At 52.0% G+C, this 52,800-nt stretch overlaps 1 protein-coding gene across 1 annotated transcript; it reads left to right on the top strand.

The window, feature by feature from the left end:
- Positions 1-5,631: 5,631 nt before the first annotated feature.
- KRT80 (keratin 80) lies at positions 5,632-27,850 on the top strand. The gene is made up of 9 exons (XM_074979980.1): positions 5,632-5,964; positions 12,628-12,842; positions 16,768-16,828; positions 18,411-18,506; positions 23,549-23,713; positions 24,173-24,298; positions 25,466-25,686; positions 26,487-26,542; positions 26,970-27,850. The coding sequence occupies exons 1-9, from the start codon at positions 5,632-5,634 to the stop codon at positions 27,197-27,199; spliced, it is 1,503 nt and encodes a 500-aa protein (XP_074836081.1). The 3' UTR covers positions 27,200-27,850.
- Positions 27,851-52,800: the final 24,950 nt, after the last annotated feature.

The following is a 52,800-nucleotide window of genomic DNA, read 5'->3' on the forward strand; positions in this document are numbered from 1 at the left end:
AATTAGAGGTTAAGGGAAAGGAATTGGCTCTCCTGGTGTTTACACAGCTGAAAATCAGGAATAAGGCTGGGGGAGTTTCTCCTGTCTTCCGCTGCTGTGAGGGAGGGTAGAGATGGCATTGTCTGACGGCCACTGGTGCGGCTTCTATCAATGACTATGAGCCTCTTAGGGGATGTTCCCCCTGAACTGGTGGGGGTGGCAGCTGGCCCAGGTTAACTTTTGTGGGCTCAGGTGGCAGAGCTAACAACTGCTGTGTAAAAAGAGCAAGAAGTCCTGTGGCACCTTATAGACTAACAGATATTTTGGAGCATAAGCTTTAGTGGGCATAGACCCACTGACGAAGCGGGTCTTTGCCCACGAAAGATTATGCTCCAAAATATCTGTTAGTCTATAAGGTGCCACAGGACTTCTTGCTGTTTTGGAAGATACAGACTCATACAGCTACCTCTCTGATACTTGTCAGCTGCTGTGTAGCGGTTTGAGCTCAGGCTGCTGGCCTGGTTCCGCGTCCCTTCCACCTCATGAGGTCCTACAGCCCAGGCTCCAGCCCCATAGCCGGAGTCCTGCAAGGCCAGTCAGATGACAGGTGCTAACCCCGGGGGTTTAACTGCTGTGTGGCCTTCTCCAATCCCATGCAATCACAAGGGGCTTGTCTCCGTTAATGGACCTCCCTTACTGGGGGAACTGCTGCCATCTCTGTGAGGGAGAGCTGAGTGTTCTTGCTGCCCTTCTCTTCTTCTGGGCCTGACCAACAGGAACGATTAGAGCTTTACAAGAGAGCTTGTGCCCAGTGGTCCCATATCGGCCCGCCGTGGGGTTCAAAACCTTCCCTGGCACCCCACTCCCAGCCCTCTCCGGCATCAGGGACAGGATCCGGCCCTGGATGGACATGGGTCTGCCCCTAATGCTCTGTCCACTACCTATCCAAGTTGCTTTGCCCTCCCCGGAGAGATCTGTGCTCAGGCCCACCAATACGGAGCAGGGCAGCAAAACAGGCAGTTTCAAAGGGGCCCAGAGATCTGGCCATGGCTGCTGCTAACTGTGCCACTCCTGCCCTGTTTTCTCATTAGTTGTCTCAAACAATCAGGTCCAGTAGCCCCAACCCCTAAGCTGTGGGAGGGGCCTTAGCAGTGGGTGGTCTTAGACCCACCCACTTCTCAGTATCCGAATAGTACATTGGCAGCGGCGGTGGCTGGAGCTCTGAGCCCCTTTGAAGTGCCGTGGCAGTACAGTTCCACTACTCCGTGTGGCTCTGGAGGGGGTGGACCCAGGGCCACTAAAGGCCGATCACCCTTGGTTCCGCCCCTTCCAGGACACGCAGCCACGCCCCCTGTCCCAGGGTCTGCTGTCTGGGCTATTGCCCTGTCCCTTGTGCCTGGGTTGATTAACCCCTTGATTCCCCTCACATGAACCCCGTTGACCCAGCATGTGATAAAGCCAGGCCCAGGCCCAACAAGGGGGGTGAGGGGGCAACCACCTAGGCACCCAGCTTCTTAAAGGGGCCCAGAGCCCCCAGCTGCCTGTAGCAGCAATGGCAGCCAAGCGCTTCAGGCCCCTTTGAAACTCTGTGGGATCTGCCACTCTGCCACTCTGTGTGGCTTCTGATGGTTGTGGGGGGCAGCGTCATGCTCCAGGAGGCGCTAAGGGCTGACGGTCCTTGGCTTCGCCCTTTCCATCACAGGCTCCGCCCATTCCAGGGCATAGATCCGCCCCCCCACCCCTTGCCTCCTGGCCTGTGGTGGCTGTTGGCCTCACTGACCAAGCTTGCTCCCTCCTCTGGATCTCCCATTCCTCTCCTGCTTGACCTTAGTCATTCAGCCTCCATGGGGCAGGGCTGGCTGGTTTCTTTGTGACACACACCACTGGCCTCCAGCCTGCTAAGCAGCCTCGGATGAGCTAGAAATAGCCTCACTAGGCAGGGCAAACCTGTGCCGGTAACTGGAGAGGTCGGTTTTGGGGTGGCAAGGTTTCTAGGAAGCCTGGGGCTCATCCGAACCAGCCGGGCTGTCCCATCATGCAGCGACCCAACAGCTGGGGTTTTGCTTACCCATCTTCCCCCCCCCGGCCTCTCTCCACAGCCCAAGTGTCATAGCTGGGAACTGCCTGTTGCAGCTTCAAGAGTCCACCCCATCATCAGGTGCTCCAAATACCTGGCCAAGGCGGAGCAGGTGACAACAATCAACAGGAAGGGAAGCCGCACCCAGAGACGGAACTGCTGCGTCTGCCCCAGGGCTGGAGAGAGACAAACACCCGACAGGATTCATGCGGGTGCCATGCAGGGTATCCGTCCCCGCCCTCCCTGCAGGAAGAGACAGAGAGGCTAATCCCTGCTGCTGAACTGGTCAGTGCGGTGGGGGGAGCTGTGGGCTTCCCAACAGCTGTGTCGTGCCCGTGGCCTGGCTGCATGCCCTCCTCAGCGGCTTTCCAAGGCACCTCCAGAGGGGACACCAGCAGCCTGTGCCTGTCAGATGCCATTGGGCCACTGGCCGTGCTCCCCCACCCAAAGCTATCGCATCCCACCAGCGCCAGGCAGCCGCGCAGCCAAGCCCTATCCCCTGACGTCCTTGCTCACAGAGTGCCAAGCAGCCCTAGCTTCCCCCAGCCCCAGCCCTGCAGCTCCAGCCCTGGATTTCCCAAGTGGCTGGAGCACTGATTGGTGGGACAGCTGCACCCCAGCGGGCGCCCCAGCCATTCCAACCAGCCAGAGTGTGGTGGTCGGGGCTACCCTGGTCTTTATGGGAAGGCAATGCCTGCCTTTGCCTCTATGACCCACCGCCCGTACCAGCAGCGTGAGCACCTTTGCAGTTAAAGGACCAGAGCAGGCGCCATCTAACACAGCCATGTAGGGTGGAGTGAAGGGAATAAGACACCTGGGCAGGTTGAACCTTTCTCATCCAGCACCCTCATGACCTGGCTTGGTCAGAGGCAGCTCATTCCACAGCTGCCATTAGATGTCACAGAGGGTGGGAGTTCTCAGGCCCTGCACCCCATCCACATGCAGATGTGACTCTCGTTCAGCCGGGAGAACAGAAGGTTTATCAGGCGACAGGAATACAGTGTAGAACAGACTTGTCAGCACAGGAACCAGAAGCCGTCAGTACAATCCATCTTGGGGAGAGACGCTCAGAGGGGGTTTGGCTCTCCTGCCTCCCTCTCCAGCCAGAGGAGACTGAAATAGAGAATTTGCCAGACCACAGGAGGTCAAGGTAGGGTAAATTACAGCTAAATAACAGCACAGAACACTGAGAGCCAGGACTGGTGGCTGGAAACAAACTTTATGGAGCTGCAGGAAACTTGGGCACACCGTGACAAGTGGACATCCGGCTAACCAAAACCTTGCTGGATTACAGATGTTGCTGTGGGTCTGACAAAGAGGGTCTTTCCCACAGAAGCTCATTACCAAATAAGTAAATGTGTGAGTCTTTAAGGTGCTACAGGACTGCTTGTGTTTTGGGAAGCTACAGACTTACAAGGCTCATCCTCTGAGAGTTTGAAAGTTGCTTCATGCAGAGTGGCAGCGGAGCAGCCAACGATGACTAGGTGCCTGAGGCTGCTGGCAGATGAGCCCTGGCTTCTCTGCCTGTGTGGTGGGGGAGCAGGGGAGGAGGGTGTGATAATTTGCAGCTCCCCTCTCTCAAACCTTCCCCCGCACAAGTGAGGACCAAGAGGCTTCCTGTAATAGAGCAGCTGCCTGAGGAGGCTTATTGGGTGGGTGTCTTGCACAGGGCTGGCCTTGGGGAAAATGGCACCCTGGGCAAATTTGCATTTTGGTGCCCTGGCCCCTGTGGTCTTGGTACCCGCGTTGCCCTGATCCCCCATAGGCTCCCTCCAGTTCCCTCTCCCAATCCCTGCATCTCCCTCCCTGCACTATGCCTCCTTTGCCCTGAATGCCTGCACCTTCCTCCTGTGCACCAGCTCCTGCACTCCTACCGCCTGCACTGTGCCCCTCTCTCCTACCCCTCATACTTCTTGTACCCCTAATTCCAGCACCCCAACTCTTGCACCCCACCCCCTGCACTGTTCCCCTTCTCTCCTAGCCCTTGTACTTCCTGCACCCCTAATTCCTGCAGCCTTATTTGCTGCACTGTGCCCTCTGCGTTCCTCCCCTTGGCACCCCCTGCACCCCTAGCTCCCACACCCCCCACTTGTGACCATATTGGGAAACTGACTCCTCCTGGATGCACTGACCCCTCCATCACCCCAAGCAGCCCAGGGGATGCGCAAGGAAAGTGAGGAGAACACAGCTGCTGCTGCCTCACCATAGCCCAGGTGGGAAGGAGACCTGAGTGGAGGGACCTCTGGGGTTGTGTATTGGAGGAAGGGGTAATGTTTCCAGTCCACATTTACATTATTTTCATGCTACAACAGCCTAGTGGTATGCAAATATATTGGGAGCTGGATCAGTGCCTTTTTGTTCCCTGCCTGGGGCTCATTAAGAATTAGTTTGCAGCAAAAAGGCTACTCAGACACCTGCTGCCAGTTAAGGCCTTCTGGCTCCCTGTAAAAGGTTCCCCCCCAGGGCAGAGTGTGGGGAAGGAGAAGAGGAGTGGGCCAGGAAGAGAGGATGGAGGGTTTGGAAGAGAGAAACAGCTCAACCAGGAACAAGGGGGAAGGTGCTAGAGGGAAGTGGTGGGAGAAGTAGCCAAGGGAAACTTCCCATCATCTGCCTCCCTTCTAGGGTCCCCAGGCTGGAGCCCAGAGTAGTGGACAGGCTGGGACTCCCCGCACCCTTCCCTTGGAGAGCCACCCCAGTGGAAGGGACAGGAGCATCTGAACTGTCTGCGGGGGCTTGCTTGCTCCCCCTCCTGTGACTAGCCTGTGAGGAGAACTGCTTGGTAAGTGGAGACCCTTGACTCTGGGAAGCCCTAAGAGCGCGGCAGGGCCCCCATGAGTCTCTGAGACACCCAATAAAGTCCTCCAAGAAAGGCAGAATCCCTAGGGGGCTGATGTCTTCTCACTATATATATATAACAACTTACAAGGTAGGTGATGCGGGGCAGGACTTGGAATCATTCTGGATACCACCCAAAATTATGCAAACCTGCCGCTCCTGGGGAGAGGTTCTGTGGGCACTTGGGTTAGACCAGGTGAGGTGGTTTGAGAAGGCATTACTCTCCCCTGCCTATTACACCCTGGAGGTACCTCCCGCCAGCCCCGTCCTATCGCTGCTCTCCTCCGAAAGCCAGGAACTGAGCCTCCGTCTCCTGGATCATTGCCCATTACCTTACTGACAGGCCGGTCCAGCTTGTATGAGGTAGGCAGGTCTTTACGCCACTGCTTCATGTCTTCACCATTTAAGGATGAGGCAGCGGGCAGCTTGGGGCACGTGGTGAGCTGGGTGTGAGTGATTTCATCTTCCTGTGAGTGCCCGGGCCTGTGTGCACGTTCCCGAATCAAACCAGCTGCAGATCCAAGGAGGGAATGTAGAAAAAAAAAAAAAAAGCCAACAGGTTGATCTGGATTACCTCAGTGGTCACGCCCTCTTCTGTTTATGAACATAGCAGAACAGGTGTTTGTGAGGCATTAGCTCAGGGGAAGCAAGAATTAAACAGCTCACGTTCTGCGAAGTACCACTTCTCTTTCCAGGACAGCTTAACCCCAGAGGCCTTCCCCACTGCCAGCTGTGCCAGGATGGCCAGCCGGAGCCACGGTTTCAGCAGCCTCAGCAGCAGTTCTCTCCCCTCGTGGCAGGTGTCGTGGAAGAAGAGCAGCGGGGACTGCGTCGTGACGGGCTCCAGATATGAAGGCTCCAGATACGAAGGCCCCGTCAGTGCAGCCAGCAGAAGCTTTAGCTCCTTGAGCCTGGGGAGATACCCGCGGTCCCCATGCCCGTCTGTCGTCATCAACAAGAATCTCTTGACCCCGCTGCGCATAAACGTTGACCCCGCCTTCCAGGAGAGGAAGAAGCAGGAGAAAGAGGAGATGAAGCAGCTCAACAACCAATTTGCATCTTTTATCAAGAAGGTAAGATGAACACCAGCTTCTAGTGACCAGAGTGCAGCAGGGGATGGGCTGTGACTTGTGTTCCCAGTAAGCTGAGTGCTTGGGCAGCCTCCCAGGAGAGATTCAGCTGACTAGCAGAGTGCCCCCAGCCACCAAGAGCCGGCAGCCTGTGTTTCTATTGGTGGTGCACATTCGCACATGCCTTGGTTCACAGCACAAAATTTAACCCGCCCATGGATGGAGAAAATTAGAGGGAAACTTGCCGGTGATCTGCCTGTGATAGGAGAGGTTTGCAGGGATAACCATTCCCTGCCTGTAAATATTAGGTAATTTCCCATTCAGGGGTTCAGTACTTCCCTCCCATGCTGGCTATTTTACCAAAAGTTTGCATGGGTACTAGCTAACTATGGCAAGTTTTGCCACCCACTGCTTCCAAGACGTTGCTCATCTGCACTGGCTAGTAATTTCCCTGGTTGACCACTGGGAAAGGGGAAACTCTTTCACTGATGAAAGTAAATATGGGGTAAGCCACAGGCAGAGAGGCTAGGAGCACAAGGGTATGTCTAGTCTTACTGGGGTGGGGGAGGAGCGGCACGCCATGATCCATCTTCCAGGGATTGATTTTTGTCACTTGTGTGAAGATGCAGCAAAATCGATCTTCCTGGGCTCGGCCATCGACCCTGGTACTCCACACTGACGTGTGCAGTCAGGGACATGGACATGAGCATGAAGATCCCTGATCTACTCCAGGGAACAAAGTCGATCCTGATACATCGATTCTAGCTACGCTAATAGTGTGGCTAGAATTGCGTATGCAGGATTGACTTTGATCCCTAATGTAGACCAGGCCTATAAGATTGCACAGGACCAAAGCCAGGTGGGCCACAGGTAGAAGGCTACTGGTAGCCAATCAAGTGGCCAGAGCACCAGCGCAGCAGCAGCGATCAATAAAATAGTCTAAAGCTCCTGCTTGGAATTCTTTTCCCCTTATGGCTAAAACCAGAGAAAATAACCAGGCACTAACAGGATAGGTGATGGCAGGTCAGCGAGATTGCTGGACAAGCAAAGCAAGCTGCCTTCTGTCCTTCAGTTTTCCATCTCCTAAGATCCAGGAGAAGGTGGAAGATTTTCTCAAAGCAAAACAATTTGCCTACCTGAGGCAGGTTCCTGCAGAACTCTTACACTCCACAAACAGATGGTAATCTCCTGGAGGGATTGCTTCACTTAAGTATATTGTGTAGGCAGCTAATTCCATGCTACTATATTTTTAAACAGAAACGAAAAAAAGCTAGTGCTGGTACCAGAGTTTCTGTTTTCAACAGCATCTCCTTAAATCACACCTGCACTGCTTGCCATGTCCATGTGCAAATGAACATCCGTGCAAGCACGGCTGGCCTCCTAAGCGTGCGAATGTGATGATCTATGCATTGTGCTTATTCAAGTGCTGCCCCTGGGAATGAAAGCTGGCATATATATTAAAAGGCCTAGAGGGTGACGCTCATCCCTGTCCAGAGAGGCCAGCATGAGACCCAAGTGCTACTTAAACTCTCAAAACTGGCTGTAAGTGGTGCTTAGGGATGGTCAGAGAGTGTTACAGGTCCTCTTCTGTGCCTGATCCAGACAGAGTCTGTTTCAACCCTAGCTTGGCTCTTTAGCTCAAAGGCTCTGGATATCTCTGGTGGCCATTTCCCACCGTTTCCTCTATGCAGGGGTGACTTTCAACCCCTGGACAGAGAAATGTAACATACAGTTGTGACTGTGCTACTGGACAGGGAGTATCTTTTTATCAGGACTTCACGTGACCTCAGTTAAATGCCATGTAGGCCAGTAAAAGCCCAGAGCAGATCGTTGCTTGGGCTGGAGGTTGACCATCCACAGCTAGGATGTCCATGTGTCTTTGGGAGCTGCCATGAGGATGAGGAGTCCCAGTCAGGCTGCTCCAGTTTCTTTTGGATGTGGCGCACAGATGTTTGGACAAGAGGCAGATAACAGCTGGCTAGTGGGTTCTCCATTAAGACCCCTTTTGGCAGCCTAACAAATAGAGGCATGCAGAATGGGAGAAGTCATTCTTCTACTCTAGTCAGCATTGCTTAGGCCTCAGCTGGAGTATTGTGTCCAGTTCTGCAAAGCACATTTCAGGAAAGATGTGGAGAAGGTCCAGAGTAACAAAAATATTCAAAGGTCTAGAGAACATGAGGTATGAGGGAAGATTGGAAGAACCGGGCTTGTTTAGTTTAGAGAAGAGAAGCTGAGCGGGGACATGATAGCAGTTTTTCAGGTACCTAAAAGGTGTCAAAGGAGGAGGGAGGAAAAATTGTTCTCCTCAGCCTCTGAGGATAGGACAAGAAGCAATGGACTTAAATTGCAGCAAGGGAGGTTTGGTTGGACATTAGGAAAACCTTTCTAACTGTCAGGGTGGTTAAATACTGGAATAAATTGCCTAGGAAGGTTGTGGGATCTCCATCGTTGGAGATATTTAAGAGCAGGTTAAATAAACATCCAGAATGCTGGTGCTTGGTCCTGCTGCAAGACTGGACTTGATGACCTCTCAAAGTGCTTTCCAGTTCCAGTATTGTATGACATAGGACTGGAATGGACCTCCTGGGTCACCAACACCAGACCCTGCTAGCCCAGGCAGCCCTGGGATCTGATCCTATTCTTACTTACCAGCATGCTCCATCCATGACTTTAAGGTTTGTGTATTACTACAAAGAGATTTTAACACCAGATTACAAATGAAGACATCTGAATTTGAATTCATTTGCAAGTTTGAGACCTTTCACCTGGGACTCAACAAGGATCCCAACTATCTTACACATTACAAGAACAATTTCCCCACCTTTGATTTTTGCAGGGATGGGCAGACACCACACTTAATTTACACCTCCCAGAGGTTTCTCTCTCCCTCCTTCCTCTCTCCCTACCCCTTCTTTTTAATTTTTATATTTAGCTGATTCCTCAGTTTTCTCTCCATTTTTTCCCTCAGTTCTGCTCCAGAATCTGAAGTACCTACAATTTGCAGACATACTTTTTTTCTGCCATTGCAACACATTTGTTTAAACAACTTAATTGTAACTGGTTGGTTGCAAGAAACTGCCAGTAGGCAATAATCTTGCCATCATACTTATGATTGTGCAAAAAGGATAAATAGAAAAAGTAGAAGAACATAAAATAAGTCCATTTTTTCATGAAAGAAAAGGTTGAAAAATACTGAGTGAATATACCTCTGGAAGAGCTCTGTGTACCCCCAGGGATATATATACGCCTGCTTGAGAACCACTCTAATACAGTAGTGACTCCTGTTGTGCTAGGAGGTGTACATTATTGAGTAGGTGTAACACCGTAGTGACTCCTGTTGCACTAGGTATTGTACATTATTGAACAGGTGTAAAACAGTAATGGCTACATCACATTACACACTGTACCTTATTGATTAGGTGTAACACAGTAACAGCTGCCATTGTGCTAGGTGCTGTACAAACACAGGGCAAAAAGACACTCCCTGACCTAAGCCGTTTCCAATTTAAATATATGGCAAGAGACCACAGATGGCTGCAAGCAGCAGGGATCTCAGCAAAGCAACTGCCTAACTGCTGGCCAACCTTTTGTGTAGGACATACGGCAAAGTAGAGTTTTAAGGCAGGCTTGAAAGAGAGCTCCAAAGTGTGGGAGAAACATGATGATGAATGGTGCTTCCCACAACAAGGTCCTGACCAGCTATGTTCCCTTTACATTTTTCCATTCATGGGCAGAACAAATTCTGTTACGTTCACAAAGGCATGTGTGGATGTGCACCACCAGCAGAAAGACATGCAGCCAGCTGTGGGTTCTGTGGGCTCTCTGGTAACCAACTAGATGGCACCTGAATCTCTCCAAGGTGGCTACCCAAGTGCTCAGCTTTGAGGGAACACTGGTAACTGATCTCAGCGGGTGCATTGTGACACCGTCGTAATGTAAAGAAGGAGGCAGATCAGAATCTGGGGGTTGTAATGGAGTGTTGGGGCAAACTAAGCATCTAACGTGGAAGGACACAGTGTCTCCTGGGTGAGCCACCCCCTCAGCTGACTTACAACCACTATACAGCCTCGGAGGCCATTGTCGCTGCCACCTCTCTGTTTCGGCCTTGGAAGCAATTTGTTTCATGCACCGAGTGGAGAGAGGAGCCTGGCACTTAAGTAATTAACGAAGGCCCTTGGAGAATGAGAAGCGCTGAGCCAGATGGTCATCTCCGTGAAAAAGGGAGCATGTCAAGGAAGAGCGGAAAACGGACAGCTACATGCCTGTACAAAGAGTTGTGCATGCACGCGGGCAGGATGCAGAGTCTGCAATCACCATGGGGATTCCATGTAGCTCCATCCACTGCACTTCCCAGTACAAACCGTTGAACCTGATTCGTACCACGTTACTCCACTTTTGCCCCAGTGTCAACCTCTTATTATCTCTTTATTGTCTTGCATTGCCCGGAGTGGCTCTAGGATACCACCGTACCACCAGCTGTACAACCACAGACCCCCAGAGACAATCGCGGACACTCTTGTGATCGCAGTGGAGTGACACCGGCATGCACGGCAAGGATGCAGCAGTGAATCGGGTCCATATTTATCTTTTAGGACCAACGGTGATCAGTACCTGCGGCTGCCACGCTAGGCCAACAGGGCCGAGGAATTGTCAGTTTCCGTGGGCCCCTGGGCAGGATGAGGTGTGGGGGCTGGCTCCAGGCATTCAGAAGAGGCAGGGCCTTCAGGCAAAAGGGTTGGGCCTCTCCAGCCAGCCCTTCACCGCCACCCAGCATGAGCCACTCGGGACTCCAGTGGTGATTTAAACAGTCCAGGGCTCTGGCAGCTGCTGTTGCTACTGTTGTGGTGGTGGTTGGGACCCTCTTAAATTGCTGGGTGCCTTTGCGCTTCGCCCCATTGGTGGGCCTGATGTATACTAGCAAAATGGGAGCCCCGGTTGTGCCAGGCGCTGCACAGACATGGTAAGAGACTGTTCCTACCCTAAAGAGCTGGCGGGGGTGTGGTTGGGCCTATAACTAGGGCATGTGCCCGAGGCTCAAGAGCTCCAGGTTCCTTTCCCCATTTTACCTCAGACTTCCTCAGTGACCTTGCAGGGAATGCTGCTTGCAAGGTTATCGCTGGAGAGTTTGGGATACCAATACCCTTACATGTGCACTGCTGCTGGGAGCAGGGCTGCAGTCAGAGCTGGGCATCGGAAGAGCCCTGGCTGCTGGCAGGAAGCCCAGCTCCGAAGGCAGAGCCACTACCAACAGGAGCATGGACGGAAGACTGGCATAGGATGGTATTACAGCAAACCCTCAACTGGACAGACTAATAGCGGGGAGGGGGGTGCCTGCTAATGCCGAAAGTCCATTAAATCGAATGGTTATATTGTATGTCGATGCACTGACCTTCCCAGCCCATCACTCACTCCTGTCTTCTGCTCCCCGCTCCTTTTCCCACCTCCTACCCCGTCTTCCCCTCACACCTCCCTCTCCCTCTCCCAATTACATGGAGAGGAGCTGCACGCCAGCCTGGCTCTTTCCACCTCTTGCAGCTCTCAGCACGCTCAGTGCTGTAGCTCCTCCAGCCCTTGCGGCTCCGATGAGTCGCCAGCATTTATTGTGGTGGGGGAGGCTGGCGGACAGTCTCTGTTATTTCCAAAGCCCATTAAATCGAGGGCTTACTGGATCACCTTTACTCTGCTGCTTGCAGAGCTGGGCACTCTGTCAGCTTCTGCCACTCTCTGGCTGCCCAGCTCTGCAGAAGTAAGGAGGGAAATATCACACGACCCACCCCTAAAATAACCTCAGGACCCCAGTTTGAGAAATGCTGGCCTCTCTTCTCCCTGTGAAATCAGTTTCGTATAGGGAAAAAGCACACCAAAGACCAGATTTCACAGTCCGTGACATGTATTATAGAGGTCTCTGTGCTAGTCTGTAGCTTCGAGAACGACAAGAAGTCCTGTGGCACCTTATAGACTTAACAGATATTTTGGAGCATGAGCTTTCATGGGCAAAGAACCCACCCCTCCACTCATGCATCTGACGAAGCGGGTCTTTGCCCACGAAAGCTTATGCTCCAAAATATCTGTTAGTCTATAAGGTGCCACAGGACGTCTTGTTGTTTTCAAGTCCGTGACACATTTTTCATGTGAATTTGGGCCCTAGAAATACCCTCTGAGTTGAAGATTCACAATTTGGTATTTGAACTGCCAGCTTCTGTGGATGTGTCTAATAGGACATGCTGATTAGCTGTGACTTGGTTGAGTGAGGGCCCAGGAGGAAGCTGCCAAAGACATGATCCGAAGCCTCCATATTTCAATGTAATGTCCCTCTGTGACTGAGAGCCTTCTTTTGTCAGTCAAGCATTAAAGGTTTGTGCATGTGTCTCTGGAGGTCCCGGTCATTGTTCACACTAATTATTTTTTCCATCTCAGGGTGGAATAAATTTCATTACATGCACCAAGGCAGGTGCCAGCATGCACCACCAGAGAAAGACACACGGCCGGCTGTGGGCGCTCTGCTAATCAACTGAGCAGCACCTGAATCTCTCCTGGGCAGCTGCCCAAGCGCTCAGCTTATAGGGAACTCTGGTCCCCGTTTCAAAAGCTCGAAGGTTGGCTGAAGGGGCACATATCACCCTTCTGCCCCCAATGTTCCTAACGTCTCTGGGTTCCTTCCTGCAGGTCCAGGGCCTGGAGCAGCAGAACGCGGTTCTTACGGCCCGGTGGAGCTTCCTGAAAGATCAGAACAATTGTTGCTCCGAGTCAGACATTAAACACCTCTATGACCAGTACATGAGCAAACTGGAAAAAGACATGAGGGCCGTCAATCATGAGAGAGACCGGCTGGAGGTGGAGTTGACAGAAGTGTTGGATTCCATGGCTGGCACCCGAAGCAGGTGGGCATTTCTCCTGGTTCGTTGGGGTGGTTGTAAATTAGAGATTAATTTGCAGCCTATTGTTGAGGATCAGTTAGACTGGGTGGAATGTGGTTAACCCAGAGAATAACATGGGCTGTGGGTATGTCTACGTTATGCAGATCAACCCGGTCAGGGTGAATCTTACGGGGTTCAATTTTGTGCACCTGGTAGGGATGCATGAAATCGAACTATCGGCAGTTGACCCCTCTACACCTCAGTATCATGAGGGGTACGGGAGGTTGAGGGTGAGTCAATTGCAGATAATTTGATTCTAGCTAGGCAGTTGCCATAGCTAGACTTGCATATTTACCATCGACTTTAATGCCTAGCACAGACCTGGCCTTAGTTCCCGGTGTCCATACTCAAGAACATCTAGGACCTGGTTTTCTGAGGATGATGAGCCGTGTTCCCTCTAATTTTTCCCACCTGTGGGTGGAATAAATTTTGTTATGTGCACTGAGGCATGTGGGGACATGCACCGCAATAGAAACCCATACTGCCCACTGTGGGTGGCTGCAGGTGCTCTGCTAATCAGCCGGGTGGCACCTGAATTTCTCCTGGGTGGCCACCCAAGCACTCAGCTTACACCGAACACTGGCAATGAGCTTTCAACAGGAATTGCAGGTTCTGAAAAGTAAAGCTCATACTATTTTCTGGTTTAGTAAAATTAGAAGTGAGGACCAGTAGAAATCTCTAGAGAGAAACAGAGACAAAAGGGTTTGTCTGCACAAACCTGTGGTTCCCTGCATTAGGCCAGGTTTCCAATCTAGACCTTACATTTGATTATTGCTATGCAATTACAGGTACGGCAATGGCGTAGCGGGAATCGCCGTACCTACGGTCGACTTACCTGGCCGTCCTCACTGAGGGAGGTCGCCGGGAGAAACTGTCACGTCGGCCTCCCTTACTCCTTGTGAGAATGGGGAGTACAGGGGTCAACTGTCGACCCCAGATCATTTGATTTCGCATGTCCCCATGAGCCCCCCCCCTATGGGGGCATAGGTGTTCATAACTACATCCAATTACCACACACAGCCCAGGAGGGTGATAACTACATTTTGCTAAATGTTGCTATCAGTGAATTGCGGAGAGAGATGTGTTCTTTCAATTCAGGTCAGCCAGTCCAAATAGACTCCTATAAGAAGGGTACAGGCTGCCTGTTGGAGCCAGTGGGTTTTCTGGAAAAACTGACCCTAGCCTGCAGCCATGCGAAGCTTTGAAAGTCTCCTAAACACCTCGAGGTGCCTCTTCCCAAGGGAAAAAGCAGCCTCCTCGTTTGGTTTTTCTCTCTTATCACAAAATCAGCATCTTCATTAAATCCATTTCCACATCCCACGTGCGAATGGAATCTGTTCCCACTGCCAAGTTGCCTTCATTGAAACTATGAGCCAAATTTGCAGAAGCAGGTCTCTTAATTTTCACGGCCTGATCACACACCGGTCTCAGAGCCAGAGCTCCCCACCCATCTGGTGTAAGCTGAAGTCTGTGGAATGAGGCTGGTTTGCGCCAGCTGAAGATCTGGCACCGTCCATGCAAATAAGCAGGGCCACACATGGCGAAGTGCAAGCAGAAATGCACAGATGCACTGGCTTAGTTGTGGATTTTTCATGCATAACTCCCATCTGTGGACACACGCCATCAAATTTGCAGGAAGACAGGTGGGATTTTGGCATGTACAAGTGCCCTGTTTGCATATGCAAATGAATGCCTCACTAATTTCAGGGGGTGCTCTCTACCCCCCGTGAAATGTGCTACCCTTATGTCCTGTTCCCCAGTCTATGTACTTTAAAAAGTGGAACTTTACTCCTGGATTAACTTTACTATTATCTATCTATTCATTATAGTTTCATTAGTAATGTGCCTAAATCTCCTTTCACTGACATTAATTTTATACCAGTGTAACTGCATGAACTTTAAGCTTTTAGAAAAGTTCATTCTTTATATCAAATTTTACCAGGGTGACATATTAACATTTGCCTTTTACCATTCAGATATCTCAGGGCACCTTTACGAAGATGGCTAAATATCATGATGCCCATTTTACAGCTAGAAAAACTGAGGCCCAGAGTGGTACCATAAGACAACAGCAGAGCAAGGATTAGAATTTAGGTATCCTGATGCTGGAGCAGTTCAAAAAGCAGAATTTCTGTGCCTGGGGAAAGGCAGATGTTTTGAAGTTGAGTTTGGTCCTGCATCAGAATAAAATGTTGAAACTTTTCACGGACCAAGTAAATTCAGTCTGGAAATATTGTAACATTTTCTGACGGAGACATGAGTCATTTCCCTGCTCCCAGACCCTTCAAATCGGCAGGCTGCTACTGAAAGCTGGATAAACGAGGGAGCCTGTTGATGCCTTGCTGACATCCCATCAGGCATGCTGTTTGCTCCATAGTTGACATTATGGCAGCGCTCTGTAATGCATAAAGTGTTTTCATCAGGGTCTGGGGTGAGGACAGAGCTGGAGAGAGGCAGACTATAATTAAGCGCAGCACATGTGGGCTGGCAGGGAGTCAGACATTCCAGTTAAAGAGCAGAAAAACCAGAAGAACTGCCATTTCTCCAATTAGCCTCTCAGTCAGGGCTGATGAAACAATTAAATACCAGGGTGAGACAAAAACAATGGCATCACCTGTTGTTTTGTTCTTTTTCTCTGTTCTCATCCCCTAGATCCACACTACTTTAAGCTATCTGGGGCAGGGACCATCTGCTGTGTTTGTACAGCTCCTAGCACAAGAGGCTGCAACCGACACTCTTACAACAATGCAAATGATTATTATGAATGATTAGTTATCACTCAGGACAACAACTGTTGATCTGTTGCCATAGACATCTGCCTTCTTTCCAAGGTTTATGCTTGCTTGGGATCAGAGTTCCCACTAATTTTTTTCCGTCCAGGCACGGAATCAATTTTGTTATGTGCGCCGCAGCCTGTGCGGATGGATGTGCACCAAAAATAAAAATACATACTGCCAGCTGTGGGCGCTCTACTAACCAGCTGGGCAACACCTGAATGTCTCCTGGGATCTCTCTACTCTGCACTGATTAGGCCCCCACTGGAGTATTGTGTCCAGTTTTGGGTAGCACATTTCAGGAAAGAGGTGGAGAAATTGGAGAAGGTCTAGCAACAAGAATGATTAAAGGTCTAGTAAACATGACCTATGAAGGACAATTGAAAGAACTGTGTTTATTTAGTTTGGAAAAGAGAAGACTGAGAGAGGACATGAGAACAGCTTTCAAGTACCCAAAATGGTGTTACAAGGAGGAGGGAGAAAAAATATTCTCCTTGAGCTCTGACATTAGGGCAAGAAGCAATGGGCTTAAATTGCAGCAAGGGAGATTTAGGTTGGACATTAGGAAAAACTTCCTAACTTTCATGGTGCTTATACGCTGGAATAAATTGCCTAGGGACCTTGCGGAATCTCCATCACTGGAGATATTTAAGAGCAGGTTGGACAGGTGTCTATCGGGGATGAGCCATGAGGGAAGGGGACTGGACTTGGTAACCTCTCAAGGGCCCTTCCAGTTCTAGTGTTCTGTGGTTCTATGATATCAGTAGATTACTGTTGTCTTAAAACGTCTCTTAAGCATTTATTCGCCCTTTGCAAACTATGTTTGAAGGTTCTCTTAATACCAAGGGTTGTCATAATTTTCTTCATCTTTCCTGCTCCAGGGAAGTTGAAGGCAGCGTGGGGTGGGTTGAATTGTTCTCCTTTGGAGAGGAAAATGGGAAATTTGCACCTCTTTATGTCAGATGGTCCAGGGATTTCCATTGGCCAAGGGTTCAAAAGACACATGTTCTCTTCCTACCTCCTCTACTGATGTTGCAGCAGCCCCTTCCCCACCCGCCGTTTGGCTGTTTGTATTAGGCGCTTTCTGGGCATCATTGTCTCTTCTCTCTCCCTAGGTACGAAGAGGAGCTACAGAAACGCAGTGGCCTGGAATTCACCTTCACGGAGCTGAAAAAGGTCAGAGGCCACCGATAATTCACAGTCACAGCTGTTCACAGGTCTGGATGCCTGTCTCTGCCTATCTACAGAGAAGATGCCCCCATAGTGGAAAAGTTGACGAGTGCTGAGGTTCTCAGCTGGAGGTTCGGGGCCTGCTAAGGGGCCACAAGCAGAGCCAGTGTTAGGCTTGCTGGGGCCCGAGTTAGAAAGCGTTAAGTCCCACCACATGGGGTTGAAGCCAGGGGCCCTGAGACCAGCCACCCAGGGCCAAAAGCAAAGCCCGAGCAGCTTAGCTTCACATCTTAGCTTGCGTCTGACGAAGCAGGTTTTTGCCCACCAAAGCTTACGCTCCAAAACATCTGTTAGCCTGTAAGGTGCCACAGGACTCCTCGTTGTCTCTGACGATACAGAGTAACACGTCTGCCTCTCTGATACTTAGCATCACAGGGTCCCTCCCCCATGGCGCCCGGCAATAGACCTCCTTGCCAAAAGCTGGCCCTGATTTTATATGCAGAAGAGTAGTTGCGATGGCCCAGGTCCATTGTATCCAACATGGGGCTGAGGCCCTGGTTGCTGGCTCCCCGGGTGGTCCTGCTCGCAGGGCAGAATGCTAGAGCCCCAAGCCCTGGCGCTCCCTCCTGAAGAGCTTCACAGTCCCGGAGGCAGCTCCACACACCCAACCCCACCCTCTCCCGCTCTCCTGGCCCCCGGCCAGGTCGCAGGTGGGAAGCCAGGCAGGACCGGACAGGGACTGCTCCCTCTGCTGCCATGGAGCAGTGTTCCCTTGTCTACTGCTGGTGTCTCAGGTTGAAGTGGCTCTTCAGCTCCCAACCCCCTTTGCTCCTGCCGGGGCCAGCCAGTAAGAGCTCCCCAAGCCAGCAAGAGCCGCCCTGTGGCCAGCAGAGCCCGCTGGGAACAGGAACCACAGGGAGACCACCTAGCACATTCTTGGACCCTGAACTACCCCCTGCCTGCTAATTTTTTCCATCCATACGTGGAATAAATGTTGCACCGAAGTCCGTGCAGATGTGTGCCACCAGTAGAAACACACGTTGCCAGCTGTGGGCGCTCAGCTAGTCCTCTGCGGAGGCCTTTGAATCCCTCCTGGGTGGCCGTCCAAGCACTCAGCTTCCAGGGAACACTGCCTGCCACCTGCAGAATGGATGGATACCATCCCCACAGGACATTGCTTTCTCCCGTGACGGGGGCCAAGTCCACACTAGACCTTTTCGGTTGATAGTAGATACGCAATTCCAGCTACAGCGGTTGCATGGCTGAAATCGACTTCCCTACAATCGGCTTACCTGGCTGTCCTCACGGAGGGAGGTCGACAGGGGAAACTCTCCCCTCGACCTCCCTTACTCCTCGCAATGTTGAGGAGTACAGGGATCGACGGCTGACCTCAAGAGTTCAGTTTTGTGTGGTCCTATAAGGCGCACAGAATCAAACCCTGGAAGATGGACCCTAACCGGGTCAATCTTTCAGATAGCAAAGATATACCCTGGGTAAATGGTGCACCACGGGGATGATCTCTCACAGATTGGAGCCCAACGTACTGACCATTGGTGAACAGTGCTGATACGTCTTCTTTGTTCTATAGGATTTAGATGCCAGTTCCATTCATAGAACCGAGCTGGAGGTAAAACTGCAGTGGCTCCGCGAGGTGCTGGAGTTAAAGAAAACTGTATACGAGCAGGTAAGAAGCACCGATGAGAACAGATCCTTAAGAGGTTCCTGAGCCAGGGCGGGTGGGATTTTTCAGCCAAAAACTTATTTTCTGGTGGAAAACTGCAGAATCAGCAGCTCTGAAACATCAGGTGAGTTTGTGTCCCTGGTGCAGAATTGTTGGTTTGGGGGAGGAAAAATGCCAATAAAAAAAGAAGAAATTTAAAAAAAAAAAAAAAAGATTTCAGTTCCACATGAGTGAATTTGCTGGGCGAGATGAAGGCATTTAAAATAAAAAACAAATGAAAAAATAAAGGACATGAACAAGCAGCCCCGTCACCAGCCTACATTACCCATTATTTCCCTGGAGTCTACCTTTGATGGGCTGCCAAAGTCTCTTGACCGTCTTCTGTAATTTCCCCCTTCCCCAACCAGGGAACAGATGACCCTGAATGGTCAAGCTGGCGGTCAGTGTCCTGGTATCTCAGGGTTCCCGCCCTCTCCACAAGGACATGCCAGTGAGACACCACCTTCAGCAACCTCACAGGGTCAGGTTCGGCTCTTAGTTAGGCTGGTGTGAACCCAAAGTAACTCCCATACATCTCATTTCTCCTCTCACCGAAGGTGGAGCAGTCTAACTCCGCTGAGGTAGGCCCCGATTCAACCAAGCCGTGGAAGCATGTGCAATGGTCTGTGTGAATTTTGTCGCACTTTAGAATGTGCTTAGGGTGCTGCACAGGAGCCTTGTTCCTGATTTCCGCTGAAGCAGAAGTTGGCCCCCCCTCTTTCACTGGGGTCATTCCACATTTACACCCCCCTTAGAGAGACCAAATTCTGGCCCAGAGACTAGAACAACCAACCCCTCTGGGTACAGCTACACGGCACTAAATAACTCAGGCTACCTGGTTTGAGAACCCGGGTCCACAAACTCAGGCTCCTGGACTAACAAGTGCAGTGTAGCTGGTCCATCTTTGGCTGGAGCTGGGGCTCTGACCCCCTTCACCCAGAGCCAGCCCATCCATAGGAAGAGGTGAGGCAGCCACCCCAGGTCCTGAGCTTTTGGGGGCCCCATGGCAGCCGCCCCAGCCGTCCCATGAATGGGAGGGGTAGGATTACCAGGGACAGGAGGTGGGGGCAGCTGGCAGCAGTCGCAGGGGGTCACCTCCCCCGGCCTCTCGTGCCTGCACTCATCACGGCCTCCAGCCGCCCATGGAGAAGCAGGGCTTAGCGTGCCGGAAAGGCACAGGGAGCCGTCCACCACCCACCCCCTGCCCCAGGTTACTCCTGGCCAGGCTGATCAGGGAGGGGGCCAAGGGTCAGGGTGGGGGCAAAGCAGGGAAGGAGCAGAGCCAGCTGTACAGGGAGAACGGCCCAGGGTCCCATGCCTGGGGCACTGGGGGAGGTGGGGGTTGTCCTGGCCCTGCCCCCCACATGATGGCCCTGCTTCCTTCTTCCCTGGCTCTGAGAGCCTGGCTCCAGCCCAAGGTGGAAATCCTACGCTGCAATTCTATCGTCCTGCAGCCCCAGTTAGCTGATCCAAGTCAGGCATGGCTGTGCCTGCAGCTCCTTTATCCCAGCACGGATGCAGCTAAAAGAAAGGGGATTAAGGCACATTAAAAAAAAACAAAACAAAAAAAAAATAGTAGCCTCTGCAGTGAAACTAGCGAGGGTGAAATTAGAGGCCCAGGGCTGCAGGGCATGTATGTGTCTTCAGCTGGGATCTGGAGGGAATCCTGCACCGGTTCCTTTATCCGCAGCTCCCTTAGGGTGTCATAACACGAGGGGTGCAGCCTAACCCTGTTTAAACTCCCTCCGAGGCACCCAGAACAAGCAGCTCTCCAAGGAACAGGCCTCACCGTCCCATTCAGAAGCCTGCTGAGACAATTTCAACCTCGCCCCAGGACGCGCAGGCACCAACTCCATGGGCGCTCCGAGGCTGGAGCATCGACAGAAAAAAAAAAACGGTTCAATGCTCCCTTTGCGCCCACCAGTCACCCACCAATCAGCTGCTCAGCAGCAGGTGGGAGGCACTGGGGGGTGGGGCAGGGCGGGCTCAGAATGAGGGCAGGAAGAGGCGGAGCCAAGGCACTCAGTAGAGGGAACAGTCTTGGGGAGGGGGCGGAGCATAGATGGAGAGAGGGAAAAGTGAAGTGGGGCAGAGCCTTGGGGCAAAACCAGGGCTGGCGCACCCCCCCCACCCCCTCCTGGAAGGAAGGTCAGAGCCACAGTTCCCGTGTCAATGAATTGACACAGAAAATGCTCACAGAATGATCTCCGTGGCATGGTGCCTCGTGGACCACCGCAACGTGCAAGTGGAAAAGGTGACCTGATATATTTGGTGGGGCCCCTCTCCCCACTCCAGCTCAGGAGTAATTATAATAGTACCTGTCACTTTTCAATAGTAAACCTCCCAGTGCTTTACAAAGGAGGCCAGCATAATTAGCCCTGTTTTAGAGCTGGGGAAACTGAGGCACCGGTCACCCAGCCTTGCACTGCGACTAAAACCCAGGTTGCTGGAGAGTTATTCCTCTGCCCTAGCCACTAGCCCATGCTGCCTCCTGAATGACGTTACAAGCCCCTGGGCAATAGGAGTTCTGGCCCACAGTGTCCCCCAGCACCGGCTGAACTGGAAAAGGATATGATAGAGACCAGAGGGAGCTGTCACTATGTGCGGCATCCCATGACCCAGCTGTACGCTCCCCTCACAATCCACACATGTTCCTAACTCCTCTTGAATTAATTTCTGATAGGACTCACTCTATTGACTTTGGCAACCTGTTACGTTTTAGTTCTACCCTTAGAGCAAAGAAATTACACAGTCTTGGACCCTTCCAGTGACTCAGCCTGTTTTCAGGTTAAGCCACTTACCAAGGAACAATTGAGGAGCTATTTGACATGAAGGGTCTTGTTCCAGGGACTCTCTCTTTGTCTCCTGTTTTCCAAAGCTGCCAGGGCCAAGGGAACAAACCTTTCTCCTCTGGCAAGAGGTTGAAGGGAAGGGCTCTATAAGAATATGTGTACACAGCAAAGTTACTCCAGAATAGCTTCTGCATGTACTATTCCAGAATAATGCAGCTAGGCTACATCTACGCTACAGCAATCTGTCAACAAAAGATCTTACGGCAAAACTTCTGTCAAAAGATCACATCCACACACAAAAGTGGATTGAAGGAGCAATCTGCTCTGTTAACAGAGAGCGGTCAGACCGCCCAGCCGCTCTCCTGACAGAACGGCCAACCGGAAGCTCAGCAAACAGGCTGCCGGGTGAACCATAAATATGGTCTGTCTGCGCACACAGACACCGCCCCCCCCACCCCCAAAGTGTCCACATGGCTTTTTTGTGAACAGAAACTGCCAAGGAGAGGCAGAACACAGCTGGCAGAAGTGTTACATTTCGTGTGTGGACGTGTGGTGAGTTTTGTCGAAAAAACTCTCTGGTGTAGATGTAGCCCTACGCGACAGCGAAGCCCTGGAATAATCAAAACTTATTCCCAAATAGTGTGTCTACACACAATAGAGCCCATTTTGGACTAGAGCCCCTGTAAGCCCCTGTTAGTCTTTAAAATGCGAGATGATTGCTTTTTTGTGTTGGCTAGAGAAGGGGGAGTTGGGGAAAAAAATGGTTCTTTTCAGAATGAAAAACTTACCTTTCAAGTTGAGTTGTCAAATAGGAAAATCCATGCCCCCCCCCGTGCAAATAAAACATGAAAAAATCCCCATTTTTCAACTTCCCCTAGTTTTCATTTGAAATGGCTTGCGTCATTGGGGCATTGGAAGAAAAGTTTTTGAGCATGATTTTGCTCTTGCATCTGTTTCACTTGCCTGATTCTGTGAACACTCAGAAACCTCGTGGTCACCAGTACACCCTTGAGTGACGCCTGATTTATACTGGCATGAGAGGGAACAGGATCAGGCCCTTTGTGCATGGAAACTGCTCCAGCATGTGAAATTTACGTGCATTCTCCCGTATTAACCTTTCCTCTAACAAGCCCTGGGGATTAAGCCGCTATGAAGTAATGCGCTTAAAAATCCTGTTCCACAGAAAAAAGTTTGTCACAGCAACAAAGGAACCATCCAGCCCAGTTGCATTTTTTGTTTTCCCTGACAGGGAGAACTTCTACCCCTACCCTATTTTCTAACAAAATCCTGGCTACAAAGAGCCAAGGAAGCGTGAAGAGAAAGAACATGGATGGCTAGGGAAAGGTGAAAACACAGAGATTTATTTTAACGGGCTAAATCAGGAGTAAGCCACTTGTGTTCCACCCCAGTCACAGGAGAATGAGACCTGACAAGCAGAGTGAAAGGGGACCATCAGGCATTCCACTAGCTTACAATGCCATCAGGTCTGGTCTTGTCTGAGTACAAAGGGCACAGGAGCACGGTTTCCTAGTCCGGATAAGGGTGTCTTTGTAGATTTGCTGAGCCTTCGCTGCATTCATTGTAACTTCCTCCCATCACGGGTCATCTAGAACAAACACCTCAGAGTCAGGAGCAGGGTTCCTCCTATTTCCTTCCATTCATGAGTGGAATAAATTTTGTTATGTGCACCGACACCTGTGTGGATGTGCACCACCAATAGAAACAGGCCGCCTGCTGTGGATGTCAGAGGGCTCTCTGATAATCAGCTGGAAGGCATTTGATTCTCTCCTGGGTGGCCGCCCAAGCACCCAGCTTACAGGGAGCATGGCTTGTGGCCTCCACAGCATCCTGTGGCAGAGAGTTCCACCGCTCTCAGATGACTTCCCGCCATTGGAGCCTGGCCACAGACTCTTGCCAAATCGACTAGTGCTCTTGTGCAACACGAGGACAGAATGTTGCCCAGGATCTGGGGACTTTGAAATCTGAGTAATGGCCAAACCCAGAGTTATTATTCTGAGCCCCAGCCCAAACCTTGCGGGGTGGTTGAATTAAGCAGGACATCCAAGTCAAATCACTCCATCGAGGGCCTGGTAAAACAGCGCTGACTTGGGAAAGCTTCCCTCCTCCCATCTGTGTGTGAGAGGGATTGGGCTGGCCAGGCCCTGCTGCTGGTAACCTTTCTTCCTACGTGTTCTCTCCCCGACTGCAACGTAGGAGCTCCAGGTGCTGCTGGATGACATCAAGGACATGTCCGTCGTTATGGGGATCGATAACCGCTGCAGCCTTGACCTGAGCTGCATCGTGGAGGAAGTGAGGGCGCAGTATGAAGCTCTGGCTTTCAGGAGCTGGGAAGAAGCAGAAGGCCAGACTTGGAGGAAGGTACTCAATTAGCCTGGGAGGCACCACACACTGGTGCAGAGGAAGCAGGGCTTGGGGGAGCATCTCCCGAGGAACTGTGGGATGTGGTGAGAGGTGGAGGGAAGAGAAGGAGACTGGGGGGTGAGTGAGGAAGGGATGGGAGAGAGAAGAGAGACGAGAAGGGGAAGGATCAGGAGGAAAAAGGCACAGGAAAAAGGCAGGAGGTCCCAGTGTGGTGTCACCCTCCAGTTCCATGGATGCGATCACTCTGTTTTCCCCAGTGGGGTGTCTGTCCCCAGCATCCACCAGGGCCAGAGTAGCCCACACACCTACTGGGTAAGGTTGCTGACCCCCATTGTAGAGGCTCATGCTCAGCTCCAGGTGTCCATGGTTCTGTTCTGCCTGTTGGCGGTTACACCAGCTCCCTGGCATTGGTGCAAGGCAGGGAGGGGGTGACCAGGTCTGAACTCTTCCCTGCAGCTGAGCAAAGGGGCCGCCCACTCAGCTGCATACAAGGACCACCTCTTCAGCAGCCGGCGGGAGATTGCAGAGCTGAACATACGCATTCAGAAGCTGAGGTCCTGCATCGTGTGCCTGCAGAGCCAGGTGAGGTCTGCACCGTGGGAGACAGGGAGCCATGGGCACTTGTGATGAGAGAAATGGCAGCCACCCCCAGGCCAGAGCCAGCTTCCTATGAATGCCTCTCATTTCCCCCTCGGGACGAGTTTGCCAGGGGCCAGAGGGCACCTCTTAGTCTCTGTATATTATTCCTTCATTTATAGGCCTCAAGGGAGATCAGGGCCTCATCACACAGCAGTCTTATTTCCAAATAAGCTATTCCGGAAGAATTATTCCCGAACAGCTTATTTCAAAATAACGCTGCCGCCTACAAAAATGCATTTCAAAATAGCACTTAGGTATTTCCGTATTCAGCATCTACACACACAGAGCCTGTTTCGAAATAGAGCCATCGGACACACTACGGCTGGTTTCGAAATAAGCCCTGTTCCTCGCAGACTGAGGTTTGCCAATTTCGAAATAAGCCAGCCGCTACTAGGAAATTATTTTGGACTCGCAGTTGCGTTCTGTAGATGCTTGGTTGGTTTTTTCGAACTAACTTTGCTGGGTAGACCGATCCATTGACACACCATGGGAGACAACCCCTGCCCCAAAGATCTCGTGGTCTCAAGAGCCTAAAGCAAGCGGGAAAACGGAGGCAGAGAGTGAGGGTGATGTGCCAAAGACTGGCGGCAGCGAGGAGAGTGGGGTGGGGAGGGTGGCGTGGGGGTTGGGGTAGAGTCACAGAGGGAGCGGAGGAGTGGGTATGTGTGATGGGGAGGGGAGGGGCAGAGCTGGGGGGGCAGAGCGGGGCTGGGATGGTATGAGAGAAGGCTCTGGGTGGAGGGGGAGGAAGGTGTGTTACGAGGGAAGGTGCTGGGCAGGGGGCGAAAGGGAGAGGAGAGGGGATGTATGATGGTGAAGGGAGGTTTATAGAGGAGAAAAGTCCTTGGAGGAACCAGCCAGTGGCCAGTGGCCTGTCCCGCTGTTCCTGGTGTGTTGGGGGTCCCCCACAAGCAGACCCACATCTACCCAGCCACTGCTAGACCTTCTCGTTTACTCCTGAGACGGAAAAGCCCCCAGAGACCAACTTAGGCTGAAGAAGGCCATGCAGGGAGTTGGGGCAGGCATGCCAGGAAGGGAGGGGTGGGGAGGCTGCTCATCCGGCTCTGCCCCCACGTAACGGCGCTCTCCCCCACCCCTCTGCCACCCCAGTGCCTGCATTTGGAAAGGGGCATCAAAGAAGCTGGGGAAACCGGCCAACTGGCGCTTCAGGATGCAAAGGCCAAGCTGGCTGAGCTCCAGCAGGCTTTGCTGAAAGACAAGGCCGACATGGCTTACTTGTTGAAGGAGTACCAGGAGCTGATGAATGTCAAGCTGGCCCTGGATGTGGAAATCCTCACCTACCGGAAGCTGGTGGAAGGGGAGGAAAGCAAGTGAGTTGGACCGAAGGGGGTGTGGGGGAGAAAGCCAGACACCCAATTTTTAAAGGCCTGAGGCTGTTTCCTTTGAACCAGCATTCCCTGTAAGCTGAGCACATGGGAGTTCACCCAGGAGAGATCCAGGCGCTACCCAACTGATTAGCAGAGCGCCCCCAGCCAGCAGCGTGTGTTTCTATGGGTGGTGCACATCCACTCAAGCCTCGGGGCACATAACAAAATTTATTCCACCCATGGATGGATATGAATTAGAGGCAACACTGGGGCAGTGGTGGGTGTTGTTCGTAATTTTATTTAGGACATCTTCCTCATAGGCTACGCAGATGAAGCTTTAAAACTCAGTGAGAACTTGTTCTATGAAATCCAGGAGTCAGTTGATTTGGTGATGTACCAACAAGGAGTCAGAGACACAGAGATGTTAACGTGGACAGACCTGACCTCCAATCACCACACAGCGCAGGGTCAGCTGCCAAGCAACCACCCTGCCTAATTAAGCTCAGAACTTGGCGGGGAGGGGGTTGTACGTCGCACTATATCTGGACAGAAGAGTGGAATGTGGACAGAAGGCTAAATATTTAGGACACACAGAGTAGCAGTGATGTGAAAACTAGGAGTCTGCAGGCAGCTAGTGGATCTGAAAGGGGGAACGTGGGCAGCTGGCAGATCGGGAACCTCCCTGAGGCCATTTGGGTCCCGGTGCATGGGTGTAACGTGGTTTGCGGGGGCAGTGGCTTGTGCAAGGATCCAAAACCCCTCTGCATTCCTTGGCATCTCAATGGCTGTCTTCATCTTTCCAGCATGGAGTCACCGACAGCCACAGTCGTCAGAAGCATCTGCTCCAGACCGAGGCACGGTAAGCATTTCTTACCCTTGCTTGCTCAGTGCTGCAGCCAGGGAGGGACATGGGGAGGGAGCACTGGCTAGATGACCAACCTCCCCCACCTAACTCCTCCCCATGCCACTCCTAACCTGGGGGACGGCTGGGAAAATTCCCCCTCCACCCCAGGCCCTCCCCGTCTCTTCCCACCCCTGCTTCACCCAGTTCCTGTATCCTCCCTCCCCTGCTCCCTCCTTGCTTCTTCACCCCCCGTCTGCCTCTCCCCCAAGCAACGAAGCCCAGAGGTCTATCATGGGTCTGGTCCATCACCCCACACTAGTTTCCCCACGCTACCCACAGCACCGGGGGTATGTACCCTCTGGTGAACCCCGTACATCACCCTGGGCAGCAGCTGTAGGAAAAATAAACCCTTGGCCACATGTGTCCTCTCCTTCCCCTGCAGTTTCATCCATCTCCAGCATCTCAGGATGTTCTAAGCTGGTTTCTCAAGCGCAGGGCAATTCCACTGCCAGGGTGACCCGAAACAGGGCCGCAGAGGAGGCCATCCCTGCCTGGAGCCAGCGTGGAAACTCGGCAAGTCGTGGTGTAGAATCCCAGCCTGACGCCTGTCTGAAACGTTGCTTGTTGTCTGCTGAAGACCACCCCCAGAAGGAATCGACCCTGGTGGAATAGGTATCTGCTGGCAGCTGCAGCCAAACAAGACCAGAATGTCTTCTCCAGAAGCCCAATTCTTGCCAGTGCCTTAGGGGCCAAGAATAGTAATCAACTTCAAACCAGTTCCTGCCAGCAGTCCCTTTACACGTTCCATTTCCATTACTGGTTAGAAGCAGGGCCCCCATCCTGGGAAAAAGCTCTTAGAACATATCCAATTCTCATGCCAGCCCCAGCAAACTCTTCTTTGTGGTGGGGCTCGTAATGTTTAATTCATTCCTGGCCTGTGTTCAGCTAGAAAGCTTTGCAAAAGAGGATCGTGTTGTTACTTAGGGTTCAACAATGGCCAACTGAAGGCTAATAGCAGCATAGTGGGAGCTGACATGGGGCTGCCGAGTGGGTAGCACCCTGGACTCAGGAAGCCTGGATTCTATTCCTGATATGGCTGAGTAAACCATTTCTTTTTACCTGCCTCAGTTTCCCCATCTATGAAATGAGGCCAATGCTGTTAATCTCCTTTGCAGAACGGTTTGAGATCTATGGACGAAAAGTGCTAGATAAGAGCCAAGTATTATTAATCATTTTACCACTGTTAGAAAAAGGCTTCCTGCTTTCATTTTTGGGTGTGTGTGGATTTATGTTCATTGCCTGTGGTTTTAACCATCAAGTGGTGCTCAGGTCTCTTTAACGAGCCGCTGATATGATGCCTGCAAATGTTCTCAGCCAAGCATGTTTGCAGAGTCCGTATTTGATGACAGCAGCTCGGGAAAAATTGTTGCAGGATCCCAGAATCCTCAATCAAAGGCTTTTTCCTACTGCTGGAGAGGATTCTATCTCAAAGGTATTCCTTTAAAAATAAAATAATCATGCCCCAGATTCTGATCTCAGAAACACTGATGTAAATGCAGAACAATGCCACTGACTTCAAAGGAGTTGGGTCCAGATTCTGATCTCAGTTACAGCGATCTAAAAACAGGTTTGCTTCACCAGGTTCATTGGCGTTAAGGCCTGTCTTTAAGCTCATTTCCATTTGCATAAACCCGGAACAATGCCAAAAATTTAAACGGCACATTTATACTAGTGTAATGTAGATCTTAAGAGACCCAGTTTGCAAGTACCCTTCTCTGAGTTGCCTGATAATGTCCCAGTTTAGAAATCAAAGATCATTTTTTACCATTTCTGTCAGATGAGAGGGTAGGTACACTTTTCTCAGTTGAACAGTGTCATAGAATCCTAGGGCTGGAAGGGACCTCAGGAGGTCATCAAGTCCAGACCCCTGCCCAAAGCAGGATTACCCCCACCTAAATCATCCCAGCCAAGATTTTGTAAAGCTAGGATTTAAAGTCCTTGAGCAATGGAGATTCCACCACTTCTCTCAAGCTACATCTACACATTTTGGGGGGGAAGAAGGGTGCTTTCAAAGTCAGGGTTTCCTTTGAAAGGAACCCTGTCTACATGGTTGGTTTGCAATTCAAAAGCAGCAATTTTGATGCTCTGGGTGGCTGCCATTATGCAAATGAGGTGCTGAATATTCATACAAACACATCATTAGCATTTTTGATCCATTTCATTTACATACCCCTTCCGAAAGAGTGGGGGATATGTAAACGTAGCCTCAGTAACGCAGTCCAGTGATTCACCACCCTCCTGGTGAAATAGTTTTTCCTAATATCCAAACTAGACCTCTCCCTCTCGAACGTGAGACCATTGGTCCTTGTTCTGCCATCCATCACTACTGAGAACAGCCTCTCTCCATCCTCTATAGAACCCCCCTGCAGGAAGTTGAAGGCTGCTATCAAATAGCCTCTCACTCTTCCCTTCTACAAACTAAGTAAGTCCAAATCCCTCAGCCTCTCCTTGTAGGTCATGTGCTCCAGCCCCCTAATCATTTTGGTTGTCCTGCACTGGACCCTCTCCAATGCATCCATTTTGTTTCCAAACTGGACACAAGACTCCAAATGTGGCCTCACCAGTACTCAATAAAAGTTAGAGGGGTGACTTTTACTGGCTGCTCATGGTGGGTCCAGGAGCCCCATTCTGCAAAGTGTCAAATCCCCCTTTATTATTTGCTGCCACCCCCATTGATTTTTTTAGAGAGAGAAGAATTCATCACGTTGCGCGGTGGGGTGCTCATGAAATTGCCACAGCAAACCCCAAGGCACACTGGCTGTGACATACGCTCGCAATACTGCCCTCCACACCCTTTGGCAGAGACGCAGCACAAGATGGGGAACACCATTCAAGGGTCAGTTAATCAGGGCTTGCAGTAAACACAACACCTTCTGTGCAAGGGTGAAGCATAGAATCATCGAAGGCTGTAACTGGAAGGGACCTCAAGAGGTCATCAGTTCCAGCCCTACACAGTGTCATCCTCAGAGCTCCTGGAGGCAATGAAAAACCCAGGCGACAGTCAAAGGCAAGCGTCCATGGCGGGGTAGGACAGCTGTTATTTGTTCTGAGATATTCATTGGTTGTCACTGAAAGAAACGCATCAACATCATAGGTATTTTTCATAACTTACGATGGTGCTTTGAGCTTAGTTAGCTAGATCCGCAGCCGGTGTAAATCAGCATCGTCCCACTGAAGTCAGTGGAGCCATCCTAAACGTATGCCAGCTGAGGATCTGGTCGAGTGTATATATTTGTTTCCTCCATGCACAGACTCAAGCAAATCCTATGTTGTCCTCCATGGGTTTCAAAATGGATTCCCAGAGAACCTGCTCCATGATTTTTCAGGGATTGAGGTGAAGCTGACTGGTCTGTATCTCCCCAGCGCCTCCTTCTTTCCTTTTTTAAAGGTTTGCTCTAGCTTTGCCTTTTTCCCATTGTCCAGGCCCTCTTCCAATCCCCACAAGTTTCAAAAGATAATGGCCCTGCAGTCACATCAGCCAACTCCCTCAGCACCCTCAGATACATTAGATCCAGCCCTGTAGACGTGTGCACGTCCAGCTTTTCTAAAAAGTCTTTAACCTGTTGTTCTACCACATCCCTGGAAAGAAAGACGGTTCCATGATGTCTGAAAAGACGAGCAAAGCAAGGCACTTGTCCCTGTTCTACAGAGAGGACAGTGACAGACTGGCCACGCTTCCCTGGAATACCCACAACTGGCCCCGAACAGCTGACTCTGGCTTATGTTCCAGGGCCTTTTAGTTGCGATGTAGATTTTTGGGTCACTGTGATAGGGGAGGTGGGACCCAAAGCCCAGGCTCCAGCCAGAACCCAAATGTCTACACCCCAGTGTTACAGCCTGTAGCCAGACAAGTAAGACCAAGACCTGTCAAGATGGCTACCCTTGAGTGTTTCTTTGCATGGTGTGGACATACACAGGGAGGCTAAAGCCCAAATCCTATATACTTCTGCAGTTCTGCACCTAAATGACTTGTCGAAGGTGATGCAGGAATACATATATCTGGCGCCTAGCTGAAGACAAACTGCTTGCAAGTGCAGCTGAAGAAATGATATGCATGGGAGGAATCTTAACTAGGGTGGAAGTAATCCATGGGTCAGACCGTCTCCCTGCCTCAGATACTAACAATAACCTGGTAATTAATGAACTGGTAGCGCTGCAGTTAAGGGCAAGCACAAAGGCACATTCCTGAGCTGGTAATGAGCTGTCCCTGTGCCAGTCACTCCTGGGCTACGTCTACACGTGAAGCCAACATCGAAATAGGCTATTTCGATGAATAACGTCTACACGTCCTCCAGGGCTGGCAACGTCAATGTTCAACTTCGACGTTGCGCGGCACCACATCGAAATAGGCGCTGCGAGGGCACGTCTACACGCCAAAGTAGCACACATCGAAATAAGGGTGCCAGGCACAGCTGCAGACAGGGTCACAGGGCGGACTCAACAGCAAGCCGCTCCCTTAAAGGGCCCCTCCCAGACACAGTTGCACTAAACAACACAAGATACACAGAGCCGACAACCGGTTGCAGACCCTGTGCCTGCAGCATGGATCCCCAGCTGCCGCAGCAGCAGCCAGAAGCCCTGGGCTAAGGGCTGCTGCCCACGGTGACCATAGAGCCCCGCAGGGGCTGGAGAGAGAGCATCTCTCAACCCCCCAGCTGATGGCCGCCATGGAGGACCCGGCAATTTCGACGTTGCGGGACGTGGATCGTCTACACGGTCCCTACTTCGACGTTGAACGTCGAAGTAGGGCGCTATTCCGATCCCCTCATGAGGTTAGCGACTTCGACGTCTCGCCGCCTAACGTCGAAGTTAACTTCGAAATAGCGCCCGACGCATGTAGCCGCGACGGGCGCTATTTCGAAGTTAGTGCTGCTACTTCGAAGTAGCGTGCACATGTAGACACAGCTCTGAAGTCCAGCAATTTGGAGTTACTTGTTGGAAGAGCTGTCTGGTGTGCAGGGCTTCCTGTAGACCCAGAGTCCAACGCTGATCTCATGTCTGTTTCACCCTGGTGGCTGGGGTGCAGAGATTACTGGAGGAGCATCTTCTGCCTGAGCTAAAAGGGAGATCAGATTAGATAATTTAGTGGCCCCCTCCCAGCCTTAACATGTAGGAGTCTCCTTTGTTCTCACTTGACTTACATCAAGGTAAGTGAGACTCGTATCCAGCCCTGGGAGGGTTATAGTTCCTGGGCCCCATGGCTGCTCCCCTCCTTTTATCACTTTTTCCTCCTTCGTTAGAGTTGGTTTGAGTTTAGAAACTTCCCAAGAGTGGGAAGAAGACCATTTTTCATGGAGAGTTTTGTGACAATTTTCCTGTTTTGTTCTAACTGGCCTGGTCATTCTTTCTTTTTTTGAACCTTTGCCACATTATCAGTCCCCTTTCTTCACCATTCTCGTTTTCCTGACTCACTCTCTGCTGATTCTTCTCCTGCCTTCAATTTATCCCAACTCTGAAGCTCGTCCTTCTGTTTCTTGCATCCCATGGAGTTCTGGCCCTGAGCTCCTATCCTTTCCCACCACCTGGGTAACCTTTTGTGGCTTTCACGGCCATCACTATGCAGATGAATCTTTTATCTACTTCCCCATTATTAAAGTCCTTCCAGTTGCTCTCTCACACGTTCAGGTCTCTTTCAAACATCTCCTCCGGGATGTGCTCTCAACTTGATCAACTCACTCACCCAATTTTCTGTCCATACTTCCTTTCTCTGTCACTACTGAGATAGCCTCCTCTCCCAGTCCATCTCAGAATTCTTCACTGTTCTCTTTCATGGCTGGCAGGAGAAGGTACATAGGGTGTTTCTGAGGCACTGGATGGTTGGTTCCAGGGAAGGTACTGTAAGTGGTCTACTCAAGAGATGTTACATGGGATATTCATGACAAGGTACAAGAGATATTCATGGAAAAGTAACTGGGAGGCTCATAAGACGATACCTGGGGTGTCCATTGTGTAGTACCCAGAGGCACTGAGACCTCACACAAGGGTGAGTCAAGTCTCTGCTCTACAGCCTTGGTTAAGAGACAGCTGGCCTTTGGCTCATGCAGTAGAGCACAGGGCTTTAGCCCCTGTGATTGCAGGTTCAGTCCCTGGTGCTGGAAACCAAGGCCTGTTAATGTTACAACTGCAATGGACAGAAGTTCATGAGAAGACACAGTTTATATTCATGGGAAGGTGTGTGGCATGCCCAAGATATGGGATATTCATGGCAAGATACCACAGAAGTTCCTGGTACAGTGTGTGAGATGTTCAGGGGAAAGTATGTGAGATGGTCATGACACAATACATGAAATACTCAGAACCAGTGGATTTTCATGGGAACATACATGGGATGTTCATGAGAAGGTACACAGGTGTTCTTTGAAATGGACATGAGCTCTTAATGTCAAGGCACATTTGTGAGAAGGTTGGTGGGATATTCAGACACAGATATAAAAGGTGTAACTGCACAATATCCAGGGTAAGGATCACAGCACTGCATGCAAAGGACAAGAAAACCCTATGGCACATGCAAAAATCAGGTGCAACATGGGATAATAATCATTTCACCTCTCCATTTCCAGAGGGCCACAGGTCACGGCCTTGAATATTTCTTTGTCACCAGTGATTATGCCATGATGCTAATAAGACACCTGACATTTATATATAGATCTTTCAACTGAGGATCACAAAGCACGTTACTAACATTAATTAACTAGCAACTTCCCTGTGTGCTAGTTTTTATCTTCCCTGTGTGCATATGGAGTAATGAGACACAAAGGTAACATGACTCAACCAAGGTCAACCCATGATTCAGTAGCAGAGCTTGAAATGGCCCAGGTACGATCCTGCATCCCTTACTCATGGTTGGTTGCACTTAATTTTGCAAGCGGTTGTACTAAATGAATGCAGTCCTGCATGAATAAGGCTTGTAGGACTGAGCCTGGCATGTTGGCAACTAAAGCTGGTCGGTGAGGTTTATGAGCTGAAACTTAGGTGGGGGAGCTGAAACCTCCCAAATGTCATTGATTCCGAAGCCAGCAGGGACCACGAAGCTCATCTCCTGCACAACAGGGGTCACGGCACTTCCTTGAAAGCAAGCCTAGAACAGATTTATTGGGAAAACATCCTGTTAAAGTGAACAGTGATGGAGAACGCTTGATAAAACATTCCAATGGTTGCTTATTGTTGCCGCTAAAAATATATGCTTTAGTTCTAGTCTGAATGTGTCAGGCTTCGCCTCCAGTCATCGTATTGTGTGAGACCTTTTCCTGATGGATGACTGAAGAGCCTGTTGTTCAGAATTGGTTCCCATGTGGGTTTATAGACTAAATCTTGTGGGCCTTTAATCTTCTTTCTTAAATTAAACAGCTTGCGCTCTAGGGTGAATGACTGTTAACGTGTTTTCTAAGCCTTTAATCATGCCGATGACTCTTCTCGGAACCAGGTCCTCTGTATTAACATCATTGCTGAAATGAACACTCCCAAACTGGCCACAGTGTTACAACAGTCATATAAGCCACACTGCAGGACCAGAGGCAGGACTTTCTGTGAAAGGTGTGGGGTTTTTTTTGTAAATGGCGACCACTTTAAAAAAAAAATAGAAAGGAGTTCAAAAGAGTCATGCAATGCGCGTGCCTAGGAGAGGGTAAAGAAAATTTTGAGTTGAAACAGTGATTGGTAAAATGATTTCATTATCCTAAAATCTACACAGTAATAAAGGTTTTTTAGAAATTACCTATTGGGATCATGCTGTAATATCATAAGTGAAAAACTATAGAATATTCCCTCATCCCCTCCCTTTTGACAGCGGCCAGGGGCATGCTTGGAAATGTAGTCCCTTCCCGGCTCCAGGGCCAGCTCTCTATGCAGGGAGCAAGCCAACAAACTACAGCTCCCAAGATGCCTTGGGTTCCCCCTCATGCCCTGCAGGCACAGTGCAGCAGGGGGGAAGGGCGAGAAGCTGGACACGGTGTGGGGGGTGAGTTCACACCCCGTGGCTATGGGCCTGTACACTCATCCTTTGTTTAATGAGTACTTTACTTACAAGTACTCGCTAAAACGAGGGGACACCTATACTTACCATTGTTCACTATGAGAGTGAACTTCCCCCACTTACAAGAACCAGTCACGGGGTCCCTCGCCAGGGGGGCAGGGAGACCTGCACCCCCACCCCCACCCCCGGCCTGGACAGATCCCAACACTCCCCCTGCAGCAAATCCCTGCGCCCACCCCCTAGTCCTCCTCGCCTGGTCCCAACATGCCCCCAGCCCACAGCTCCCCTCGCAACCCCCCTCCCCCACCGCCCAGCCGACTTCCAACACCCACCCTGTCCTGTTCCAAACCCCCCAGGCCGCTGCACCTCCCCCAGGTACCTCTGCTGCAAGAAAGGGCCAATTTCCTTGCCCTTCTCTGTAACCTTTCCCCAGAGGAACAAGCTGCCATCTCCTCCAGCAGAGCCATCAGCAGGTTTTAACCTTCCTCCTGCTCATGGCCCGGAACTGCCCCCAGCCTTTAACCCTTCCCAACGCAAGGTTCACTTACCTTGCAAAAGCAGCACTACATGGCGCCATTCCTCCCCTGAGCTGGGAGCCTTAGAAACCAATCAGACACTTTTCCATGTATTTTAATGGTAACGTAATGTTGCTTGTACAAGTTTTTACCTACGAGCAGAAAGTTGGGAACCAATTGTGCTCGTATAGGGAGGGATGAGTGTTCTGGGTCAGACCAAAGGTCCAGCTAATCCAGTATCCTGTCTTCTGACAGTGGCCATTGCCAGATGGTTCGGGGCGGATGGACAGAACATGGTCATTTTCAGGGCTCCGGCCCCTGTCATCCAGGCCCAGCTCCTAGCACTTAGAGCTTTAGGGAACAGCAGGAACATGACGTTGCATCCCTGACAATCTTGGCTAATAGCCATCAATGGATTTATCCTCCGCGAGCTTCATCCAGTTCTTTTTTTAATCCAATTATATTTTTGGCTTCTCTGACAACGAGCTCCGCTGCATTGAGTGCAAAGAATTTCCTTTTGTTTGTGTTCAACTTGCTGCAGGTGACCCGAGTTATTGTGTTACGGGAGGAGGCAAACAAGTCCCTATTTGCCTTCTGCACATATTATATACCTCTGTTAGATCCCCTGCAACAGTCGCTCATTCCTTTTAATCTCTTCTCATACTGAAGACGCCCCACACTTGTAAGCATTTTTCTTGCCCTTCTCTGTAACCTGTCACACTTCTAATATATCTTTTTTTCAAGATGGGATGAGCAGAACCACGTACAGTATTTGACTGTGTTTGTGTGTGTGGGGGGGGTATCATACACTTATAGAGTGGCGTTATGTAGGCTGTATTCTATTTTATTAGCTATAATCTAGAGGTGACTTAGCTCAGATTGTAGATCACTTGTTTGTTATGCTAGTGGGATCAATGCCCACATTCTCCACTGGCAGTAAAGTCCTTGTACCTGGCTTGCTGATCTAGGGGTATGATTCTAGCATTGGGGGGTGATTGGTCCTGGGTTCAAATGATGGACAAGCCCCAAGAGGTGTGTTTTCAATGCATTCACAGGAGTGTTGTGAGCAAGACACAAGGAGTCATTCTTCTGCTCTACTCTGTGCTTGATTAGGCCTCAGTTGGAGTATTGTGTCCGATTCTGGGCACCATGTTTCAAGAAAGATGTGGAGACAGAAGAGAAGGTCCAGAGAAGAGCAACAAGAATGATTAAAGGGCTAGAGAACATGAGGTAAGAGGGAAGTCTGAAAGAATTAGGCTTGTTTAGTTTGGAAGAGAGGGGACCTGACTTTGGTTTTCAAGCACCTAAAAGAGTGTTATAAGGAGGGAGAAAAATGGTTCTCCTCGGCCTTTGAGGATAGGACAAGAAGCAATAGGCTTTAAGTGCCGCAAGGGAGGCTGAGGCTGGACATCAGAAAGAACGTCCTAACTGGCCGGGTGGTTAAACACTGGTACCAATTGCCAAGGGAGGTTGTGGAACCTCCATCACTGGAGATATTTAAGAGCAGGACAGACAGACATCGGTCAGGGATGGTCCAGACAGTGCTAGGTCCTGCTGAGAGGGCAGGGGACCAGACTCGATGACCTCTCAAGGTCCCTTCCAGTTCTAGTGTTCTGTGATTCTGTGTTATCTGACTCTTTCCTTCTGGTTCCTAAATTCTGTTTGCTTCTGTGCCTGCTGCTGCAACTTGAGCTGAGGTTTTCAGCAAACTGTCTACTATGGGTGGTGGGTGAACCTAGGGCTGCGGGGAGAAAGCTCCCAGCCCTGCCCCTTCTGCACAAGGCCCCTGTGGGAGCCAAGCCCTCACCGCTGTAGGAGAAAGGTATGTGGCCTCTGCCTCCCTGGCTCCTGGAGGGGTGGTGGCATGGCCCCAGCACCAGCAGAGCTGAAGTCCAGGCAGCTCTAGGAGACTGGGGGAGCTGCCCTGCAGTGGTGGGGGCAGGGAGAGATTAGGGGATGGCATATGGGCCTCTGACCCCCACATCCTTGCTATCCACAATGAGGCCAAGATCTCTTTCTCAAGCGGGGCATGAAAATAACCCTTCTCACCCTACTCTAGCTCCCCCTCTTCAGAGCTGACCCATCTGTAGGGCAGCTGCCCCAGGTCCCATGCTTTTGGGGGCTCCAGGGCAATGGCTGGGTGGGTGGGACTTGGGAGATCGTGGGGGGCCTGGCACAGCAGCGCTGGCAGCAGAGATCGTCCCCCCCCCCGCCCGTTTCCTCACTCGCCACATGGGCTGTGGGAGCAGGAGTGGCTTGTTCCACACACACACCCCCCTTCCCACCCCCGCAGAGTGCTGCAGCCCCATGATGTTCTGTTTCCTGCCACTGCAGAGAATCGGGGCCCAGCAGGCTGGAAGGGCAGCACAGTGGGCCAAGTAGGCTGTCAGGCAGCTCCGACTCCCACTGCCCGTGTGGCGAGCTGTGGGGGGGGGTGGGGGGAGGCGACCCCAGCTGCTGCCTCTCACCAGGCCCCTGTAATCCCCTGGGCCATGTTGCTCAGGGATGGGATTACAGGGGTGGGGAAGACAGAGGAGAGGCGGGGCTTGGGGAAGGGGTTGCACGGGGGGAAGAGAGGGGACCCGACGCACTGGGTAGGGGTTGCCCGGGTCCCGTATCACCCTTAGGATGACCCTGCAGAAACTCTACTTCCCACAGCATCACCCCGAGATCTCAGGAGCAGCTGATCGGTCAATTTCCTCGTTTCATTGCCTTGGTCCGCACAAAAAAAACATGACGAAATTCTGAGAAAAATCGAAATGTTTCGTTTCGACCTGGTCCAGATTGGAAACAACTTTGCACATGAGGGTGACTGTCCCTGGGTGCAGGGCTCCCCCTTGAGGCAGGACCCTGCAAAGCCCTTAGCTCCCAGCCCGGCCAGCTGAGAACAAAGCAGGGCTTATGTGAAGCTTTCGGAAATGAATGGTGCACAAAACCAGGAGGATAAATGACTCAGCTCTGAATAGCACCGACCTCGCTGGATGGCGGGTGGGGCTGAGGAGCTGCAGGGACAGAGAGAGGGAATGAAAAGGGTCATATTTCCAAAAACAAAATAGGGCCGGCCAGTGGGAGCAGATTTACACATCGGACTGGGTGAAACAGAGGCCGGGGGCAGTTTGAGAAGTGAGCTCGTGGGAAGGTTGCAAGCCACACTGTCTCTGCCAACCAGCCACGGCTCCGTGTCATGCGCTAGGGCCTGCTCCTCAGGCCGCCCTCCCTTGCTAGTGAGCATCTGCTCTCTTTTGTAGCGCTGCCTCCCAGGAGACTGGCGAGTAGAGAGGAGAGTGATGTCTAGTGGTGAGAGTGGGGGGTGGGGGCTTGGGAGACCAGCCACCTGACGTCTAGTCTCAGGCATGGGGGGGGTAGCAGGGTTGAATGGTTCAAACAGAGGACCTGGGCCTTGGGATTGCTTTGTTTTATTACTAGGGGCATGACGTCTAGTGGTTGAAAGAGAGAAGCCAGGACTCCTGGCAGGCGGGGGGGGGGGGGGGGGGTCTACTCTTTACCTCTGGAAGGGGCATGCAAGCTAATGGTTAGAGCACAGCTTAAACTAACCTCTGAAGCACTCCAAGCTGGCCAGGTTTCAGTTCATTTCAGGGGGAGCTAGAGGTTCACTACCTCTGAGGTTATGACCTGTCCCATCAAGCCCACATGTCCAATAGAGTGTATCCGTGTGGGATACTGCCACAGCTGCAAAGGACAGAGCGAGGGGCCGATCCCTCTTGGCGCCCTGGGGAGCACATGGCTTCAGAGCTAGCCAGGTTAACGCCTAGGACGGGAGATGGTTTGACCAGCAGGCATCTGTGCTTTTTGTCATGCTCAGATTCGGCTGGGAAATGTTTCGCTCCCTGAATTCCTTGCCTGGAGGCAAAGACAGGCCTTGTAGTATCCAGCAGGGCCAAGACCCACCATGGACCCTGGGGCAAAGTGGGGGTGGGGGGGGGGCACAACTCCATGCTCCCAGAAAGGTCATGACCGAGGGTGAAAGGGGTGGGGCCTAAGGCAGTCAGCCCCTGACTGCAGCCATGGGCCCCCCATCCCTCAGAGCCTCATGGCGTGCCCTTGTACAGCTGCCCCTTTGCCCCTGCCATCGGTAGGCCTGGAAGCATCTGCCCGGCGCAGGGGATGAGGCTGTCCAAAGCATGGCCCAGCCTCTGAAAGGGGCCGTGGGCAGGCCAGTATCTGAACCGAGAGACACATAAAAATCCACCCCTATCATCGGGGAAGTACTCATCTCTGACCAGCACTCTCTGGAAAGGAAGCCGGAGGGCATGCCGAGGCAGGTCCGAATGGAAATGTCCCATGTTCTCAGTTGTGGGAGAGATTCTGCACCAGCCCACACCTGAGCCACAGCTGCATTCCTGGGCCAGGCCATGCCTTTGCAGAGGTGCACCTAAGTGTGAGCTTCAGGCTCCCCCTAGTGCCCAGGTGTGTTCAGTGCAAGCATCGAATCGGAGACTCCAAGACCTGGCGGAGACCTCCGGAGGTCGTCGAAGAGCAGGCCTGACCCCAGCTAAATCAGGCTGAAGAGGATTTAGAGGACTGGATGCAGTGTCCACTTTGCAGCTTGTGTTCCAGGTCCCCTGTGGACCAGAGCGCCCTGTCAGCTGACCGCTTGGGCAGCCATCCAGGAGAGCATCAAATGCCTCCTAGCTGGTTAGCGAAGCACTCACAGCCGGCAGGCTGGGGTTCCATTGGTGGTGCACATCTACCCATGCCTTGGTGCACCAAACAAAATTTATTCCACACATGGATGGAAAAAGTTAGCGGGAACACTGCTGTGGTGGCTGAGCTCTGGGGAGATGGGAAACCAGCATCCCTGAGTGTGTCATGACCCGCTCATGCCTACTTGAGTGAAGCTGCCAAGGATGAAGTGGTTAAACGCCACCTTTTCCCCATCCCATGAAGGACCAGTGGCAACCCTTATTTCCTGGCACTTTGGAAAGGTGGGTTCAGGTCCCTATTCTGCCTTTGACTTGCCCTTGGGCAAGTCCGTTGGCCACTCTGTGCCTCAGTTTCCCCATCTATAAAAGGGGGCTAATGACGCGGTAGTGAGATGCTTGGAAACTGTGGTAATGGGTGGGGCCTCGGCCAGATTCATTTTGCTACAAGGAGTCCTGTTTATGGTTTACAGACCTGCAGTCAGTGTCAAGGACAAGGGGGGAGGGGGAGCCAGGAGAAGAGCCAAAGGGCAGTGAGTTACCCAAGATCATTTGTGACGGATTCAGGAACAGATCCCTGAGTGCCTGAGGCGGATATCGTAATCAGGCCTAAGCAGTCAAAAAAGCAAACAGAATGTTACAAATTGTTTTAAAAGGGATCAAGAATATGAGCCTATTTTATTGACTCTTTGTAAGTCCATGGTATGCCCACACGTTGAATCCTGCATGCAGATGTGGTCGCCTCATCTCAAAAAAAAAAAAAAAAATCTTGGCATTGGAAAAAGTTCGGAAAAGGACAACAAAAAAGACCAGCAGTCTCAGTGGAATGGCTGTCATAGGAGGAGAGAGTAAAACGATTCAGCTTAGAAAAGAGGAGACGAAGGAGGGGTTATGCTAGAAGTCTAGAAAATCATGACTGGTGTGGAGAAAGTGACTGAGGAAAAGTTATTTACTTGGCCCCCATAACGCAAGAACTAGGGGTCTCCAAATCAAATCAATACGGTAGCAGGTTTAAACCAACAAACGAAAGTCTTTCCTTCAGGCAATGCACAGTTAACCTGTGGAACTCCTGGCCAGAGGATGCTGTGAAGACCAGGACTTTCAAGGGGTTCGAAAAAAACCTAGATACATTCATGAACGATAGGTCCATCAATAACAACTAGCCAGGAAGGGTAGGAACCAGGGTCCCTACCCTCTGTTTACCAGAAGCTGGGAATGGGCAACAGAAGCTGGACTACATGATGATCACCTGTTCTGTTCATTCCCTCTGGAGGGGCCACTGGGACATTGGGCCAGATGGACCTTTGGTCTGACCCAGTGCAGCTGCTCTTATGGTCTTCTCAGACCACATTCCACCCCGCCCCCTGCCACCCCACCCCCAGGAGCTAATACCCAGACAAGAGACTTTTATATTCTTGCAACCGGTTGCATCTCAAGATTTGTTGCTCCGTTGCCTTGGGAGGTGGTGGCATCTCCATTGCTGGAGATTTTTAGCAGCAGCTTAGACAGATGATAGTCCTGCTGTGAGTGCGGGGAGCTGGTGATCCCTTGAGGTCCCTTCCAACCCTACGGTTCTATGACTTTTACACACACGTACACCTGCATGAGCTCTGCCTTTCCCTGCCCCCTTCCTCGCAGCCAGACATCCTCCCTCCCTCGCTGCTGGGAGGCGAGCAATGGGTTCCCAGCAGAACCAATAACAGGGAGGCATGTTCCTCTGGCTCGGATGAATGAAGGGCTTGTTTGCCGCACTGTGGTGGTTGGCAGAGGCATGAGTGACTCATCCGCGTGCTGAAAGCACAGGTTGGCAGTTGTGCTTAGAGACCAGGGTTCTGTTTAAACAAGGCCTGGGACCCTTTGTGGCTTCTAGACAAATGAGCACATCAACTATCAGCCATCTGGCTTTGTTAAAAACCAAGGGTGTGGTCCTGCCATAGTTCCATAGGAATGCACTACAAGTGCCCTCCCCCCGGGCCGTGAAAGCCCTGAGCCTCTGATCTGTAAAACCCAAACGGCTCTTAGAGAGGAAGCCGTGCTAGTCTATACGCTATCAAAACAAAAGCCGTCAAGTAGCACTTTAAAGACTAGCAAAATGGCTCTTGTTGCCCATATGCCTTTACAACAGAACTAGGCGTCTAATGCTCCAAGTTGCCCTCTGTGAAGGCTGAAGTCTCCCTCCCCCTGCTGCCCGTTGAACCTGCTGGGCAGTGATCCTTCTAATTTTTTTCATCTGGGGCAGAACAAATTTTACGTGCACCAAAGCCTGTGTGGGTGCGCACCACCGATAAAAACACAGGCTGCTGGCTGTGGGTGTTCTGCTAATCAGATGGGCAGCGCCTGAAAAGCTGTTGGGTGGCCACCCAAGCACTCAGCCCACAGGGAATACTTGTGCTGGGGGAGCTATTTCTGGTTCCTTTTTTCCCATATAAATAAAACAAAAGGCTCGACCCAGACTGGGCAGAGACACAGCAAACTCTCAGCGGCCAGCACAAAAGGTGGCTGCTTCTCAGCCAAGAGGCCCATCCCACACAAACTATTCCCATCCCATCCAGCCCCTGTAATCCCGCCCAGGACCCTGAAAAGCCAGAGCTCTGTACAACAGTGGCATTAATTCCCTGCTCCAGTCCGCTAACCTCCTTCCAGACTGGCTCGTTCTAACCCAGCTCAGGCGGGTCAACCCATTTCATCCCATTTGTGCCCATGCCAGCCTGAAACGCGTGCAACTTGTGCTGAAGTGGGGAAAGCGTCCTGGGACAAGTGACGCACTGTCAAGACAGCCTCTCGTCCGTGTCAGAGCAGCAGCCTCGGGAAGCCTTAGGAAATCGGCTTTTAGGGGCAGGGGTTGGAAAAAGGGGTGGGGTGGGAATTAGCCATCAGTCCCATTCCCAGTGCAGGGAGCAAGGGTGGAGCTGCTGGCAGCTTGTGGCTGATTTGGCTTGTCAAAGGGTCTCCTGGGAGAGTTCTGCTACCCTCCTTCTCTCTGGGCCAGTGGTTCCCAACTTTTACACCACTGGGGATCGATCACCCCCCCGCAAACCATTCGCAGGCTCCCCGCTCGCCCCCCCAAACGGTTCGCAGACCCTCCCCCCCACCATCAAAGCCAACATGCACACTTCATGCAATGACAATAGGAAACCACAACGTCAGTTTTCAGACCTCAGTTCATAACACTGTTGGAAGCCACTTCATTTAAATGCACAAAGGGATTGGAACTTTGCAAGTTATTTAAAACTTACTTGCTGTGATCATTTTTTATTTATCTGTTTCTTTTTCCCCCAGATGCCTTCAATACACTCGCGGATCCCCAAGGGTCTGTGGACCCCAGGTTGGGAACCACAGCGCTAGGCATTGAGGGGTTCCCCCCACCCTGGCTGCCCCTCATTCCTCCCCAGCCCTTCAACTAACACTTTCTCGCTCGCTCTCTCTCTCCAGGGCTGGGAGGGGACCAGGCAGGGCAACACACCCAGCTAGCAGCAGCACCTTTCCAGACACATTGCCCTGGGCTGAGGAGGAGGAGGAGGAGGAGGAGTGAGTGGCCTGACTTTTTTGCCCATATAAGGCCATGGGTCTTGCTCACCTGGCCCCGCAGCGGAGGAATGCAACCGCCTCAGCCGGCTCCCGGCCTAGCCAGGTGTGAGAATTTGAACCTGGTGTGCGAGGGGGTGTCACAGCAGGACTCCTGGGGCTCCCCACAGTTCAGTACCTGAGCTGAACAGGGGGGAGCCTCAGCCTCTAACCCTCCCTGCCCCGCTTTGTGGCACAAGGCCTGGGCACCACTGTAGTCCGTACTGCTGCAGCCATGGCTCGGGGTGCTGCACAGGACTTCCAGCAGCCCACAGCTCGACCCCCCACCACCTCCCTCCAGCAGTGGGTGTTTTCCACCCACACCCCGTGCCGGGGGGGGGTGCAAAGCGTCATGCTCAGGCCCACCTGAGTTAGCGGGGTCCACCAGCACGCCTGGTGCCTTTCAGCCAGGCCTCCTCCTGTCGTCCCGCTGTGCCCAGCCGTGGGGTGCAGGCTGGAGGAGCCCATAACCTGCGCCACGCACCCAGACGTGCTTCAGGGCTCCACGTGCTGCCTCGATTGTCAGACATGAGCCGTTCTGCTACGAAAGGTGCCGAACTGTCACAGGGCCAAAGCTCTGCAGTTTGCATCGCAGCCCAGACCTGCAGCTCTCCCCACAGGCAGAGCATCTCCCCGCGCAGCTCTGCCACTGCCCCGATGCCGCTCGCTATACTCCTGGCCTACACTCCCCACGCAACGGCCAGCCAATGCCCCTCAGTCCCGGCCTTCTCCCCACTACCCTGCTGCAGTCCTCCATGCCTCAGCCTCAGGTCTGCAGCTTCTCCTCCACCACAGCGGAGTCCAATCCTGCCGTCCGACCGGTCCCCGACCCGCAACACTGCTGCCCCCAACCCAGCCTGCAGCCCTCTCCCCACCAAGCTAGCCCAGTTCTCACATCTCACCCCTCCCCATCCTCCGCCCAGCCTCTGCACCTGCTCAGAAACACCCTCCATGTCTGCACCTACACAGGACCGCCTGCATGGCTATTGGCCACTGCCCACAGCCACAGAAGGACATCAGTCGCGCTCCAGGCACTCGGTTGCTGGCTCTGCTTCCCAGCTGGGCCCTGCTGAGCTGCAGTTTCCCCGCAGGGAAACCAACAGGCAGGGCACTGCTGAGGGGGAGGGGGAGCATGGGGCCGGCCGGCCCACCAAAAGCTAGGTGGGCTGCAGGGCTACGCAGCAGGTGGTACGTGCTGGGTGAGGGAAGGAGGAAAACCCTGCAGTCATGCTTGGCCCGACTGGGAACCCACAGAACCCCCTGCCCATCAACCTGGGCCTGGGCTGCTCCGTCCCCAGCTGCAAAGCTGAGCCCTGCACCCTCCTTGCAGTGGCATGCGCTGAGCTGGCTGCACCTCTGCACACTGGGACCCTGATCAGGCGAGCCCAGGATTTCTCAGCCAAGCGTCAGGGCCCTTGTTGTGCTGCCAAGACGCAGTGTCCTGCTTGCCAAAGAGTGGGCGGCCCTCCAGAGAAGTCGTACCAGCCCAGAGCTGGGCAAAAGCCGTGGGGGTCAGGGTGGGGGCTCAGCAGGTGCCTGCTCCTTGGCTGGAAGGCATGCCAGGCCTTCTCTTTCACACACACCCCGCCCCTCACAGCAGCTGCTGCTGCTGCCTCAGCAGCTTGCCAAGCCCAACCCTGGGCTCGCCAGCGGCGTGGCCTGAGAGGAACTGCCACATGGCAGTGGGGATGGTGAACGGCTGGTCATCCCTGAGTGATGCCCATAACCCACTCTGGTGAACTGTCGCCTGGCGCAGAGCCGTGGCTGGGGGTAGGGCACCAGCAGGGAGACACTGCTTGGGTGGCTGGCAAGGGCTTCATGTCTCTGGAAATGAGAAGCGAAAAGAAGGCAAGGCCCCCCGATGCCTGAACACAGGCCTTTCTTCACGGCCTGCTCCCTGGGGTGATGAGCTGCAACCATGACTACTTGGGTTTGCCAGTGGCTGTGGGGGGCGAGCAGTGAAAAGTCCATTTGCTCAGCTAAGGGTGGGAAGAGGGTGTGGCTGGGACAGGCAATACTCCCGTGCATGTCAGGAAGCCAGCTTCATTTTCTACTGGGGAAACAGACAAGCCAAAGGGCAGGAGGTTGTGCAGAGACGTGACTTGACCAAGGCCACCCAGTTGGTCAGTGGCAGAGAGCGACACCCAGGTTTTCTAACCAACTAGCCAGAGTCTTCCCCACTGTCCAAGCCTGCAGGTAGGACCAGCAGTCCTACATCCTTGCCCATTTGCCATTAATTTCTCTTCTGGGGCAGCCACAACTCAAGACTAAATCCCCGATCAAGTCAGCACACAGTCCAAACCCGTGTTCCCTCTAATATTTTTCCATCCATGGGCAGAATAAATTTTATTCTGTTCACTGAGATATGTGAAGAGGTGCACCACCAATATACACACCCTCTGTCAGCTGTGGGGGCTCTCCTCTTTAGCTGGGCAGCACCTGAATCTCTCCTGGGCATCCGGACCAGTGTTCCTGTAAGTTGAGCCCCAGTGTAAGCTCATCTTACAGGAACACCGGTCCAAATCCCTGTCTCATAGGGACACAACAAGGACTCAGAGACCGAGCGGTGTCATGCCAGGGGCAGGGAGGTCTTCAGTGGGCACTTAGGCTGCAGCAGCAGCAGCCGCCAATGAAGCTGCCATCCAAGTGAGAGGCGTATGGGGCAAGGCAAGCTGGGCAGTGCCCACGGGCAAGGGCGGGTGAGGAAAGTATGCGAGATTGAAGCTTAGGCAAGATGAGTCATGTCAGGGCACAGAGAACATCGGCTGCTCTTGCAGTCTAGGCCAGACCTAGTCGTGGGAACCAGGGCTGCCCAGCGGGGTGCAATGGGGCAGCTGGGTAGCTGGTGTACAGAGAGGAGCAAAAATTGACCTTCTCTTGGAAACAGTGGCTTGAGAGGCATAACCCCCCCCCCAGGGGTTTAGGTGCTGGGAGGTTGGACAGCTGGGCTGGCAGAGCCCACATGGCACCGGGCCAGCTATTTGTCTCACAGTGGGAAAGGCCCATGCTGCTTTCCTGCCAAGGCCTGTATGCGTTGGGGAGATTTATGTCCCCCACCCTCTGATTCAGGGCTTTGAACAATATTAAACGCAGGAAGATTAGGAGCCACCTCAGAGCTGAGGAATCCCAGGGTGAGTCACTCACTGCAGAGGGGCTGGCGCAGGAAGAGCCAGAGCAGGGCTGCAGATGCCAAAGGGACGGTCCAAGGGAATCAGGCCGACCCGAGGAGACTGACCACCTTGAGCTGGCATCATCCAGACGCTCCTGGTGCAGAGAGAGCCTTGTGTGTTCTCATGCAAGGACGTTAAGCTTGGGCTAGCCAGCCTGGTTGTGCTCCAGTGCGAGGGAGCATGGTCTGTCGCACCGCACGTTCTCCTGGTGTGAACCTCGCACAACTGTACCTTGCTTCATCTTTTGCACTGGTGGAGCACGTCATCACGGCTAGCCCCCCAGCCTGCTCCCCCTCACCCCACAGCTGCCTCGCTCTTCACACACAGCAGTGTCTTTCTAAGGGGTCAGAGCCTGTGAAAGCAGCGACCTCCATCCCCAGCAGACATGGTTGCAGAGAAAAACTTCAAACCCATGAGCCAGGAAGCCTCAAAATAACAGGCGGCCAGTGAAAAGAACCCCCAATTACATAGGCTTCAGCTCATGATTTTAAGCCAGTCCCATGAGTGAAGGGGTCCTGCCTCCCTGCTTGCTGAATATTCGGGGCTGGCAATGCCATTTACAATTGACAAGTCTGCCTTTCATTGGCCACCGATAAACCCTGTTAGATCCTTTCTTGGCTACCTGCCCTGGATCTGAAATTGCTTCCTTGTATCCGCTTTCTGGGGGCCTTCCTGGTCTAACTTTCAGTGTAGTGATGCACATCCATACATGCCAGACATAACATTTATTCCCCACGTGGACGGAAAAAGGTAAAGGGGACATTGCCTTGAGGCCTTGTGCATCTGAAAGAAAGGCAATAAAACTACAGACACCATGCGTCCATGTTCCAGAAGCAATTCGCAGCCCCTCGTTAATTGCACTAGCATCTAACGAGCACGTTCCAGCCTGACCGGCATCCAGTTTAGTGTGCCCCCAGGAAACCGCCCACATATGTACGTGGAACATGTTCTGCAAGTTACACAATTCAACTATGTAGGACGCAGGCAGGACGTGTCTCCAGCTACCTGCAGAGATGGGCCCCAATCCTGCAAGGTACTGAGTGACTGCACAGGAAGGCTGAGCATTCACAGCGCCAGTGGGCTTTGAATGGCAGTTGGGGGTTTGTGGGGCCTGCAGCATTGAGCTGAGAGAGGTGAAATTCTCTTCTGTGCGTATGCCCAGTATGCAGCCTAGGCAGTGGGCCATCAAGGGCACAGAGAGCTTAGGAGGACCCGTAGGAGGATTAGTTACCATTTCAGGGTCACCTCCTCAGCAGAGATCAATCAATAGCACCCCGTTGACTCTGGTGAAGCTGTGGGCCTACAACTAGAAGACATCCCATTACTGCTTGAAGCAACTGAAAAGAACCAGATTCTGTGCCTTGGTGTGCCACAGGCTTCCTATTTGACCTTGGTCAAGTCACTTATTCTCCCCAGGACTCAGTTCACCATCTGTAAAATGGATGTAAGAGCACAGCCACATGATCCTGGGAGGTGCTGAACTATTTCAGAGAGCAGGACCATGCCAGTCCCTTGGGGTTGAAAGTACTAGTGGAGCTGGGTTGCTGAAAGCAGGGCCGTGACCTGGTGGGATCTGGATCCTGATTCCATTGGTGGCTCTGCTTCTGCTGTCAGGTGCAGCAGCGTAAATCAGACATGACGCCTGTTCTGGTTCTTCTCCTGCTTATACAGGTGCAATTCCATTGACAGCAGTGGCATCACCTCTGGTCTACCCAAGCAAAATCAGAATGGAGAGCGCCATAGCCACTGCAACCCAGAACAACTGGCATAGGTCAGGTCTTAGAAAAGCCTGATCATTTAGGGTCTGTTTCATTCCAAATGTTCCCGCTACTATTTTCCAACTCCATGCAGAATAAATTTTGCTACATGCACCAAGATGTGTGGACGTACACCCCCAGCAGAAACACATGCCACCAGCTGTGGGCGCTCTGCTAATCAGCTGGACGGCACTTGACTCTCTCGTGAGCAGACGCCCAAATGCTCAGCTTACAAGGAACACTGGTAGCAACCCACACTGTTTAGCGGGAGCAAGCTCAGGCCCCTGGGTCATAAGCTGACACGTGCCCCCTTTTTGCAGCAATCTCTGCGGTGCACGAAGAAGCAGCTTGCGGTTTTTGCAAACTATCCCTGCCATGCAAGGAATGGGGTGGGGATGTTGTGACACAGTGGGTTGGCCCATTTACAGATCCCCTCCCTTGGTGGTCATCTTTTAATGCTCAGCTAAGTGTTCTTCTTTCTTGATAGCATCTGGGAGGGGACGGCTCCAACAGCTAGCCACCAGTTATTAAAACACGGTGAGTGTGCTTAGGAAGTGTAAAGTCACAAGTACAGGGACCGGGAGATTATAGGCTGCGGCAGAAGATACCTGGGACAGCAAAAAAATCTTATGCTTGTCAGATTGGCAGGGACAGCACGTGCACACATGGGTGTGGGCCTATTTGTGTGCGTCCCATTCCCGTGGGGGGGGGTGTGTGCAGGGCAAGATGTCATTAAGCATGAGCCTGGGTTGTTCCCCCGATTTCTTGGTTTGGAGTGCAGAAGGCTCAGGGCACGCATGCATGAGTTTGTGCTTTTGAGTTTATGCATGGGGGGCTTGTGGACATGTGCGAATCAGTAGAGGGACATAAATGAGTGCACAAGCCTGAGCAATGTTCCCTCTCATTTTCTCTGCCTGTGTGCAGAATAAATTTTGTTACGTGCACTGAGCAGACTCACCAACAGGGAGGCAGGCAAAGGGGACAGCTGCCCCAAGGCCCAGGTTTTCAATGCGGCCTGGGGCTCCTGTTGCCACTGCCACTGGGACTCCAGCTGCCGAAACTCTGGGCCCCTTTGAAAAGCCACAGCAGCACTGCTCTGAGACCCCCCCAGGGCTGACAGCCCTAAGCCTCACCCTTCTGCCCTTTGCCCCACCCCCGCCACTTTAGCCTGGCCCCACTGTGGCTGTTGGCCCTGCTGGCACCAAAGCATAGGCTGATGTTTACCACCAACAGAAACACGTGCTCCCAGCTGTGGTCAGCTGTGGGTGCTCTGCACCTCAGTCTCACCTGAGTGGCCACCCCGATGCTCAGCTTACAGGGAACACACCTGCCTGCCTGTCAAAACAAAAAAGCAGTCAAGTAGCACTTTAAAGACTAACCCAGTAATGTGTGCGTGTATGGAGGGGGTGGGGGGTGTCTTGCATCTTCCTCCTCGAATCTAAAACCAGACTCTCAGCCAGGCCTGGCATTGCATACACCTCCATGGAGCTTCACTGATTCACAGCAGCGGATGACAGAGAATCATCCCACCCCCTTGACCATCAAGCTGCCCCTGCACACCCTGCTACAGAGAGCCAGGCATCAGCTGCGGCCTGAGACTGAAAAAGGGCTGAGTCCAGACACTGCTATCTACGGAGGAGCAGCGGCAGGGAAAGCTGGTAATTAGCCAGAGCAGTGAATTCGTCTCGGGCACTAGAGCTTATCTAAGCGAGTCTCTTATGCACCCCTCAGCTGGTGTTCAAACCAGATTCAGAGCCATATTGGACAGGACAAACCACGTTCACTTCTGTTAGAGGCAGCAATTTGGACACCCTGGGCTTGCTGTCTGGAATCACTCCAGTGATGTCACTGCTCCCGATTCTGATCTTCCTTACTGTACACCGGCAGACCACCAATGGCTTAGAATGATTCTCAGCCTAGATGTGATTTCCCTAACTAAGGGTTAGGCTTGCTGATTTAATTGGCCTTACTCCAGATTTACACCACTTCGGAACCATGGCCAGGCTGGTTTAAACTGGTGCAAGAATAGAATCAGGTCTCGCTTCCGGATCCAGATTTCTCATCCCTATAACCAGCTGACTTGTCCCCTCCCACCTCTCCCAGATCCAACTGCTCCAGAACTGTGTGTGTGTTCCTGGGGGGAAGCATTGGAATGCAAATTCAAATCCAGATGGGAATGGTGCAGCCATAACCAACATCTGGGCCAAGCTCTGCAAGGTTGCCCTCAGCTCCCACTGCAGCAGGTGTGAATTGAAGGCTTTTGACCTCTTGATCAGAGGCAGGCAAACTATGATTCGTGGGCCCTTTCATCCAGCCCTCAAGCTCCCTCCAGGGAGTACAGTCAGGGGCTAGCCCCACTCTGATCCCATTCCCCAGCAGGAACACTGGGTGAGGGGTTGGAGCTGAGGGGTGGCAGCACTCATTTTTCCAGGCTGGGGCCAGTGTTCTCACTAACTCGTTTCACCGATGTGTGGAATAAATGTTGTGTGCACCCAGGCATGTGCAGGTGTGCACCACAATAGAAACACATATTGCTGGGGAGCGGTGAGCATGCTGCAAATCAGCGGGGTGGCACCTGAATCTCTCCTGAGCAGCCACCCAAGCTCTCAGCTTACAGGGAACACTGGCTGGGGCCTCGGAACAAGCCCCTTTGGCCCAGTGACCAAACCATCACTGGGAAGAGGTCAGACTGATGAGCATTTGTGGCCTGCCCCATAATTTGTCTACTCAGATGCGGCCATCGGACCAAAAAGTTTCCCATCCATGCTCCTGTTAGCGGCGCAGGCTGAGCTTGCTCTGTGTAACAGCAGACTTAGCTGGGGTGTCATTTCTGCAACTCCCTGTCATGGCAGGCTCTGGGGAGAAGCCCAGTAGGGCACCAGTACACAGTCCTTGAGCTCCCTCTCCAAACACACACACTCCATGCAAACCCTGCTCTGCAGTCTCCAGAACCACGTTCCATCTCTCCATGCTTTGTGCAGAAAGGGGCCTTTTAACCCTACACCCGCACACGCACTAGTGTGAGATATGCCGTGCACCGGGACAAACCGGACAGTCTCGGGGCCGAAGGATGAATGCACATAAATCGGTCACCAGGAACTGGAACACACATAAACCTACAGGGGAACGCTTTAACCTCCCTGGGCCGTCAATAACGGGTTTAAAAGTAGCCATTCTTCTGCAAAAGAATTTTACCCCAAAATTTACAATTTGACACCTTTATGCTTATGCATTACCAAGGCAATTTCCCTGTCTTTGAAAGGAGCGGGAATGGGACACATCCTGCTTAATTTGTTTCATTAACTGGTCCTACTAGTAACGGATAACTTTTATTGTCGCCTTCCTTTCCCGCCTGCTATATAAACCCTGGATTCTGTTTTTCCACACCAATTTTATTTTTCATCTGAGCAAGTGGGTTTTACCCATGGAAGCTCACGACCTAATAACTTGGTTTGTCTCTAAAGTGCCACCAGACTGCTTGTTATTTACCAGAGGAAACACTAACAGCCACCTCCTTGGGAACAGAGAATTCATGCTCCTTTCAGGCTGGTCCACCCTGGCCCAAAGGGTGTGGGGTTGGGTTTTGTTTTGTTTTGTTTTTTTGTTCTCTCTTTTGTCAGCATTTTTCCCAGCACAGGGTGGGGTACTTCTCTTTGCGTTTGCTGAGCTGAGAGCTTGCAGCATCCACCACCTGCTGGCGTAGGGTGACGGCGGCAGAAGCGGGCGGCTCCAACCAATTTTCCACCGACGGCGACAGCAGTAGGAGGCTCCAACCCATTTTCTGCCATTTTAGGCAGAAATCGGCCAGACTTCAAAGTGTCTCCATCAGCAAATCAGCAGCTAGTATTTCCCTGACAGTGGGATTTCTCCTGGATCCTGTGCACCTAAGGGTGGAGCATTAGGGAGGTTCATTCACAGTCCTTGGTTTGCCAGCAAGGCAGTTCTCTTAGCCCCCATTGAGTGGGTTCCCATCAAACCTGGAACCTGGGATTCCAGAAACATGAGCCTCTGCAGGCCCAGCTCTGTTAGCGCAAGGGGAGTAGCAGAGTTTTAAAGCCCTCTGTGGTTCCAGGAGGCCAAAGAGCCTCACTGCATGCAGATGCTGCAATGTGGGTTTTACAACAGGGCTACCCAGCAGCCCTCTAAGAACAAGGCTGAGACCTGAAAACCTCACTTCACCAAGTAGCCGACCTGGCAATGAGGGGTTCAAGGAAGCAGGAGAACACCATGGAGAAACAAGTTGGGAGTCACCTCTTCTGCATGCAAATAAAATAGCAACCTGGGGAACAGTCCGGATTTCTCTGAAGGAGAATTTTCATCCTTCTGGGATCAACCCACTCTAGGAGATGGAATCCTACCCCAGTGAGGCCAATAGTCAGATTCCCAGTGACTTCACAGAGGCTATGATTTTACCTATAGTTTTTAAGTCCAAAAGGAACAACTACCTTGTCTAACCATATAGTTTCACAGATTTGCTCCTCCTGAGCAGTGTTCCCTCTATTTTTTCCCCATCTGTGAGTGGAATACATTTTATTATGCGCACCAAGAGATGTGCACACGTGCACCACCAATAG

The sequence above is a fragment of the Carettochelys insculpta genome, chromosome 29, assembly GCF_033958435.1.
Source record: "Carettochelys insculpta isolate YL-2023 chromosome 29, ASM3395843v1, whole genome shotgun sequence".
Taxonomy (NCBI): Eukaryota; Metazoa; Chordata; order Testudines; family Carettochelyidae; genus Carettochelys; species Carettochelys insculpta.

Coding starts and splice junctions, on each gene's coding strand:
- KRT80 (XM_074979980.1), top strand. CDS start 5,632: ATGGCCAGCCGGAGCCACGGTTTCAGCAGCCTCAGCAGCAGTTCTCTC. Junction 16,829..18,410: donor CCTTCACGGAGCTGAAAAAG/GTCAGAGGCCAC, acceptor TTTGTTCTATAG/GATTTAGATGCCAGTTCCAT. Junction 24,299..25,465: donor TCGTGTGCCTGCAGAGCCAG/GTGAGGTCTGCA, acceptor CTGCCACCCCAG/TGCCTGCATTTGGAAAGGGG.